Source organism: Lactuca sativa, chromosome 3 (genome assembly GCF_002870075.4).
Source record: "Lactuca sativa cultivar Salinas chromosome 3, Lsat_Salinas_v11, whole genome shotgun sequence".
NCBI lineage: Eukaryota > Viridiplantae > Streptophyta > Magnoliopsida > Asterales > Asteraceae > Lactuca > Lactuca sativa.
The window spans coordinates 102,310,405-102,382,493 of NC_056625.2; the positions used below are offsets into that span (position 1 = coordinate 102,310,405).

Consider the following 72,089-nt stretch of genomic DNA (forward strand, 5'->3'; position numbering starts at 1 on the left):
AAATATGTTATTTAAGGAATGGATCAGATCAGATATTCAGAATACTTCTTCATGAAGTAAATCTGATCAGCTCCAAATTCGGATACTGATCAGAGCATCAGTGTCAGTAAGTCACACTGATCAGGGCATTAGTGTAAGCGTCAAGAGATGATCCGATGATCAGCATCTGCTTCAGCTAGAGCAGCTTTAACTTCAGTAGTGTATAACCATTAACATCTATCATCAGTATTCGTTGTATCAATGTGTCAACATTGTAAGGACTTCAACGTATGGACACACTGATCAGGTCTTCAGTGAATGCTCTTTGTGTGCTGATAATACATTCAGTGCCTTGATGCTGATAGATTCTTTAGGGTGTTTTAATCATCAGTGGATGATCTTTGGTCGTCGACATATGAGCTTCCATCAGCATATCTTTAGATCAACTACTAAAAAAACTTTCACAGATCAGTGTGTGTAAGGGTATTATTTACACTTGCTTAGACAAGACCGACTGTCTACAACGAGCAGATAAACTATATCTATAATGTATATATTTTGCTTCATCAAATCTATACAAATTAGCAACCCAACATTGTTCAATTTTAAATAAATTGATGGTAGGCAAGGGTGGTTTTAACTAGCAATGAAAATTTAATGATATTTGATATATAATGAGTATGAGTTAACAGTAAATTGTTACATTTGAACTTTTCTGAAAATAATAACTTCAACTCTTTTGCCTAATGATCATTGGTGTGATAGACGGACCATATGAGTATAAGTAGAAAACATTGCACAAAATGTAGTAGGACAAATACGTCACATGTGTAAACAAATCAAGAGCCACTAAAACAATAATGTATTTCATGTGTTGTTACCACATAGATCTTCGAATGTGTAGCTAGCTGTTCTTATTGGACCCCTTCTAATGAACACTCGAGAGGTCACACTATAGAGAATGAACAAATTCTAGGTTAGAATGCCTTACCGAGGGGTGAACCCCGATATTGGTCTCTGATGTCTGTTAGATTTTGATTTTTGCATAGTGGAAATATGTCGCTCTTTGCAAATGGTATTTTATTTTATTTGTTGTTGCCACATAGATTTCTGGGTGTGTAGCTAGCTATCCTTATGAGACTCTTTCTAATGTACACTCGGGAGGTCATACTACAAAGAATGAGCAAATGATAGGTTAGAAAGGCATCACGAGGAGTGTACCCCGATATTGCTCTCTCAAGCCTAAGTTAGATATTGCTTTTTGCATAGTGGGAATATGTTGCCTTCTGGCCTCTTCCATTTGAGAAATAAACTAGCCATTATATACGTAGAGCTCTGTCTAGTTTGTAAGTTTCCCATTTGTATCTGTATTGGTCTATAGGTTGCAATGGTAGAACCCTTTGATAAAATAATCCTGCTCTTCCGTGTTTTCCTAGGATGCTACTTGGAATATCTTATACAGAAGATTTATTATTATTCTATTTGTGGCCAGTTCAGTAAAATGGCATCTGGGCTATGTTTCTTTTGTATTGCTCAATGTCTTCCTTTTGCTGGCCTGATTCTGGATGGGTCTGGCTCTTACACCATTAAGCCCCCATCCGAATTGTTAAAAGTGGTGGTTGAACTATTTTTAATAATTGGGCTTAAATCTTTAGTTATTTCTAGTGAGAAATGAAACGATTTGTAGTTATCACACGTGCCTTGGTATCTGTCGCGACATCCATTAGATTGATTTGGCAGCGGTTGCGTTTCCTGCTTTCCGCTTCTTATAAATGCTTGTCACATCCATCGCCTTGTTATCAGATGTTTGTCCCTGTTGGCTGATGCACTTTCTTTGAAAATTATCATTTCTCGTCCAATAATGCCTTTTTTTTTCGTTCTATAGTGACCCATGAATGCCTTGACCAGATTTCACTAAAGTATCATCTAACTGATGAAGATGGTGTCGTTCTTCCTAGTTCCACGATGGTTATCGATCGTCCACCTCCATGAAAGATTAGTTTTTATGTCTATTATTTTGAGGTTGGTATGTGCGTGCCCCCTTATTCCTTTTTAGGTCTTATTTTGCAAGCATACAAGATTCATACTTGTCAGCTGAAATCTAACTCTATCTACAAGATTGTTTGTCTTGAGTTCTTGTGCCATGTTGTTCTCATGGTTCTTACCGTTGCTTTCTTCCAATATTTCTTTCGGAAATGTAGCGAAAGTGCCTGGTACTATTTTCGTTCCCATGGTCGTAGTCTGATTGAAGGTCTTCCTGAATCCATAAAAATATGGAAAATTGAGTTTTTCTGGTTGAATGCATCTCAGTTTAGTTATCACAAGGTTTTCCATCCTCCTTGTACTATTATTGATCAAAAGCTTGATAGGACTCCTGATTTGGGTCAAGATACAACAAAATCTCATGCTTTAATGTTGTTATGTAGAAGTTTCCAGAAGTTGTATTAGGGCATGTTGGTGTGAGTCCTTACTGGATCCACTTGGTTGTGGTTCTATCCTTATTCGTCCGAGGACCAGGTACATTACCTTCTTTTTGTTTTGTTGTTGTACCTTGGTTATGTACACATTTTCTTTTAGATGGACACCGCCTGCCCTTTCTTTCCCCAACTTCGTGGAGGGGAAAATCTTAGCTCGAGATCTTGGTTCCAGTGGCTTTGAGTTACCCATATAAGATTATAGGTTTACTTACAGTGTCAATGAAGGTAGCAATTTTGGTGATGATAAAGAGGAATTTTAGTCTTGTGTTAGGGTACATGACTCGTACGTCGACAATGGTGGTGAGTATATTCCTAATGTTGCCACCGTTTCTATTCTTGTAAATGATGATGAAGATGATGGTGATCGAAATGGTGCTAATGAGGGAGAGTATTTAGTTAAACGAAAGAGAGAAAGGGTTTCGGTTGCTTCGGCTACACTTGCAGCTGTCTGGTGGAGAGGGTAGTTGCGGTGGTAGGGTTATGAAGAGGTCTCTTTCCTTGTATCCGGGTACATTTCAATTGGTTTCTCATAGCTTGGGAATTGGTCATCCATCTTCTTATATTTAACAGTTGAAAAAGCTGAATTCTTCCAGCTTGCCTCGTGATGCGAATACTCCTCATCCATCTGGTCTGATTTATGTTCCTTCTTGGGAATATAGGCTAAATCAATCCCTATTGGATCCCATGGTAGTTATGTATTTCTTTGGGAATTTTGCTTCTCCTGGAACCTGATCAAGCGTTGGTAGGGGGTCAAGGGAGTATACACGGGATATGTTTAAGATTAAACTTGTGGAAAACATGGTATTAGGTTAGGAAGTCAGATCTCACAATACACATGAGTATCCTCTCCAAAATACATTTCACCTTGATGTAAGCACATAGGTTTGGTAATAATCCAGCCGCCCCTTATTCAAATTCTAATTGTGCCTCATATACAATACCTTGGTTCTTCCTATTATTGATGTCAATCTTAACACCTAACATGACAGTGTTAATAGCTTGGTCATCACATATGACCCTTGAGGATCCTTATAATTCATACTTAAGAATTTCTTCTCTTACTTCAAAGTAATCTTGACTTGAGTCAATCATTAATTCAATCCTTCTTAAAGGACCACACATCTCACAGTTCATAGTTTAAGCCTAGGAAGATCAATCCTTGCCCAATTCGCTTAAATTGTGACTCTGATAAAAAAATTCAAACACCATACTTCCAAAACACCATTATATATTGATAAAAATGGGGTATGTCAAGAACTTTCAAATCATTAATCAGAGTTTATTGAAAAGGATCATAAACCTTCTCTACCTCCTTGTTGCTTCTAATGTCGACATACCTCGACTTCACCTTCAATACATGAGTACATAACATAAACATACGAAAGACCGAAGACTCGTGAGCTACATGGGTTTTTGATACTATAACGTACTTCTATAAAGCTTTAGGATTTGATATTTCTTTAGCATTGCATGGTAACATCAAGCGTATAATTATACATATGATACTGTCAACAAGCTAGTTTAACCTTTATATAACATAGCTAGATTCAAAAAAGATCGTAACAAATATGCATCCAATTTATAATCTGAATATAGCTCTATCACCTCCGGCTTGGCTTATACATTGTACTAGGCTAGCCAACACAAAGGCAGCCTCCTAGCATGGCCCTAGAAGAAATGCATAAAATGGTGTCGTCAGGTTCCTGTAATGAAATCTCATATATGACACATTTTCCTATCACAAGCTTCAGCATGTGTGACACATTTTCCTGTCACGGGCTCCAACATATGTGACACGCATGCCTGCTATGGGCTACAACATCTGTGACACATTTTGCTATCATGGGATCAAATAATATTGATCATCTGCTTATGAGTATCTCGCTTATGGAGTATACTATATCCTCAATCACATAGAAGGCTTCATATACCTTTTTCACAATTAGCCTCTCTGTGAGGCTTTCATCGAGCATTCACCTGTAGATTCTAACACAAATACACTGATAAGATTGTTGGCCTTTCACAAGCCTGTAACCAAAAATGACAATGCAACAGTAACCAAAAAAAAGAGCACAGGGGAATACTGAAAGCTTGAAGCTTTATTCACTCTAAATTGAAAGATGAGGGATGTTCAAAACGTACAGAATAATAAACTATTTAAGGACTAAAAATGTGCTAATAACCAGAAACAAACTCCACTAAGCTTAAGACTCGGTACTCTAGCCTACATGGCTTTTACTTATTCAATACTTCAAATAAACGTGCTAAAAAAACATAAACTGAATAAACTTTTCTGAATTACTTCATCATTTTCCCCTTTAATTTAGAGAACTTAGACCTTCTTGATTCCAACTAGTCTGCACATTTCTTCATGTTTGAACTTAGTCAACTCCTTTGTGAGCATATCAGCCTTCTGTATTTTTCCATCAATATGAGTCACCACAATTTCTCCATTTTCCACAGATTCCCTAATAAAGTGGAATCTTATATCAATATGTTTAATACGCCCATGGAACACAAGATTTTTCATTAGTTCCAGGGTAGATTTGTTGTCCACATACATTGTCATAGGTGGGACATCTTGGCCTGTTATTTCTGATAGCAATCTCTTCAGCCATATGCCTTGGCATGCTGTCATGGTGGCTGCCATGAATTCAGCCTCACAGGATGACAAGGCGACACACCTTTGTTTCTGGGATGACCAAGAGACCAAGTTTCCATTTACATAAAACACCATTCCACCTGTGCTTCTTCTGTCATTTACATCTTTTCCATGATCACTGTCTGAGTACCTTGTAACTGAGACCTTGTTTTCACATTTGCTATATGTTAGACCATGATCTAAGGTGCCCTTGACATACCTAAGTACGCCCTTCACTACTTGGAGATGAGCCATGGTAGGTTTTTCCATGAAGCAACTAACCACCCCTACTACAAATGACAAATCTGGGCGAGTATGGGTTAAATATCTAAGTCCACCAACAATACTTCTATATTCTGTAGGGTTAACTAAGTTTCCATCTCCTTCTTTAGTTAACCTCAGTTTGTGTTCCATGGGAGTCTTGGTGGGATTAGTGTCTAGCATACGAGTCTTTGCTAGAAGATTTCTAGCATAAGCCTCTTGTTTCAAAGTAATGCAAGAATTGAGCTGATTTACCTCGATTCCCATATAATAGGTCAGTAATCCCAGATCGCTCATCTCAAATTTTGAGTTCATCTCTGTCTTGAACTCTTTCACTTCTTCAGGTGAGCTCCCAGTTACTATCAAATCGTCAACGTAGACTCCCACAATTAAAGTGTTACCTGCTTTCGACTTGGTGTAGATAGAGTATTCTTGGGGGCATCTCTTGAATTTCAACTTCTTCAAATATGCATCCAAACATGCATTCCAAGCCCTGGGAGCTTGTTTTAAGCCGTATAGGGCTTTGGACAATCTTAAGACCTTTTTTGGTTCCTCTTTCTTCTCGTATCCTAGTGGTTGAGATACGTAGACTTCTTCTTCCAATTTACCGTTCAAGAACGTTGATTTGACATCCAGGTGGTGTACTTGTTGGATAAGGTGTCTAAGTCCATAACTTATTTGGTATATACTTGACCCGACCGGCATGGTCCATTTGGGTTGCATCTCATCCAAACTATTATGGATAATTTTATGAGAGTTATACACATATGTTTATTAATATATTATGAGTTATAATATATTAATATGAAGTTACGTTATTTAATTAGTTTTAGTCTTAAATTAATCATGAATTAATTTAGAGATTAAAAGGAATACTAATTAAATTATGGGCTATTTGTTTTATATAGTGTGGGCTAATACTCATTTGTTAATGGGCTAGGCTTATGTGGAAATCCATGGATGATCCATGAAGCTTTTAACCCATGGATCCTTGGAAAAGGAAAAAAACATGGGTTATTAGGGTTTCACCCTAACCATGCATACTATATAAGCATGCTTATGGAGCATGAAAAGAAGCCTAAGATACACTAAGAGAAAGCTAGTGATCTAGTGTGTGTGTGCATGTGTGTGGCCGATTTATACAAGGTGTATATACTCTCTCAAAGTTTTCCAAGAGTTTGTGGTGTTTGTGATTCCATTTGAGGCATTCACACTATTGGTGCTTGGCCCTCAAACTCCTAAGAACCCAACACACCAAAAGGTATGTAATCTCTTCTAACTCTTTTATGTTGAAATGTTCCCCATGCCATGTTAGATAGGTTATAAACCTTGGAAAATTATTATTTTGCATGTATTTAGACAAACATAGATCCAAGGTTTATTAGGGTTGCATGCACACTTAGGAAGTGTTAGATTGCTCAAAACCCAACAGTGGTATCAGAGCCTAGGCTTGCTTGTTTGATACTTGATGCAAAATAGTGATAAAAGTCGAAATCGTTGTTGTCTGCATGCTAGACTCGCCGAGTCCATTGGGGGGGCTCGCCGAGTCCAAGGCAAACTTCAACCTACTCGACGAGTCCGTTCGTGCACTCGGCGAGTAGGATCGAAAGAATGCAGAATCTCGACTTTTGCTGCTGGAAATGGACTAGAAACATTACCCTAAATTGTTTTGGTGTTGTAAAACTTATTTAGTTGGTGTAATGGTTGTTCTAATCCATTTACAATAGCATATATCAAAATTCCATGATTTTATGTGTTCATATATTTCTTGAATTTTGATGATCATGTTCATGTTCTTATGAATTTAGAAAATGATAGGAATTATTTGCTGAATTGTTTAGAATTAATTCTTTATCATTTATGTGTTTTAATGGAGTCCATAATTTGTCCTCAAGTTATGGATTACCAAAGGTCACCTTCATTTAACACACACTTAAAACACATAAGTTACATGAAAATGAAGAGTCTTCATTTTTATGAACCTTTAATTCATAAGTTATGAAATGAAGAGTTTTGCAAAGTTACAAAACTTGCCCTCAAGTTTTGGAATTTGTAAAGTTTCACACACTTTAATAAACTTTAATTCCAAACCTTAGAGTTTTAATAGTTAAAATTCAACCCTTATACTATTTATAACATTAATGGTTAATTATTATATATATGTATAAGAATAAGTCGTTTTACCGTTAGTAGGCCTCATTCACGAAGCCGGTCTATAAGGTGGGTATAAGGTTGTTGCCTATAAAATGGCGACTTAATGGGTGTATACTCTCACCCACCGCTTGCTTGACTGGTGGAGGGTCGTTAGCCGAACGGGTAGGACAATGACTTTAAATTCTCCCTTCATTAAAAGTATTAATGATAAATACTAAAGTAACTAAAATCTTAATAATTCCCAATCTTAGTTACTTTAGGAAAAATGTGAATTTGGTGCTAACCCATGGAATTCACACTTTGTACCTTACCAAGTCGTTGGTGGAGCGTGTGTGGTTAACCGGCACACTAACTTGGACTAGTAAGGACCACGAAGGGTGACTTAATGTTTTTCATAGATCAATGGAGCGTGTGTGGTTAACCGGCACATTGATTAGGTGATAATATTAAGGGTACCAAGTGAATTGGTATGGTTATTCACACCTTGTTTTGTGATCCTCGGCATCCCAGTCACAAAATTTGAGAGGGCACACTCGAGATTGAAACATGCCATTGAAAAGTTCAATGAATCTCAAAAGATCTAGGAATTTCAAATCCAATCAAAACCTAATAAATTATTTCGTTTTTCATGGTGGAAATTGGTGAATCGTCATTCGCCTACCTTCAAATATTTTATAGCTTGGATTACGGCATCCCTCTTCTAAGTTATAAAATAGTTTGTTGGGTCCTAGCCTTAATATTTCATATTGGGTGTCATATTAAGGACTTTAAATCAACTATCTTGAATATCTCCCAAAACATGTCTGGTTTAGACATTTATGATCTTCCCAAATCTCTTGAAGATGATGTTCCTCAACATCATGCTTCACTTCCTTTATCTCCTCCAAATTATTCTCCCTCACCCACAAGTTCTTGAAAAGTTTAAAGTCACTCAAGCCCTATTGGCAAGTTAAGGTCTTGGTGTGGTCACATCTTGGAGATGTAGTCACATATTGACAAGACGGGAGAGTTGGGTGTCAAAGTCTCGTGAAAGTTGGATGTTCAATCACTTTCTTAGTAACATAGCGGGTCACTTTGGGACTACTATGAGACAGACTATGACACGAGCCTTAATGATCTTATCTATTTGTTTTGTGCTGTGGAATCAGCAATGATTTGGAACACTAGTAAAGCAAATTTTGTTAGAAGATCAACTTCCCAAACCTTAAATGGACATTGGCAATGGTAGCATTGGATATCTAGAAAAGCATTTCTCTTCCCAATGGAAAGGGATCGGCCATAGTCAACTCAGTTGACCAAATGGTAAAGAGAAAGGCTAAGTCTGAAATAGTCTCATGTGCCATTATCAAAGGGTCTCCATATGTTTATATTGCCAAAGAAAGGGGCATTGGTTGCGAAGCTGCCCTATTTACCTGAAAGGTCATAAGGTTGATCAAGTCAAGAGGTTTGACTCTACTTCGGGTAAAATACACTGTATAACTCTGTTAAGTTCCTATTTGGAGATTCTTATTACATAATGTGAATGGGTCACATGCTGATGTCTTTTAAGAATCAAAGAAAAGATAGGAAGCTTAAAGTAAGTATATGCTGATTCTGATTGCGAAGGTGGGTTTCGATCGCATGGTTCGGTAATCAGAATTTTGAGCTGTTGCTTAAGAGTTATAATATATTGCTTGTGAATAGATAACAACAAGGTTTTCATGTGGATTGTAAGGATAAGTTTTTCCGCAAAGTTTTAAAATAAAAGAAAAAAAGGTTTTAATTTTATTTATTTTAAAAATATCCTTACAATGGCATCGGTGGAAAATTGTTGCTTATATGTTTCCAGTAATAGCAATATTGGAAAGTGGATTTGATTCTTTCATTTGTGGTAGTGTCTGAATTTACCAAATGAAGAAAGTTTTTCATCACCCAAGTTTCAATTGGACAGAAACTTGGAATCATACAAGTTGTATTGTATGATGAATGAGAATTTTCATCTTTGAAAAAATTAAGACTAATTCTTTGATCACATGTATATGTGAGTCAATTGAAGGACTAAGGAATTAGGTACACTGGGTGTGCGCTGGTCAAGGTCCACCACAAAGATTGATTTGTCATGATTTACTAAAGATTAGTAAATATGATTATACTTATAAGGTTAAGTATAATTTTGTAACATTGGAAAACGAATAAGAAGAATCAAATTAGGCAGAAAGATAAAAGTTTCTCAAATCTGAAAGGACGGGAGAGTACTTTAGTATCAGCTTTGTGATCATCTTAATGATTAAGAAACCATATCAAAATTTGTTCTCTAAGAAAGTCTTAGTGCATTCTTATGACTAAGAAGAAGGGATCTTGTAATTGTTGAAATGGTTAAATCAAGAAGATGAATCATACTTCGTTCCAATACAAGTCTTGGAGTCATACTCCAAGATTGTAATTTGAGTGACATGTCTTAAAGAAGGTTTAAAACACTTATCAAATGTAAGAGTAAAATGTTTTCTACTCTTGTACATTTGAGATTGGTAAGTTGTGATGTCTTGGATGAGACAAAGACCAACTAAGACCAATTGTGTGAAGTGTTAGTCTTGATAAGAATCCGCACTATCCCTTGAATATTTGTTTTATCAAGGAATGGTTCTTGACTAGAAAAACTTATATGTCAAGAGGACAGTGGGAGCCTTAAAGATCCTGAAAGAGTTTCAAGATTTAATCAAGAGTAAAACCTGTAATTTATCACTAGCACACGAATTAAGGTTCGCAACCTATCGTGTTGACATAATTCTTATTTCTGTACCTACTTCAAATAAGTTGAATTTACATGTGAGTTATCAGAGTTCAACTTGGAAGCATTGGTGGGCCTTGTGTTACCAAGGTGACAAGAAACTAAGATTGAATAAGTTTAATCCATGTAGGGCTGAATTTGTCACTAACCTTATCTTGTGATTATGGTTTTGACAAATTCGCATGGATAGGAACTCATACACTATTAAATCTAAGTGTCATAAGGTTTCTCTCCGATTCATGAAAATGATGGTGAGGAAATGCTTTCACTAAATAGATTTTAAGTAGATATCAATTGTGTCATTTGCATTTTCAAAAGTCATTAGTGGAGCGCGTGTGGTTAACCGGCACACTAACATGGACTTGTGAGAAATGGCAAATGCCTAAGCAATTGAGACTATGATTACGGCATCCCTTTTCATAGTTCTGAAAATTGTTTAGACACACATGTGAGCTATCTAAGAAAGGGTGTATGAATCTAAATTTCAGAAGTCCAACAGATTTCTGGAAATGTGTCAGAGCTAGTGGGAGCATAAGTGTTATGCTGATAATCATCATGTTAGTGGGAGCATGACTATTATGATTAGTATTGCAAGCTAGCAATGTTAATTATAGAAAACAAAGTTTCAATCCGTGAAGTTGCAGGGGTTGAAAAGTTGTTTTGCTATAATTAAGGGAGAGGAAATTATACTTCATGTCAATTCTAAAGCTTAGATTGAGATTTTAATCATCTTTAGTCAAGAATATATGTGAATTTTGTGTTGGAATGGTTCAACTTGAAGAAATTCTATATATATTGCATTTTCAAAATTCGATTATGATTACGGCATCCCTCTTCATAGTTAAATTTTGAAAACATGGCAAATAAAAAATATTGTAGCAAAAGACTGGTCTAGTGTCATGTCTTTATGTCAAACATCATGAATAGTATCCCATATGCTTCGGATATAGGATCGATTTCATGTGCTATAATATTCATCCTTTCTAAATTTTCCAAATGCTTAAGGCATTTAGAAGGGAAAAGTCTAGAACTGGATATGACTAAAGTGATTAAGCAATTGTCGAGGACAATCTGAGGTTCGCCAAAGATTGGTTGCTCAGGGACATTTGGAAGTCTAGTGTTAATTTTGGTAGGACCATATCGACATTTTCTGAAAAGAGGTAACTCTTGTTCGGAAGTGATAGTCAAATAGGACTATGGAAATGTCTCCATAGGTGGAAGTGATTCAATCTATGAAAGATTAGGAAACTTAATGCAAAAAGGATGTTCCCAAGGAGCTGATCTCCTTTGGAATGCTCTGTAATGGTTGTTGTCAAGTCTTTCTGACTTTGTGCATAATCATTACAAGAGGATCAATGCATATAAGTTTAGAATCTAACAGATTTCAGTAAATGACATAAACTTGGAATTCTTGCATTTACAATAAGGATTTGGGATTGTGAAATGAGTATCATTGGAATCATGTTCAATTGATCTATATCACAATGTAAGGATCATAGACAAACATAGTGTGCATACTTGGGGTATGGCATAACTATTGTTTAGAAAAACAAAGTGTACATGCTAGGAGCATGGGACGACTGTTGTTTTTTATTCAAGTCTTAAGTTGATATTTGAAACATTGAATAATGTGTAATCAATATGGTGATAAATAAAAGGTGGTTTTATTTATATTCAAAAGGGTTCTGAGACCATATTAGATTCGATTATTATTGTGTTTCACTTTGCATGTTTTGACTTCCAAAATAGCTAGGTTATTCTTTTCGAATGACTAAGTTATTTAAACACTCCACAGTCGTTCATATGTTGGAAGTAGGTATGAATCAAGACTGTCATGAATCGGGTTTGTAGATGGCTAAATGAGTTTAGACATGGCAATGGTTGCTGCAACATTCATGAGTACTCATAAGTTATGAGTATTGGTATAAACCCACGCTCACTTGTATCACTTCATGGAATTTATCTCGAGTGATCGTGAGACGATAACATCATATAAATCTTTAAACCTAGAGATATGAGTTGTTACCTATGAGTTGGTTGTGCATTGATTGCACGTAAACGCATCAGTAACTTGATGTTATAAAACGTGCCTTTGTGTACAATTCAATAAGTAGTAGAACAAGCATATCAGTCGAAGTTTATCTGTTCCTTCTAGAAATAGAAGCGATATCCGGGCCCCTCGATGATTTTGTTGTGACCCATGTACCGGCCGGTCAGAACTGAATTGATGTGTTCGATTAAGTTCTTTGTCAAACAAATCGAAAATCGGGAAACAAACTGCTGGACAATAAGTACGACGTTGTTCCATGTATTTGTCCGGCTGATATCATGAGAACAGAGGATTATGTGATCACTTATCTAAAATGGCGCTTCATAGTTCGACAGAGTCTTCACTGTTCGAGGGAGTTTTCGAGAGCTACGATTGTTGGTTGGTTCCTGAAGTTATAGGCAAATATAGTTATTAGACTTATCCAAGTGGGAGTCTGTTGGATAAGGTGTCTAAGTCCATAACTTATTTGGTATATACTTGACCCGACCGGCATGGTCCATTTGGGTTGCATCTCATCCAAACTATTATGGATAATTTTATGAGAGTTATACACATATGTTTATTAATATATTATGAGTTATAATATATTAATATGAAGTTACGTTATTTAATTAGTTTTAGTCTTAAATTAATCATGAATTAATTTAGAGATTAAAAGGAATACTAATTAAATTATGGGCTATTTGTTTTATATAGTGTGGGCTAATACTCATTTGTTAATGGGCTAGGCTTATGTGGAAATCCATGGATGATCCATGAAGCTTTTAACCCATGGATCCTTGGAAAAGGAAAAAAACATGGGTTATTAGGGTTTCACCCTAACCATGCATACTATATAAGCATGCTTATGGAGCATGAAAAGAAGCCTAAGATACACTAAGAGAAAGCTAGTGATCTAGTGTGTGTGTGCATGTGTGTGGCCGATTTATACAAGGTGTATATACTCTCTCAAAGTTTTCCAAGAGTTTGTGGTGTTTGTGATTCCATTTGAGGCATTCACACTATTGGTGCTTGGCCCTCAAACTCCTAAGAACCCAACACACCAAAAGGTATGTAATCTCTTCTAACTCTTTTATGTTGAAATGTTCCCCATGCCATGTTAGATAGGTTATAAACCTTGGAAAATTATTATTTTGCATGTATTTAGACAAACATAGATCCAAGGTTTATTAGGGTTGCATGCACACTTAGGAAGTGTTAGATTGCTCAAAACCCAACAGTACTTTCCACCCATTTGTTCCTGCTAGGGCTAGAATTAACGTCACTGTTTCGATTCTTGCTACTGGGGCAAAGACTTCTTCGTAATCAATCCCATGCTTCTGAACATATCCCTTCGCCACGATTCGAGCTTTGTGCTTGACTATGTTCCCACTTGGATCTTTCTTCAGTTTGAATACCTATTTTAAACCAGTGGCCTTGCGATTTCTAGGTAGATTAACTAACTCCCATGTTTTGTTTTTCTCAATCGATGCTAATTCCTCTTCCATTGCTCGTGCCCAATTTTTTTCTTTGATTGCTTCGACATAAGAGGTTGGTTCTTCACCATTACGAGCCAATAGAAGTTCTTCTAGGGGTAAGTGGATTTCATCTGTGGCCTCATACAGATCGGTAAGGAGTCGATATCGCTTTGGAGCTCCTTCGCCGGTGGAGTCGGATGCGATACTGGGAGTTGATGTGTGAACTGGGGAGTCTTGCGGTGTGTTGACATTGGGTGTATTTGGGGCGTTTATCGGTGTACCCGATTGACTTGAACCCGGGTCATCTAAATCATTTGACTGGTCAAAATTGACCCAGTCTTCATTTAAGTCCGACGCCATTGATTCCATATTCACTTGATCAGGGGTATCTGGTACCCAATCACCAATATCATCTTCGAATCCATCATCAAAGTTAAATCCTTCGACAGTGAAGATTATCCCTGGTGTCTCCTTTATCTTTCCGCTATTTTCCCACGTCCATGCCTGATTCTCATCAAATACAACATCCCGACTAACATACATTTTTCCTGTATTTGGATCCATTAATCTATATTCTTTTGTTCCTAACTCAACTCCCAGATGAACAAGGCGAATACTTCTATCCTCGACTTTTTTTAAGTGACTCTTTGCTACCTTCATGTGAGCCACGCATCCAAATACTCTTAGATGCTCGATATGTGGTCTTCTTCCCGTCCACATCTCGTCTGGTGTCGAATTCTTCAAGGCTTTTGTTTGAACTCTGTTTAGTACATACACAGAGTACATTACAGCTTCTCCCTACAGAGCATGAGGCATTGTCATTGTCTTCAGGTTGCAACGAACCATTTCCAGTACCGTTCGATTGCGCCTCTCCACTACTCCGTTTTGCTGTGGAGAGTATGGAGAGGTGTAATGCCTTTCTAACCCGGTCTCGTTACAATACTTTGTAAATTCATTTGATAGAAATTCACCACCGCGATCAGTTCTAAGCACTTTTATCTTCTCTCTAGTCTCCGTTTCTACCTTCCCTCTAAACATCTTGAACATTTGAAGGACTTCATCCTTTGTCTTCATTAAGTAAGCCCACATTACTCTGCTGTAGTCATCCACAATGAGCATAAAATATCTGTTACCAGCGGGTGTGGGAGGTGAGATTGGGCCACATAGATCACATTGGAGCAATTCTAGTTTCTTCTTTGCTCTGTAACTTGTCTGGGATGGAAATGGGTTTCGGGTCTGCTTTCCCATAAAGCAACCTTCACAGGGCTGTGTGGGGACTTTCATTTGAGGCACACCACCAATTAGGCCTTTATCGACCATTTTCTTCATTGTTCTAAAGTTGATATGGCCCATTCGCTTGTGCCACAACCATATAGACTCATCACTTTCAGCAACTAGACAGATGGGTGTGAGCTCTTCTAGCTCTATCTTATAGAGTCTATTACATGACCTTCGAACCTTCATGAGCAGCTTTCCAGTAGAATCATGCACCCATAAAAACGGATCCTTGATTTTTATCTCATCTCCACCTTCTGCTAATTGACCCAAGCTGATTATGTTACTACACAAATCAGGGATGTAGTAAACTTCATTCATTCTTCTTTGACCTCCATCTTTACACTTAAATACAACTGAACCTTTTCCTTCGATTCTCACTTTTGACTCATTCCCGAATTTCACGAAACCTTGAATTGTTTCGTTCAAATTCATGAACTTGGATTTATCACCTGTCATGTGATTACTAGCTCCTGTGTCTAAATACCAAGTTCGAGTTTGACTTAAGGAATTACCATGGGATCGTAACTGGGGGCTAAGATTCTCTTCATTTAAATACACTTTTCCTTTATCTTCATATATTGAAAGCAGAAGTGCAGGTTCATCATCTTGGTGTTCTTTGATTAAGTTGCTTTCATGACTTCGTTCCTTCCTTGGATTTTTACACTCAGCAGCATAATGGCCAAACTCCTGGCAGTTATAGCATTGGACTTCACTTTTGTCACGACTGCCTGAGGCGACCTGTCCTCCATTTTTCTGGTGGTGCGACCCAGTCCTGCCACGACCACCACGACCACCGCCATTTTTACCTCTGCCCCTGCCACGACCCCCACGAGAACCGCCGAAACCACCGAAACCACCCCGGTTTGATTTTTGTTTTGGATCACTTTCTTGCTTTCTTTTGCTTCTCTCGGACCATTCCTTGTGAGTTAACAGGAGCTTTCGATCGTCACTTTCACCTGCACCCTTCATTCGTTCTTCATAGGCCTTGAGTCTTCCGATCACCTCTTCAACGGGCATTGTTTCCAGGTCTCCGAATTGCTCAAGTGTTGAGGCAATTTGAAGAAATGTTGGTGACACAATTCTCAGTAGCTTCTTCACTACGTGAGATTCTCCCGCTTTATCCCCCAGAGTACGCAAAGTACTCACAATGTTGACTACTTTTCCGATGTAATCATCAATAGTCTCCGTCTCTTTCATGTACAATGCTTCGAACTCAGCCTTCATTGTTTGGATTCTGGCCACTTTCACTCTATCTGCACCAACAAACATGGTTTTGAGAGCTTCCCACGCTTCTTTGGCCGTCTTCTTCTCTGCCAATGTCATGAGCAAGTCTTCAGGTATTCCCTGATAGATTGCTGCCAGGGCCATGTTATCTTTCTTTGTCTCGACAATAGTATTTGCAGTTCTGGGTTCCACAGCATCCCAAACACCTTTAGCCATCATAAAAACTCGCATCTTGATCGCCCATGCCCCATAATTTGTTTTTGACAACATAGGATAGTTAAGTGTCACATGCCCGTCTTTGTCACCATTTCCATTGTTGTTGCTGCCTGCCATATCTTCTTTCCGGGGTTGATACTTGGGCATGTACCAGGTATGCTCTGATACCAAATGTTGGCCTTTCACAAGCCTGTAACCAAAAATGACAATGCAACAGTAACAAAAAAAAGAGCACAGGGGAATACTGAAAGCTTGAAGCTTTATTCACTCTAAATTGAAAGATGAGGGATGTTCAAAACGTACAGAATAACAAACTATTTAAGGACTAAAAATGTGCTAATAACCAGCAACAAACTCCACTAAGCTTAAGACTCGGTACTCTAGCCTACATGGCTTTTACTTATTCAATACTTCAAATAAATGTGCTAAAAAAACATAAACTGAATAAACTTTTCTGAATTACTTCATCAAAGATTTCTCCCAGGTAGCTTTCTTTTAAGCTTATAATAATTTCCTAGCTTAATTATATATATATATATCTTGTACTCACCCATGGAGTACTGTAGAGTCTCAATTACATCTAAGGAATTTCATATTTTGTTTACAACTAGCATTACATAAGTTTTAGCATTCAAATAAACATTTATACTTATAGCTTTTCACGCATGCTTGAAGTTTTTGATAAGCTTTAAATACACTTGTAGGCTTTCTGGCCAAACTACTATCCTCAAGTTGATAATATCTATACACATAAGACTATCTGCCACACATATTAATTTATGAACTAAATGGTTGCAGAGCTTAACCAAAGCTCTTGCTACTCAAGCATATACTATTTATCTAATTTATCAAACCATCATTAATCCCCCTTTTAACAACATTTAAACATTTGCCAAGCTTATTCCATTCAAAATATCACTACTAGAAAACATGGTGTTTTCCTACGGAAAATTTCCGTAGCTAATTAGCTACGGAATTGCTACGGATCAGCTACATAATGGGATGCCCTAGTTTGGTAACGGAATAGCTACGGAAGCGGGTCCGCAGCTATTCCGTAGCTAATTAGCTACGCAATAGCTACGGAATAGCTACAGACGCGAATCCGTAGCTATTCCGTAGCTAATTAGCTACGGAATAGCTACATATGCAAATTCATAGCTATTCCGTAGCTAATTAGCTATGAAATGGCTACGGAATACCTACGGATACTAATTACCTACAGATTAGCTAAGTAGCTACGGATTAGCTACGGATTTTCCTTATTTTCATTTTTTCGGGCACAAAACGTCGTTTTTTTCGCTTTGTTTTCTTCACACCTCTACTATACATGATTATCTTTATTTTCACCAACATGTAGCTATTAATATCGTTCACAAAGTTGTGTGCCCTTTGGGATCAAGTACTCGTTTCACAGTTTAACATTGTAATGCATATACTTTTCATCAACTTGTGATGAATTATGTTTTTATATGTATATTTATACACATGAATGAGTTATGGTATATGTGTACGTGTATATGTGTATGTATACGTGTTTGTGAGATGTATGTGAACGTATTCATACGCATTATAGTGTTAAACCATTAAACGAACAATGGATCATGTATGTGCACACGACTTTATCAATGATATTAATAGCTATAAGTTGGTGAAAATATAGATAATCGTATATAATAGAGGTGTGAAAAAAACGGAGCGAAAAAAACGACGTTTGGTGCCCGAAAAATCGAAAATAAGAAAAATCCGTAGCTAATCCGTAGCTAATTAGCTACGAATTTTTCTTATTTTCGATTTTTCGGGCACCAAACGTCGTTTTTTTCGCTCCGTTTTTTTCACACCTCTACTATACATGGCTATCTATATTTTCACCAACTTGTAGCTATTAATATCGTTCATAAAGTCGTGTGCCCCTTCGGGATCAAGTACTCGTTTCATTGTTTAACATTGTAATGTTTATACTTTTCACCAACTTGTGATGGATTATGTTTGTATACGTATATTTATATACATGAATGAGTTGTGGTATATGTGTACATGTATATGTGTATGTATACGTGTTTGTGAGATGTATGTGTACGTATTCATAAACATTACAGTGTTAAACCATTAAACGAACAATGGATCATGTATGTGCACGCGACTTTATCAATGATATTAATAGCTATAAATTGGTGAAAATATAGATAATCGTATATAATAGAGGTGTGAAAAAAACGGAGCGAAAAAAAACGACGATTGGTGCCAGAAAAAATGAAAATAAGAAAAATCCGTAGCTAATCCGTAGCTAATTAGCTACGGACTAGCTACGGAATTCTAACGGAAAGCATATTCCATAGCTATTCCGTAGGTAATTACCTACGGATTAGCTACGGAGTATGCATTCCGTTAGAATTCCGTAGCTAATTAGCAACGGATTAGCTACAGATTTTTCTTATTTTCATTTTTTCGGGCACCAAACGTCATTTTTTTCGCTCCATTTTTTTCACACCTCTATTATATACGATTATCTATATTTTCACCAACTTATAGCTATTAATATCATTGATAAAGTCGCGTGCACATACATGATCCATTGTTCGTTTAATGGTTTAACACTATAATCCATTGCTCATTGTTTAACGTTGTAATGCTTACATATACATATACACACATACATATACATAAGCACACACATACATACTTATACAAATATACATATTTCCCATAATTATCATATTTTTTCATTATTTAATTTATACATTAAACGTATATTATTTTAATTGTTTATTTGTGTGTTAACCACATTTTTAATTTTTTTTGAATATTATTATTAATAAAAAAAATAATAATAATAGTGAAAAAAAAGTTTTAAGACTTGAATATTGAAAAGAAAATAATAATAATAATAATAATAATAATAATAATAATAATAATAAGCACACACATACATACGATCATAAAAAAAAGTTTTAAGACTTGTTAGTTAAATGTTTATATATGGAATTTTAGTTAATTTAAAATGCATATTATGATATTGATCATTTGTTGAAATGTTATGTATCGTTAGTCATACATATTAGATTAAATGGGATGTTACACTATTATATTGAAATGTTATGATTCTAATTAACATTTTTAAATGGAAATGTAGTTTTAGATCAAAATGTTGTCTAATAGAGAATGGATGTACACGAAGAGACTTGATAGTCGTCGTTTGTTTAATCCGCAATGGCCACATTATGTCAATTTGTTTTTGGATTTTGCTTACACGAACGCAACAAACATCCAACGTATTATTAGGGAAGGGGTGGAAGTTTTTGAAATTAGATGTCCGTGTGTGAAATGCAAAAATATTTATTACCACCCGAGAGAATCAGTTTTTAACCATCTTATTGCCCGGGGATTCATGAATGGTTATTCACTATGGTATTTACATGGCAAAAAATATCCAACACTAGAGATTGGTCAATGTTCAAACCCTGAAACGGGTCAACACATTGATAACGATTTTGGTGATTATCATAGATATGAGGAGATGGTCATCGAAAGAATGCATCAACTCGAGGCTTCTTATTATCAACAAACACCACACAACCCAAATCTTGATGCCCAAAATTTTTATAAAATTTTGAAACAAGCGAGTGAGCCTTTATGGGATGGGTGTACAAAAACATCCACACTCGCCACGACCACTAGATTATTGGACTGGAAATCACAATCTAATGTTTTAGACACATCATTTGATAAACTACTTTCAATTGTTAAAGACATTCTATCATCTGGCGAGAAGCTTCCTAACAGCTTCTACGAGACCAAGAAAATGTTGAAGCCACTAAAATTGCCTTCAGAATGGATTCATGTGTGTATAAACCATTGCATGCTATTTAGGGGCCAATTTGCTGATCTAGATCAGTGTGTAGTATGTGGTGAAAATAGATACAAAGACAGAGGGAGGAAAGTTCCTCATTTGGTCTTGACTTACATGCCGATTGGACCGAGACTTCAAAGGCTCTTTTATTCAAGGAAGACGGCCAAACATTTAACTTGGCATGCAGATCATTCAATAGATCCAGAAAAGATGACACATCCCAGTGAATGTAAAGCATGGAATCATTTTGACACAGCATATCCTGATTTTGCAAATGAGACGCGCAACATTCGTCTCGGGTTGTGTACTGATGGGTTTAGTCCTAATAATTCAAATACAACTCCCTAATAATTGCTATAATGAGTGCGACTGGTGGAGTCAAACAAGTGAAAGAATATCAAGGAGGCATTTCGTCTTTAGCAACTTACCAAACAAAAAGGATATATGAGAGAATTTCAACAGACCATGTTGTGTGTAAAGACTTTCCTAGACGGAAATTAGACGACTTCCAAAAACAAAAACATTGTCATTGTCCTTATTCAATCGTAATTCAATAGGGATGAAGATGCAGTTGGTGTAGCTTATAAATATGAATTCTAGAAACCATGGCCTTACAAATGGTAGTTTGACATCCAATGCAAAGGAAGCAAGATTCACTGAAGGTATTTGGTAGAAATCATAGAATGTCACTCCAAGTTTTCTTCTTTGCCTTTTATATTCTTTTTTAAAAGCTGTTTTGTTTATTTCATCAACATATTTGTTTTACTGATTAATTTTTGTTTTTTTTTAGATTAGGAATTGGATTTTTTTTTAATAGTTATGATTTATGAATATGGTGTGATTTAGAAGATGAATATTATGTGATGAAGTTAAAATGAAGGAAGGTGTGAATGTATGATGGATAAAATAAATATTTTAGTGGTGAAAGTTTTTTTTTAATTGTGTTGGTGTGTATCTAAAGTGTTTTCGTCATTGTTGTTTTCTTTTTTCGAGTTGCAGCATTAATTGTTCATATGTATATGGAATTTATTTCATAAAAATGTTTCCCATTCCTAAACATTGGAGCTTTCACATGAGTGGCTGTATATTCAAAATTTTGGAACCACAATTTTTAATAGTCATAATTTACGTCTTAATGCTAATGTTTTTTTATATATAAAATATAATTTAACTCTGTCCTTAAATGGGATTATAACTGAGCTTTATGCATTATATATGAAAAATGTCATGAACATGCAATTTTTATTGGGTAAGAGTTCATTTTAGGGATTCTACTTTAAAATGATATTTTTATGCCTAAGAAATAATAAAATGCAAGAAAGTATTGATGCAAGGTTATATTTTTAAACGCAAGAAAGTATTGATGTAAATTTTTATTTTTTGAATAAATTAAGTATATCACCATGCTTTAAGAGACAAATGAACGGAAGTATTGATGCAAGTATGTATTTTTCATGTGTTATTGAAATTTATTACAGTCATTTAATAATAAAACATGAAAGTAGGATGTTTAAATTTGCAAATTAATAAAAATATATTGTTATTTTGCAAATGTAGTATTAATTATAACGTCTAATAACTAATTAAAGTTGTTTTACATATTCACCCGTGTAGTACACAGGTTATAACCTAACTTTTCTGATATTGTTATCACGGCTTGCTATTTTTATTTCAGTGAATAACCAAGGGTTCTCATCACAAAATGTGCAGAAATATAAAAGAGTCCCGCGTTGATAACTGAAAGGATGCTATGGAAATTACCTAGTGTAGTCTTCCCTTGATTCGCATAGGCTACATTGTATCATTAGTGCTATACATCCCTTGGCTACAAAGAATTATAATGGAAAGTACGTACAAGACTCAATTGATGACGTTCAAAATTGAAAAGAAAATGAAAGATATCAATAACCTAGGTTACAATATCTCAACCATGTACTAATATAGCCAACCAGCACCATCTATGGCTACAAAGAATTATAATGGAAAGTACGGACAGGGCCTGTTTTTTTTCAGGGGCCCTTCAATGCGTTTGCAAATTACGACCTCCGTATGCCAACCAGCACCATCTATGTACACGCCCACCAAATCACCATCGCCACAAAGAAGCTCTATAGCGATCATCGACTACCACCACCATCCATTCACCATTACCACTGCATAATCAGGTTAGGGTTCTTGAAATTTTAAACCCTAGGTGTTTTCTATACATTTTGTTTCGGAATTTTTAAACCGTAGCTCCCTTAAACTAGGTTTAATTAAAAATACAATGAAGAACAATAATTTTACAAGAAAAAGAGATGATTGGTGGGGAGATATATGTTCTGGGAGGTTTTCAACCATCTTCACAGGTTCATAATGAAAATATTAAATAAAAAGTTTATTGTATATTTGGATCAAATCATGATTGATGATACATCAAATTTGTATCAATATTGTTTGAATTGGTTATGGATTTGGAGCTATTAGCCTAAAGAATAATTTGTAGTTTTTTTTTTTTTCGGTGGAAAGAGTTTATGTAGATTTAATGCTAACATATTTGTGTTTAGATAATTAAGATAATATGATGATGAAAATTACAATTGTTTTTAAATTTTGGCACTTGGTAATGTATCAGGCCTTATGTAATATTTGTTTATGTATTGTTGTTTATGTGTGTGTATTACTTCTTTGATTATGACACTTCTATACAATGTAATGATCTCTTCGATTGTAATTGTTTTTGGCAGTTGAATTCTTACCAACATGGCTATCAAGGTATTAAACAATTGTTTTAAATGGAGATAAATCCCACTTGAGACACATGTATTGAACCAAAAGTAAGATATATTCTGTAACAGAATTTTAACTGCAGTATAAGCCAGAATTTTAACACCATTTTAAACCTGATTTTTACAACATTTTAACCCTTTATTTTTACAATATTTAATCTGTTTTTTCAGCATTAAAATCAACCTTTAAACTTTCTATTTTTTCAGCCTAAAAACTCTTTTTTTTAGTCTTTAAACTCTATGTCAACAGCCTTTAACAACTTTTAATTGTTCTATGTCATCATGATTGGATATATAGAAAAACATCTAGTCTAAGAGCTTTGTTTGTTGAAAATATGACAGTGTATTACACTGACTAGCTCAAGGGCAAATTGCAACAAATAGTAAGATACTTTCACTTCATTTCTATTTTGGTCATTAGGCTTAAAAAATCGTTTCTAAAAATTTTATCGTCGTTTAAAAGAAATCTTTACTTTATATAATTTAATTTGTTACACGTTAAGGCCTAAGGGCCTTTTTTTCCAGCTCGGTATTTGAATTCTCGGGACCGGCCCTGGATAAATTAACAAGGTACCCGTTTTTGCAATCTTAATCAGAGAAATCAAGAAACATCAAGAATTGGTTGGTACAAAAAAAAAAGTAAAGAGGAAGAAGAAGAAAAGAACTGTTTGGTATGTGGAGAAGTATATGAAGTTGATGAAATGATTGACTAGAACAACCTATGTAGCGGGTACGTATGTGTTTTGGGGTTTGACGATCTTTATTTGAGTGTGTGTTCACTAAACAGAGGGTTTCACTTGTTCGTATGATTTATCTTTGGGTATTATAATCGGTGCTTGATATATATAATCCAGGGTCTAATCAACTCAAAGCCGCATGATCGAATTGTCATTAAAGAGCCTAGATTTGACAACCGAAAGGACGCTAAGGGAATTGTTACTCGATCAGATGTATTTTTAAAAAATTGTGTGAGGAACCACAAGTATACGTTCATTAGAAAAGAATTCCACAAAATTTCTTCAGTAAGGTAAACATCTGAAACGGTTATTGCAAAAAAAAAAGTTATTAGTATTTTATTTTTTGACGTTGTACAACTGTTTTCGAGTTAATGTTGGTGAAAGGTATACAATTTTTTTTTGGTTTTTTTTAGTTAGACATGTTTAAATTACAATAACATATTGACAACATTCAAAAATTAAAATAAATTAAAATACTCGTGTAAGACTTTCGATTTTAACTCACAAACAATGTAAACTGTTTGGATTTGCCCAAAATAATATAAATAGTTAAATTAGATAAGAATATTTATAATTTATTTCATTATGCTTTCATTGTTTTATGTAATCCTTGACTTTATTATGACTTTTCAAGCCCATTTCATTTTCCAAGAAATAAATAGGTTCAATTTTAACATTCAAAGAAAAAAAATAAGTTAATGCAAAATATGAAATGAATAATTTTTTTAAAAAATTGTTATTATGATGACATGAATTATATTTCAGTGTTGTAAAACTAGAATATTTAAAATTTAGTATTGAAAAAATCTTTTATGTTAAAAAAATCAATTTATTTATAATTCAATTTATTTTAGCAATTTGCGAACATTGAAAAACAAACAACATTCTTTGACGTAGACATTTGGTCAATATTTATTTTATAGATGTCTGCAATATGATTCGCAAACTACATACATTTTACTTCTTAAAAAAAATTACACGGTAGTAAATTCTCTATATTGTGAGATTGTTTTCTTAATTGTTATTTGTTGGACCATCGTCTAATTCTTCTCGAAGAATTTGTCACACACTATGGTCCAATCCATTTCTAGTTCCTTCATTTTTGGTCACATATGGATGGCTTTAAGGAGCTTGTGGAATTGTCGTAAACTCGAATAATGTTCATTTGGGGAAAACTATGGCTTTCTTGAAAAGCATATCCAACATCTAAAAAATAATATTAAAATTTTGAAATCGGGACGGAAAAAGAAAAAAGAAAAAAATGCAGCGAAAATCAAAGCTTCAGCAAACGATTACTTCTTATGATGTTAACATGGATCATCGTGTAGCTTCTTCAAAAGATCTAATTGATCATTTTAATTATATCAAAATTTTGGTCCGAATGGATACAACTCAAAATAAAAAGTTCGGGGTGTAAGTGGGGATGTGAATTCCAAGTATTTTCATGTAATTGTAAACAAAAAATGGACACAAGTTTCTATTCGTGGAGTTATGATGGATAATTCTTTCATTATTGATCTTACTCTTATGAAATGTGTATTCTCAAACTATTATCCTTCTAAGCATGAACATTTCTCCAGGATCGATCTATGTTCATGATGTCTTTCTCGAACTCTTTACATAACGTCCCAAAAATTCATGGCCAAAAATTTGATTTTTTTTTTCAATAATACCATTATCCAAACATGTTTATAAAAATCATAAAGGAAATCAGAGTACGTCAATAATATCCTAAAGTAGATCAGAATCATAATAAGTGGAAAATCATGGTGCGTGCAATGCGATCATCTCGAGCTCTTCCCCTTCGAATCCGAAGTACCTGAAACATAAACTGAAAACCGTAAGCACAAAGTTTAGTGAGTTTTCCAAAATACCACATACCATTCATAAATGTCAGCTCAAAGCTGAACTGAGTCTTTGTCACCTCCATGTCTATTTCAACCCCAAGTCTATTTCAACTCACATGACAGATCAAGGTTGTACCGGGTCTATTTCAAAACTAGGACTATTTCACCCCTAAGTCTATTTCAATATAAATAAAAACACAAGGCCAACAGTGGGTAGTATCTTGAGTGTATCCAGCTCTTATGCCCCATGTACTCACCCTTGGCCAACTTATGGGGTTTGAACCCAGTACGCGCAACGTGCATGGAAGTACGACCGACATACTGGTCTATGAGTCAATCCTTCTTTGGATGGCTTAATCCCTTAAGACCTTTTCGTTCCAACTTCAAATCTACTCTAAAACATGGTCTTATTCCGTAAAGCTAGAAGCTTTAAGCTTATGCATGGCCTATTAAGCCCCAAAACCCAACTTTAACACTTTAACCTCATGAAATGAACATCAACCCTTGCATGGATGTGTGAAACCCATAAAGCTACCGTTTTTATGCAGAAGGGGATCTTAGAAACATTGATCTAACATCCTAAGCTTCTATTATACCTTATACTCACAAGAACAACTCAAGCGACCAAAATATGCCAACAAACTCCAACTATCAAAATCTAAAAAAAATCGACAAGGTTACAACTTTATACATTTTGAGACTTGCCATGATGATGAGGATTCTGGATCTTCAAGCTCCACTCCAACCAATTGTTGATCACCAAGCTCCTACTTCTTCATAATGCATAAAAACCACCAAATGTTTGCTTCTAAGGCTCAAGAACACACAAGGAAAGGCTAGGGTTTCACGGGGAGTCTTTAGAGAGAAGGAGGCTGATTAGGGGGCAGCCTCAAGGTCCATAATGACATTTAAATGGAGGCCAAACTTTAAAAATTAGGTTTTATGGTATGCTTACGTACGCCCGGTGTATGGATGGGCAGACCCATCGTACACCTTCAACTCCCGTGACTCACTTAAGGGAGTACACCCAACGTACCCCATGGTACGTCCAACGTACTCAGGGTCCGAAAAGGAAATTTTTTGTGAATTCAATTGCGTTGATAAAGCTAGAGTACCTGAAACTCGATCGTTACACTTTATCACATGACTAAATGGTTAAAATGGAGGAGCCGTTTTCTAGCATAGAAATAAAGCGAGTAGTTTGGGATTGTCCGAACAGGATGATTTCACCGTTAAGTTCATTAGAGAGTTTTGGCAATGATTAGGGATGATAAAGTGGTGTTAGTTTCACAATTTTATAGTAAACTATGTTCCTGACAGACAACAAATCATATTTTATTACCCTTCTCTTAAAAATTACAGAAACGAAGGAGATAACAAATTATATACCACTGTTAACTAATAGGTTACGGGAAGAAATTTGTTACCTTGTTAGTCCTGAACAATCAACTTTTATAAAAGGTTGTCATATGATTGATCGGTTGTTGATGTTGAATGAGATTATTGATTGGCTCATAAAAACATTACAAGCAACTTTTGGTGTTTAAATTTGACTTTAAAAAAAGCATATGACAATTTATTGTGGTGTTATTTTGATGATGTGTTAAAAACAATAGGTTTTGGTGAAAGTTGGGGTGGATGTTTGATGTCTTTTATGGCCTCGATGTCAGTTAATGGAGCTCCTAATGACGAATTTTAAATCAATAGAGGGCTTAGACAGGGTGACCCTCTATTTCCATTTCTTTTTATTCTTTCTATTGAGATTATCTCAATGTTTCAATGTGTATGATGCAATTTGTATGCAGAGTGGTACGTTTAGAATGAAAAAAATATATATATTTTTCATCTTCTATATTTTTATTTCTTTGCTTCGGGGCTTGAAATCAACTTTCTTTAAGGAAGATGATTGATATCGGTATGGAGTTCGATCATTATGAGAATACAATCAAAGTTATTATGCGTGAGATGTCACATATTCCTTTTACTTATTTCAAGCTTTGTACCGGTTCGAACATGTCCATAATTGAAAATCGGAAATTAGTTCTCGATAAATTTTTAGTTGGACTAACTAATTAGAAAGTCAAGGTTTTCCTGGTTAGTGTCCATCTTAGGATAACAAAGTCTATTTTTGTAAGAATCACGACTTATTTTATGACTTTGTTTCATGCTCTTCGGAAGATTCTTGACTCTCTTGAATCTTCAAGGAATAATGTTTTTATGGAGGCACATGTGGTCCTTAAGATTAGCTTCTCATGTAGAGGTGGTCGACCTATCTCCTTCAACTACCTAAAGGAGGCCCATAGCTTGATCAATAGGTTGAGCTTTCTCATTTTTTTCATGGCATTCCTTTATAGCGTCATCCAATATTAGAAAAAAATCCTTTAATAAAATACATTGTATGTCATAAAAAGGTACAAAGGGCACATAAAATTTTGCCATAAAGGCTTCAATCATAATTAAATATGGCACACATTTGTATGTCAAACATTTACAAAATACATTTGCGCGACATAAACTTTGCCTTTTTTTTAATACATAATAGACAATCTACCATATATGTTTACGATAGATAATTCGTATGTCATAGTTTTAGGTGTTTATTTTTTTTAGATTTGCTAGTTTTCAAATTAAATGACAACTAATTCCTCACAATACAAAATAAAATAAAATATGTACAAAAAATCAATTCCGTACAGTAATGTCATATTTCATATAATAAGTAATAAACATTTTAACTAACTAATCAAAAATAGTGTAGATAATATTTATCAAATAGTAACAAACCTTTCCAAGTTACCAAATGTACTATTTGTCAAAATATCATATGAAATTTTTCCATAAAAGTGGACTATTTTTTGCGAATTCCATCAATATCAATATTTGTGTGGTCATATTTGTTGCCCCAACCTGAGAAAAACATTGTACTTAATTGTAAAGAGAGAATAGTATGAAAAAACATGGAATATATACAAGCCATCAACTTTAAAGATAATTACAAAATGATCTTTCTTTCGATTCCTTTCTTATTAAAGCATTGTACTTTCAAATAAATGAAAGTACATTGATTTTTCCTACATGAAACTCACTTTAATTATAGTAGTGAGAGTAGGATGCTATATTTTACAAATAAAATTAAAATTATCCTCCTTTCATTTCCTTTCTTATTAAAGCATCGTAATTTCAGATAAATGAAAGTACATTGCAATTTCCTACACGTAACCTAGTTTTTTAATTATAGTAATGTGAGTAGGATGTTACATTTAACTAACAAATATAAAAGTCACAATCCTTCAATTCCATTCTTATTAGAGCATTGTACTTTAAATAAAAGAAAGTACATTGTTAATTCTTGCATGTGACGTTTATTTTAATCATAGTAATGAGAGTAGGATGTTATATTCAACAAATAAACATAGAACCTTTCCATAGAGAGCATTGTAATTTCAAATAAGTGAAAGTACATTGCTATTCCCTGCATGTAAGCTTTTGTTTTAGTTTTAGTAGTGAGAGTAGGATACTATACTTAGCTAATAAACATAAAAATGATCCTTCTTTAAATTCCTAATTTATTAGAGCATTGCACTTTGAAATAAATTATAGTATTGAATGTATGATTTTATAGTTACATTTTCATTAATCATCATTTCAATTTCATTATTAACTACCTGTTTCAGGAACTCTAGCATATAATAGTCACATTCAGGGATTACCGATTAGCATGGACACTACAAAAATACATAATAAATGATCAATGTAACATTGATCCCGATAATGAAGTTGAAGTTGCACTTTCAATAACGAATTAAGTGTTCAATGTAACATTGACCCAGTTAAGTTTCACCTTCTTGTTGGATACGTTTTGTGTAGCATGCAAGACCATTTCTCTATAAAAAAAATTAAAAAATATATCAAAAAAATATATTTAATATTTTGATAACTTATATTAAATGCCTATCAATAATTTGCCTCAACTGCAAATTGACACTATTAGTTCTCATGAATGAAGATAATAATATGTAATTATTTTCAAGTCTAGTATGGCCAACACCCAATATTTTCTATAAAAACCAAAATCCAAATTAAGTCGAACAAACTAGTTACTAATACAGATTAGCAAATGTTGTATTCATAATATAATGCAAAATTGAACCTGAGATTTTAGGCCAATGGGATGATGTCATTTCCCTTTCTTATGACCAATGGATTGGCAACACTCATGCTTGAATTAATGATATTTTTGAATTTCTCGTTACGTTTATGTGTGGAGATTGCAATCGGGATAACAAAGACAAACTATGTGATTTCTTTTTGGCCAATCCTTGATTTTCTCAAACAAGCACCTTTTATTTTTGAACATCTAAATTGATTTAATAAATTCTGCTTACAAAGAATTATTTATATTAAGTTAAGAACTTACATTATATAAAAAGTAATGACAACACCGGTCAACTCATCCAAAGAAAAAAACCACTTCAAAATCTCCAGAAGATAAATACATGTAAATCTCGTACCCAAATAGAATGTCCACATACTTCCGTTTTATAGACTAAACCTTTGAAACTTGTCCATCAACCATAAGTGCAGTCATTTTAAAAATAAAACTTTTTCAATTCTTATAAGTGTATTCATTCATACTCTCATCCTCGTTCATCCATTGTTTCTTTTCCTTTCTTTATTTTAAAACAACACTTTTTTCAATTCTTATCGCGTGAAGCGGTGATGCACGTTGGTAAGGATCCTGGTGTACCACACAATCACACCAAGCCTTATATGAGATCTAAGGGAAGAAAATTTAAGAAGGCTAGGGTTAGAAGAAACGAAATAGGATTTAGAAACTAGGTTAGAATCAATGTTTCTAGGAATGTGGTTAATGGTTTGGAATTGGGTTTCTCCAAAATGTTTCTTAAATTATAGGGGTTTTATTATTGATGTTGAGAGTGGTATTGCATTGAGGATGTATATAGTTCTAAAAGTTAAAGGGTAGTTAGGGTGTAAGCATGAACAATGAAAACTCTAAGAAAAACATATTTATGTTCATTCTAACACTTTTCTGATAAAAGACGAAAAATATACCTTAGTGTGAACCTAGGGCTTGTAAGCACACAAGATCTTCGGCGTTTTGAGTATGAGTAATCGTACGACCTAAGCCAACTCAAATTGCTAGATAGAAAGTAGACTCGTGGTTGATTCATTCAAAATAGGGTAGACGGGAGATGGAAAGATGGCACACATATTTGATCGTGTACTCATTGTTTTTTTTAATATGACACTAAGTTTATAACATTCAAAGTGAATGTCGTAGTTCCTTCAAATTTTAGAAACTATGATGTTTTTTTGACAAACTACTTGTGTGTCATAAAATTAGTGTGTATGTCATAGTTGGGATATCATTATAAACTTATTTTCTGGTGACCAAGTGATGTTGGGAGCTAGACCCACTACTAGGAAAAAGAAATTTAATGGCATACGTTGGCTGCCAATAATGGATCACTACAAGAAAGTCGGTCATTAGTGGCGATAGGCGTCGCCACAAAAGATAGGGTATGGCGCCGCAAAAGGTATTAGCAGCTCCCTGTCGCTGCAAAAAGGTCACTGCTAATTCCATGGCGCTAATGGCCAGTTGCTCGCCGCTAATGTGGATCCGTCGCTGCTATTACCTGTCACCGCTAAAAAACTGGCGTTGCTAATAACTTCCCGACGCCACTAAAGACGTCGCCGCAAAAACTGTTTTTTTATTTAATATTAAAATTATAAAAAACATTATATCATTTATAAAATCTGGTAAAATCTTATAGAAATATTAACCCATACACAACCGAAAACAATATAACATTTAAAAAGTATCAATCCACAATCCAAACTGTTAATCCATATAACCTAAATTAAATTATTTTTCCAAACAAAACAATTCATAAAACTCTAAACTTCCTACTCGTCGTCACCACTCTCATCATTTCCTTCATTATTATTTGGTGGTGGCAATGAGCAAAATCACTCTTCCAATGCCGCAGAAGATGTCGGGTCCTTTAGTATCGTTTGCAGCATTTCCAACTATAAAAAACAAAATATATTACCAACATATCATAACAGCATCCTACTTTTGAAAAATTACTAAACTACAAAATATCAACATATCAAACCATAACCAACATATCATTATAGCATCCTACTTTACAAAAATTACCAAACTAGAAAATATCAACATATCAAACCATAACCAACATATTATTATAGCATCCTACTTTGCAAAAATTACCAAACTACAAAATATCAACATATCAAACCATAACCAAAATATCATTATTGCATCCTAATTTTCCAAAAATTACCAAACTACAAAATATCAACATATCATACCATAACCAACATATCATTATAGCATCCTACTTTCTAAAAGTTACCAAACTACAAAATATCAACATATCAAACCATAACCAACATTTCATTATAACATTCTACTTTCAAAAAATTACCAAACTACAAAATATAAACATATCAAACCATGACAAACATATCATTATATCATCCTACTTTGCAAAAATTACCAAACTACAAAATATCAACATATCGAACCATAACCAACATATCATTATATCATTATCATCATACTTTCTAAAAATTACCAAAATACAAAATATTAATTACCTGTGATTGTAATGGTTCTTGTGTCATCGGTTGTTCCTGATCGTACATATACACAATGGTAGGAGGTTTATGTCCATAACAACATAGCTTTCATCGTGAAGAATGTGTTTGTCGCTGCGTATTTAATATGTACGTCTGAGTGCCATAAAAACTTAAGCTCTTCCATTAACGGGAATGAAAACATCTATGTCCTTTCCAGGTGCTTTGGAGTTGGGAATCAATAAGGCCAACATGAATGATAACTCTTACATACAAAGCCATGCTGGCAGATTATATGTGGTGAGTACGACATGCCACGTACTTTGCGGATTACACATGTTACCAAATGAATTAAAACCATCAGATGTCAGCCCTATGCTTACATTGCGAGGTTCACTCGAGAAGTCGGGGTAATCTGCATCAAATTTTTGCCAGGACTCTCCATCAACGGGATGACGTATCACACCATCTTCTGATCTCCCGGTACTATGCCATATCATATTTTTGGAAGTGTACCTTGAACAAGACAAACGTCGTAGTCTAGGGGTCACTGGAAAGTACCGTAATACCTTATGAGCCACTTTGTTGCCCTTGGTGTTTTTATCAATCCACCGACTCTCTTTACAAACATGACAAATTTGCAATGACTTGTGTTCCTTCCAGAAGAGAAAATAATTGTTTTTGCACACATGTATTAACTCGTACACCAAATCCAACTTCTTTAGTTTCTGGTTGGCTAGATAATATGAACGAGAAATCTTGTTGTCTTGTGGAAATGCTGAATGCAACAACTCAAGGAGTTGATCAAATGAACTATTAGTCCATTTGTTGTTGACCTTGATATGCATCAGCTTTGCTAGAAAATCAAGGAAAGAAAACTCACAACCAGGATATAACTTGGTTTTGACTGCCTCTAACAACTGTTTAAAATCTTCATCGACACCGCTACCCCCTGTATTCGAGGTTCCTTTATCGATGTTGGTATCATTTTCTATCGACTCCAACATAACATCGTCAATAACATCTTCCATCTCATTACTTGGCGACACGACATCTACAACCGAAGGAATTAAAGATTCACCGTGATATATCCACATTTCGTATGCGTATGACTGACTTAAACCATATATACGAACATGACGTCTCATTGTTTTCACATCCATTAAGTAACGATTATCACATTGCTCACACGGACATATGGTTTTACCATTACAATCTAGGTCTAACATGGATTTCTGGATAAAATGGTCGAGTCCTAGCTGGAACTCGAGAGATTGACGATGTGGATTAGTAGTCCAACTTTTATCAATAGACATGATGCAACTGAAAGATAGTTTTGTGTTTAAGGATTACTCTATGGGAAGCAAAAATCAAGTAGAGTATTCATAAAGTCGACGATTCAAAAAGTATTCCAACATGGGAACACATGAACAAATAATTAGAAATGGATAGAGTATTCAAAAAGTATTCATAAAGTCGATGATTCAAAAAGTATTCCAACACGGGAACACACCAACATTAAGCCACTAAAAGTATGTTGCTATTAATTTGGTTTTATAATTAATTTAATTTGATTTTATAAAGATAACTTAATTTGATTCTAAATGTAAATTAATTTGAGTTTCTAATTAGTTTAATGTTTTCTTTTTTGTTATTAGTTTAATTTTTTAAACTAATTTTATTTTATTTTAATATTAGTATTAACGTGATTTTAAAACTAATTTAATTTGATTTTACAATTAATTTATTACTTTTTATTGATTTTTTTAAAATTAATTTAATTTTATTCTATAATTAAATTAAAATTACTAAAAGTATGTTGTTATTAATAACCTAATTAAGCTAAAGTTGTAATAACCAACATTAAGTCACTAACAAAATTAAGCACTTTCAAACCATATTAACAAGAAAATAAAAGAACACAATAAGCACTTTACAATACAAACAATAGCATCGAAGTACAAAAACTATAACTTATCAACAATACATTCAATTTCATACAATACATCCAATTCAACTTCCAATTTCAAATAATTAAGCAATACATCCAATTCAACTTCCAATTTCAAATAATTAAGCAATATACGGTTAAACAAGAGGCTTGGTCGAACCCTCAAAATCACTAACCAAAAAAATCATAAAAGCCATAGAAATCAATGATACAATCAAGTTTGAATAGTAAAACTAACATCCAAACACAAGAAGAATCGAAATTAGGAAAAGAATTCGACATTAGAATGCTCAATTTCACTGAAATGTAGTTGTGGTCGGAATCGTAATGTGTTGCCCTCAATTAAGTCGATGGCCACCGGTGATGAGGGTGGGTCGCCAGTAAACACGATGCGTCGCCGGTAAAGTCTCTCTTGGTGGTCGGAATCCTAATGGGGTGCAGATGGTGAAGGCAGTCAGAGTTTTTTTAGAGAAAGAATACAGCGACAGAAGGAACGAAGGTCGATTGGGGGTAATAGCGGCGACGTTAGGCTATTACCGACGACACAGGGGTATTAGCGGCGACACCCCTGGAGGGAAGAGTCAACGTGTTTTTTAGTAAGTAACAACCATCGGATTGAATATAGATCGAACGGACATGGATTGTTTCACACGGATCGCCATTGTGTTAGCAATATCGGCGACACTAAGCAATAGCGGCGACATGTAACACGTCAATTACATGTCGTCGCTATTACTAACATTTGTTGTAGTGGATACAGATGCAACATAAATTTGTGTTATTGAAGCGTCAATTACAAATAAAAAAATGACATACATTTGTCTTTCATACATATACGTAATATATTTACTACCGGCATTTTTTATACTAGCAAGTGAAATATTAATTGGGTTAGTTGGTTTGTTAAACGAGTTCATGCTATAAACTAATTTGTTCCTTGCCTAACGCCTTGCGATAATATTTCTAATAAATCAACGTTCCAAAAAAAATGTATTAAACTACGTGTTTCATGTAGACACAATGAATCTCGGTGTTTCTAATAAATCAACATTCCAAAAAAAAAAAAGAATGAATTAATCTTGGTGTTCCATGTGTACGCCCGTAAAAAGCATTTATTTATATTTTTTGAGAGCAAGAGTATATGATACTATGAGGAAGATTCGCAAGAAGCCATTATCATTATGTATGACTTCTAATTAGTATATAATTTTTAATTTGAAACAAAGATTTAATAAATTCCCTTAAAAACGTTACTTGTATGTTCTCTTTCCAAAAATAATCAAAGTAGTTTCTGTTAAGTTATATTTGGGATTTCATGCCTTCAATTCATTTCAAATTTCCATTTCGAAATTTATACGCATGCATAAAACTAGTTAATTAAAATAAGAAACTTGCGGTGCAAGTAGCAAACTTCAACTATAAATAACCAGTTCGCATGATGTTACTAGATCATATGATGTTGGGTAATCTTGATTCAGGATATGGATATGGGTATGGGTTAATGGTTAGTATTTGTTTGATTTATTTAGTTTAAATAAATGGTGTTTGACTAGTTCATTAGAAGTGCACGTGGGTATACTTGGTCTTTAAAGCATCCTAGTCTTAAGGAGTCGTTAGCTAGGTTGTAGACTGTTTTAGTTTGTTTCCATTGGATATGTACTACAGGCTATATATATAGCCTTTGTTTTCTGAATATGTGAAGTTAGTGTACAGCAGCTTTGAGTCCAAAATACTTCCATCTCTCCATATTTGTTTTCTGTATACATATATTCTTGTGAGTGTGTTTTATTTGAGAGACCACTTGAGGGCCTGTGATCCAACATATGATCGATTAATTCAAGTTAAGGTTTCATACTTCAGAGTTTCTGCTTCAATAAATCAGAATTTTTAAAAGCATTTGTTCATCAAGAAGAAATTGAGAAACTTATTATGGCTACATCTATGCGTTCATACGGGTTGATAGACGCAGATTCCCGGTGCTTGTACATGATCAGCGCACAGCCAGGTGAGCATCTGCATCTCGATCAACTTATCGGCGTCAACCTCTCTCCAATTCAGGCACTAAAGATCGAAGAGGGTGATGAAGATTTGTGGTGCTTGTTGATTGACCAGGAACCTGCTTATTCAACTTCTGGATGGAAGTGACAATGAATCGTGGATCCATTGCCGCTGCTAGATTCGTGGATGGATCACAAGAGTTCGATGATGAAGAGACTATGGAGATTGCAGAGATTGTAGTTGAGTATGACAAGTACTCGAGGTATCTTAAAAAGATTTCTCAACTTCCAATCACGATTATAAGAAAGAATAAAGAGGATGGATCAAAAGAAGGAGAAGGAGAGATTTGTGTGGTTTGTCAAGAAGAATACGAAGTGGGTCAAACGATCGGAACAGTCAAATGCGGACATGTGTATCATGAAAAATGCATCAAGAAATGGTTGGTGCAGAAAAACTTGTGTCCAATCTGCAGGTCCACAGCCTTTTCATGAAGTTAAATGCCGGTCAAGATTATAGAAATGTGTGCGGATCAGTAAGCAATGATTTGTGGATGGAGCACAAGTGATCGATGATCAACAGCCTATATATGGAGATTATTGCAAAGTTTAGAGTCTCGTCAACAACAAGAACAAGATGATGATGATGATGATGAATCAGAAAAAAGTAGTAGCAGCAGAAGAATCCGAGGATTACAAATAAGAAGAAGAAGAAGAAGAACACGAAGGAGGTGAAGGAGATGGACAAATATGTCTGATTTGTCAAGAAGAGTATTATATGGGAGTGAGTTTATCGGAGCACTGGAATGGTGGACATTGGTTACATCCAAAGTGTATGATCAAGAAATGGTGGTGAAGAATAGAGTTTTCATAATAAAGTTTAGGGTTAATTTTCACATTTGTCATTTTGTTTCTGTTTTACGTAGATGTTTTCAAATACTTGGAAAACAAAAAGAAGATTATGTTTAGCAAATTAATGTTAATAATCAAAATCAGCTTTCAAGACATTAATGATAGTAAGCTTTAGGTTTTAATTAAAACTAATTGGTCTACAAAAAAGATAAAAGTATCGATTGATTATTTCACTGCTGCCTACAATCAACATATCATTTTCAAGTGTTTTTTTTTTTGTATGTTCGAACTTAATGACACAATTCAAATATAATTTTGTTGTGAACGAGTAATTTCACCTTCTTTTGTCTTCATTGTATCAATTGTAAGTATTTTAATAACTTAGTCTATATATGTATGCGGAAGTTTTCAAGGTCGGACCTTCATACTCGAATCTGGATAAAAGAAAATAGTAGAAGGAGATAGTGTACCTGTTTCCATTGAAGCTTTTGGATCTGAAGAACAGTTTGATTTTCCAGTTGATCTGAAGACAACTCTAAGAACCCTTTGCACTCAAGAAAAACGAATTTGTGAATTAATTTCGTCCATTTTGATTTGCTCATCATCACATATATTTATAGATGGAGATAAACCCTAATGTGAGAGATGGAAGGGATCTTGAGGATCTTGAGTCAAACCGGGAACTCAAGCCACAAATGGTAAGTGAATATCGGTTCATCAACAATCTTATACACTTGCCATAATATTTTGGATTTAAATGAAAACAATATATATGTTCATTTATAGAATGGTCCCATGATTTTCTAACAATCTCCCACTAAACCATGAATATATAAATGTACATATAACCATATTAGCGCTTTAATGTATGTTATCAAGATATTGGTACCCTTAAACAGTCTTGTCCATTAATCATAACTGTATAGGATCAATGCGGTCTTTGTTACAATTTACGTAACTAAACCATCAATGGTCACATATATAAGTATAACTAACGACATAAATTAAACATGATGCGTGGTCACAAAATCGAAATTGATTTCCGACGAGTTTCTTTTTAACTTGAAGTGAGATCAAACTTCAAATAAGTGCAACTAATAATGAAATTTACCGAATTCGTAAGTTTGTAAATAAAAAACATAATTGTTCTTAAACCAAAATAAAGCACCCAAAAATAAATTGTAAAACTCCCACTAAAACAAAATATCATCAATATTTATCACACCCATGTGTGTAGTATGCTCATGAAAGACCTTGGGAGGTAATCCCTTTGTGAGCGGATCCGCTATCATGGAGTTTGTCCCGATGTGCTCTATTGCGATTTTTCCATTTTGCACTCTTTCTTTAACAATAAGAAACTTAATGTCAATATGCCTTGACTTTGTGGAACTTCTGTTGTTGTTGGAATACAACACCGCTGACTTATTGTCACAATACAACTTTAGTGGTCTTTCAACACCAATAATACGCAGCCCTGTGACTAAGTTCCGCAACCATATTTCATGATCTGATGCCTCGAAACATGCTACAAATTTTGTCGCCATGGTGGAAGAAGTTACTAAAGTTTGTTTAGCACTCTTCCATGAAATAGCTCCTCCTGCTAATAAGTAAATGTAGCCTGATGTGGATCGATAACTGTCTTGGCATCCAGCAAAATCAGAATCAGAATACCTAATGATCTCCAAAACATCTGATTTCCTATATGTGAGCATGTAGTCTTTTGTTCTTTGTATATATCTCAAAACCCGTTTGGCTGCTTTCCAATGGTCCATACCTGGATTGCTTAGATATCTTCCCAACATCCCTACAATGAAAGATATGTCGGGACGTGTACACACTTGAGCATACATAAGACTCCCAACAACCAATGCATAAGGAATCTTCTGCATCTCTTTAACTTCAAGGTCATTTTTAGGGCATTGATCGAGACTGAATTTGTCTCCTTTTGAAATCGAGGTGTCTCCTGGTTTGCAGTTTTGCATGCCAAATCTTTCAAGGATCTTTTCAATATAGCTCTTTTGTGATAATCCTAGAATTCCACGAGAAATGTCTCGTTGAATTTGGATTCCTAATACAAATGAGGCTTCCCCAAGATCTTTCATCTCAAAATGCTTCGAAAGAAATTTCTTGGTCTCATATAAGACCCCTAAATCATTGGTGGTAAGTAATATATCATTAACATACAAGACCAGAAAAATGTATTTACTCCCACTGAACTTGTGATATACACAATCATCTACTATATTTGCCTCAAAACCAAATGAGACAATGATCTGATGAAATTTGTTGTACCACTAGCGGGAGGCTTGCTTGAGTCCATAGATAGATTTATTTAGCTTGCAAACCATTTCCTTTGATTCTTTCGATACGAAGTTTTCTGGTTGCACCATATATATAGTTTCATCAATGTCACCATTGAGAAATGTTGTCTTAACATCCATCTGATGTAACTCAAGATTGTAATGTTCAACTAGTGCCATGATCAACCTAAAAGAGTCTTTTGTTGAAACTGGAGAAAATGTCTCTTTAAAATCAATTCCTTCCTTTTGAGTATAGCTCTTAGCTACAAGACGTGCCTTATGTCTTTCCATATTACCTTTTGAATCCCTTTTGGTCTTAAAAATACATTTGCAACCAATAGGCTTCGTACCTTCAGGTAATGGAACAAGATCCCAAACTTTATTGTCTTGCATGGACTTATACTCCTCGTTCATGGCATCAATCCACTTTTGAGAATTTCAACTTTGCATGGCCTGAGAGAAGTTGATTGGATCATTTTCAATCATTCCATCCGGTTCTTCATTTTCTTGGAGATATACATGGAAATCCGAAGGGATTGCATTTCTCCTTTCTCTAGTGGATCTCCTAAGTTGAGGTTGTTGAGGTTGTTCATTATGAACAGGATAGTGAATGACATTGTCTTGTTGAGGTTCCTGAATTACTTCTTCTCCGATAGGCACATTAACTTGTGTATCGTCAAAAGTAACAGTAGGAATCGAGATTGATTCCTCCTCAAAGACAATGTCTCTAACCTTATTTCTCCCTCCAAACTCAACATCCTCAAAAAACGTTGCAGTTCCTGTTTCAAAAATTGATTTTGTTGTAGGATCATAAAACTTATAACCCCTGGATCGTTCAGAATAGCCAATAAAGTAGCTGCTAACGGTTTTGGAGTCCAATTTCTTTTCATTCGGCCTATAAGGCCTTGCCTTAGCTGGACGTCCCCAAATATGAAGATGAGTTAAACAAGGCTTTTTCCCTGTCCAAAGCTCATAAGGTGTTTTAACAGCTGCTTTAGTTGGTACTCTATTAGGAATGTAAGTTGCAGTCTTAAGTGCTTCACCCCAGAGTGACTCTGGTAAAGTAGAATGACTTATCATACTCCTTACCATATCCTTAAGAGTTATGTTGCGTCTTTCAGATACACCATTCATGCTAGGCGAACCTGGCATTGTGTATTGAGGGACGATTCCACATTCCTCTAGGAATTTAGCAAAAGGTCCTGGACGTTGTTCACCCGATCCGTCATATCTACCATAGTACTCACCACCACGGTCAGATCTAACACATTTAATCTTTTTATTAAGTTGGTTCTCAACTTCAAGTTTAAAAGATTTAAACACTTCCAGTGACTGAGATTTTTCATGAATAAGATATAGATACCTATAACGTGAGTAATCGTCTATGAATATCTTGTCGCATTTCAATTAATTGTTTTTTTTCAACTTTATTTACTTTGAATGATTCCATAAGTCACACCAGAATCATGTATGATGCATCCCCACTGTCGACTTTTAGCGATTTAGCCATGTAAAGACCTAGAACTTTTGGGTTTGAATCTATTGAATCCACATAATTCGCAAATGGTGAAAATAAAACCCTTCCATGTGTGTAAACAATGTGTCTAATAGTTTTTCAAATGTTCAAGAAAATATATCCTTTTAGTAAATAATTGTTGTTGAAGTTTAAAACATCATGAGGTACACAATTTAAGATAATAAAGTTAGGCATTACCTTATTCTTAACTTATGAAGTTTGAGTTGAGGAGAGATATTTAATAGCTACCCCTTTTCCTTCGATGTCATAACTTGGTTTTCCTGGTGCAAAGTAACAATAATTTACAACACTTGAAGTATAACATTTGACAATATACATACACAAACACATATTGAGCAAGTAAACACACTCACCATTAATGTTGTGATCATGGAAACAATGCATTCAATCAAAAGTCAAATCTTGACAATGAAAACCAAAGAAAACTTGTGTAATGGGATCCTCTAGAAATACCAGGTGACTAACATCAAAGTGGCTTAAGCCCTTCATATAGGTTCTCTTTCAACCTATTAGTCATTCTCAAATAATCCGAATAAGGTTTTGGGAAAAGTTCATCAAACTCCCCAAACCTACTATGCACACACCACAATATCATATATACATCAAATAAATCATGTAACTGATGCTATCGAAATGTGTATTAATATATGCATAATATCCATCTTCAAATCATCCTAGCGTAGTCATGCATCGTTCATTCGAGTCAATTATACTAGCATGTCATATACATCAAAGTCATCAAAAGGAATCTACAAAGCAAATAATTCCTATCATGAAAAAATCACAAAGAATACAATAACATTGTAAATTGAACATCATATTCAAGCACAATTAATATCAATTACATTCTAACATGAATCAAATCACTATCTACAAAGTGCATGTTTTGACTATGAACCTTAGTGAGTAAAACTACAAACTCACCTTAGCTTTGACGAGTCCTTTATTAAACTTTAAGTCTCGAGCTCCTTTGAAGTTGTAAAGGTCTCACCTAATAACCACACATACCAAAAAATCATCAAATAGGATCCAAGTTTTATAAACATAACATTAATACTTGTTAACTTCTATATTTATTTAAAACTCTCAGACCGACCCATGTTCAGTGTTTTGATCATAAAAATAAATCTACAACTCCAAATGGTTTGATATTGGAGTCCCTGGAAACAATACTCAATTTCCAACAACTTTGTCACATTAGTATTTTTTTTCAAATACGGAGCAGAATGGCCTATACAACCCTTGAAAGACAAATCAACTTTTCTGTCTAGATTTCTAATATTGATAAACATCACCATAAGCTTGAAGATTAAATACATGGACTTAAGATCATTCCATTTTGCACACAACTAGTATTCAAAAGAAATGATCAAGACGTGGTTGAAAACAAGATGCTATTATTCACACATCAATCCAACACTTATCTTCTTATACCATTTAAGGGTTCAATAAGCTTCACATTAATAAATACAAATGAATTTTAACAAAGACAAAAGTGTCTTAATAGGGCTGGTTAAATCATGAATTAAGTGATTCATTAAGAGGTTCAAGAATGGTTTAATCTAGTTAAAAAAACCAAGTGAATCAAAGTTACATGAATTCTTTGATATACGTATAGACTTGCATCCAAACATCATTAAGCAATTAGAAAAAAACACACATAGTCTTGGAATATGAACAACCACAACCACCAAATACGGTGGTGGTATGGTGAAGGAATCCGACAGCCATGGTTGCCGGTGGTGGTGGTGGATAATTCAAAGCAACAAAAAAAACCACATAAAGGCTAATATACTTACCACAAAAAGGTGAATAGGCGAAAAACAATCCAAACACGCCTTCTTTTCTTCCAATGGACATCGCCGTCGAAACCCTAGCCTCGTCGGAGCTTTGTCGGAGCCTCGCCGGAAAAGCTCTACATCCTCCATCCCTCTTTCGTTCGAATCACAACCCAACGGCCCCACTGCCACCTTTAACGACCCACGGAGACAAGAAAACACGGTAACAATGACTGCAATTGCAGGTCGCCGCTGTGGACTTATCCCGCCGGAATACTTCACAAACGTCACCCACCACACAATCTCACTTGATTTCTTCTCTCGCACCCTCTCTTTCTCTTTCTGGTGAAGTACCAACTTGGGAGGGGCGTGCGGCAGCCCTTTTTGATCGCCTCCCAGCCAAACGACGAAATTAACGAAGGAGGAGGAGGTGGACTTTGGCAACAGGGAACGAAGAATAGACGTTAGGGCTGCATAGGGTTTTCTTTTCCCAAGCTTCTGTTTCAGTCCCTAGCTTTTCCATAATATCCGCTTTAACCCCTAAATTCAATAGCTCTCTATTTTTCAAGTATTTTCAGAATGACAATCTAGCCCTCGGACATTCATTATACCCTTAATAAATTAAAAATAGCCCAAATATTCACAAAAACTAATTGATTAGTTTATATACCTTTTAACTATTAACCAATTATTTTTAATGTTAACTAATACATTTTTATCCAATTTATTTCCTTTAACAATTTAGAATCGAAATAACTTTATAACAATTAATACTCACGTAACGAAAAATTAACATCGTTAATAGAAGAATTTACAGATCATTACATAATTAAGTGGGAAATAAAATTTTACAATTTATTACGAGGGAAATTAAAAAAAATGTAGTTGGAGGGAGTTAAATTAAAAATGTAACTTTTGTAACAAAAGTTAGAGATTTTTAATAAGATTTGCAACTTTTTAAAATAGTTACAATTTTCAATAAAATTTGTAACTTTTTCAAAAAATTTGCATTTTTCAATAACATTTGCAACATTTTAAAAATAAAGTTGCAATTTTTCATAAAATTTTGCAACTTTTTTAAATAAAGTTGCATTAAATTTTTTAGTGTAACCTTTTTGTTCGATTGTGACATTTTTTATAATCAGCTGCAACTGTTGTAAAAAAGTTACATCTACAAGGTTGCATTAGACTCATTTTGTAGTAGTGTAAGTACTTGACCCGGTTATGCATGGTCCTTTTGGGTTGCCATCAAACCGGGCAATGGAATAGGATAATTGTTGGAGAGAGAGGAATGATTTATTAATTTATTACTTGGTCAATAAATTAATTTGAAATCAAGATAAATGATTTGTTAATGTATTATGGATACAATATATTGATTAGAAATCATGTTGTTTAATTAATATTTAATCAGAATTAATTTGGAATTAATTTTAGGATTAAAGGAATTAAATGAAACTGCAGGGACTAAAGGTGATAATGTTCAAACGTTAAGCATTGAAGCATTCTAGAACCTCCCTTATAGGTGGGGAACGAAATCTAGAGTGTCCTAGGGTTTCGTTGGGTTCTAAGGGTGCCTTGGAAGCCTTAGGGAGGAAGTTAAGGGATTAGGGTTATCTAAGATACATTTGCCTTATCCTAAACCTTCCTTATCACCTATATAAACCCCTATAGGGTTGGATTTCTTCTAAGGCACTCCAAGAGAGGCTTAGATCCAAAATTTCCACTTCTCTTCTCTCTCCATAGTAATCGGTGGTTGCTAGGTTTGTTTGTGAGCCATTAGAGGCGCGACACTTGTGGCGCTTGCTTTCAAAGACAAGAAGATTCAAGATTTAAGTTGTTATTCCAATATAACAACAAGAGGTATGTATTTCTTCTCTCTTTGTGAATTTCGAAATCCCTATAAGCTTGTTAGGGTTCTTCACATGTTCATAATGTTGTATAACCAATAGTGATAACATAGATCCAACTCTAGGGTTGCATGCACACATAGGATTGTTAGTATAAAACCCATCAGTGGTATCAGAGCCATTGGTTTTTGTTTTCAATTAGAATTATACAAATGTATGAACTTGACAAATTAGGGTTTATAGCCAATAAACCCTAGGAGACATGAATTTTCTAAATTAGGGTTCTTGAACCCTGATTTACAAAATTTGGTTAGGGTTTCCCAAAACCTTTCCTTAGCCTCCAAGTTTTCGAATTCTAGGGTTGTCCAACCCTTGAATTTCAAAATTTGCCTCCTTCCCCAAGATAAGATCCTATTTTTTAGGGATTTGGATAAATGCCATATCTTGTAATTATCGTTTAAGTGTTTAAATTTTGGTAATTAAAGATTTTGAATTATCCCATCCCATAATTTCGAATTTTAGGGAATTCAAGGGATTAGGTTAAATTAATTGTTTAATTTAAAAGGTATCCTTACCAAAATAGAAGATAATTGTCAAATTAATTAGATAATCATTGCCTTATGTGATAAACTTGATTTATTTGAATTATTTGATAGATTATCTTGCAAGAAATTGAATTAGGTCATATTTAGATAATTACTAATTAATTGGTTAATTATTATTATTTGTAATTTGATTTAGAATGTTCTTGCTTATGTTTTGAAAAATTTCAAAACTTCCCTCAAGTTTTGGAATTTAAATTTTGATTAAAAGTTTAATTTTAAAATGTTAAATTCTAAAACCCTAGTTTTGAAATGTTCAAATTTCACCCTTTGGTTTTATTAAGTTAATTAAAAGTTTAATTAAAAGAAAGTTAATAAATTCATCATCATTTGGTTTATATTTGATTAAATTAAAAGTGTAATTTATAAAATTAAACCACCTACTATTTTAAAAGTGTAAAATACACCCTTATATTATGTATAACATTAAAAGTCTAATATTATATATGTATAACTTAAATGCTAGTCTTACCGTTAGTAGGCCTCATTCACAAAGCTGATCTATAAGGGGGGGGGGGGGTATAAGGTTATGGCCTATAAATGGTCGTTTAATAGGTGTCCACTCTCACCCACCGCTTCCTTGATTGGTGGAGGGTCGTTAGCCGAACGGGTAGGATAGGGCAAACCCTCTCCTCATTAAAAGTATAATGAAAAAGAAAGTAACTAAATGTTTTACAAAATTCCCAATCTTAGTTACTTTAGGCAAAAGTGAATTGATGCAATTCAATGAAATTACACTTTGTACCCTTGCTAAGACGTTAGTGGAGTGTGTGTGGTTAACCGACACACTAATTGGGTTCTATGCAAAGGTGGCAAAGGGTAACTCGATGGTTGTCATAGTTCGATGGAGCGTGTGTGGTTAACCGGCACATCGAATAGGTGACTGTAATATTGGGGGCACCATGTATATTTGCATGGTTATTCACACCCTATTTTGTGATCCTCGGCATCTCAGTTACAAATTGAGGGGCATATCGAGATTTAAACATGCCATTGAAAAGTTGAATGAATCTCAAAAGATCTAGGAGTTTTCATACATTTTAGACTTAAATTCTTTTTCTTTTTTTTTCATGGTGGAAAATTAGTGAATCGTCAATCACTTACCTTCAAATGTTCTGCAAGTTGGATTACGGCATCCCTCTTCCAATTTGTAAGATGTTGTGTTGGATCCTAGCCTTAATGTCTCATTTGGGTGTTTCATTAAGGATTCAATCAACTAACTTGAAATTTCTCCCGTTTATAGATGTCAAAGTCTGACAGCTATGGTCTTTCTAAATCCATTGGAAAAGGTTTTCCACATAAAGATGATGTTCCATGATTGGATTGTGGAAATGGAAATCATGCTTCATTTCCTCCACCTCCTCCAATAATTCTCCCTGACCCACGTGTTCGAAGACTTGAAAAGTTCAAGGTCACTCAAACCCTATTGGAAATAAGACACAAAGATGGAAAGTCTGTGTGTGCATACGTCTTAAAGATGAAGTCACACATTGACAGGTTAAGGATGTTGAGTGTCGATGTCTTAACAAAAGTTGGTTGTTGACTTGGTTCTTCAATCACTTCTCGAATCATATGGTAAGTTTGTTAGAGAGTACTATATGATGGACCACGAAGTGTCACACCCCAAAACCACGAACGGCGGAAACGTTCAGGGGTGTAGGACGTCATGTACAGTATCACAACAGTGTAATATAATAAACAAGTAACAACATCATCCATTGCATTATAAGTAAAGTTTTATACATGAGTGTTCTTTCATTGTGCTAAGACACCAAAAATATACAATCAAAATAAAAGACGAGGCTTGTCTGCAGCGTCTTCTCAAAACCTGTCCTCCGTACCTGTCTACTGGCGACCTGAGAATACAAGTTATTTTGAAAGAGAGTATCAGCTTTAAAGCTGGTGAGTTCATAAGTATATAAGTGTCATTGCTTTGTTTGTGAAAACCTGCTATGAATGCCATGAAAACCTTTAAGTGAAAATGTTGAGGTAAGTATGAAATCCCTAGAAAAACCCTTATTTCCTATAAGTATGAAGTGTAGTCTTCTACCAAGACCCAATGTTTTGTATGTATGAAATGTAGTCTTCTACCAAGACCCGAATGTTTTGTATAAATGAAGTGTAGTCTTCTACCAAGACTCGAATGTTTTGTATGTATGAAGTGCAGTCTTCTACCAAGACCCGAATGTTTTGTATGAAGTATTTTTCCCTTTGTGTAGACTAGTACTAAAAGTGCTTAGTCTAACTCATCGTTTATGTGAAAGATATCACAAAATAAAGTAAACGGGAAAAATATAATCAGATAAGTGTTAGCCTGAGGTACTGGTGCTAACAAAACGAATGTAAATGTTGACCGGAGGTACTGGGGCTAACATATTACATATAACCTAATGGACATCCGAAGATAGTCCAATTCTTCCTCTGTAGCAGCAGCAGGTGGAAGGAATGGTTAGTCCCTGTAAAGGTATTCCTAGTATAAGTATTAACCGTAGGCATCCGTAGATGTTCATTACCCACTGTTGCTAACAGGTGGGTTCCGGAATGGTTAGTCCCGTACGTATATCCCGAGGTACTGTGGGATATAGGCCCATCTAGGTATCCCGAGGTACTGTGGGATAGGGTCCTTTCTTAAATATTCCGAGGTACTGTGGAATATGTAGGAAGATTTACACAGAAGGTACTGATAAATCATCCTCGTAATGCGAGATACAAGTAATCCTATTAATGTATACAGATAAGTGTATCTATGGAAAGGTACTCAGGTAATGCGTTTACGTAATCGTGTTCATGTATCATGCAAGTATATGTAAAGGTACTCATGTATCAGGTAAACATCTATAAGTACTCATGTATCAGGCAATGTGCTAGTATAGACTCATGAATGAACTGACTCATGTTTGATATCTTCTGACTATCCCTATGATAGCTAACTGGAAAGTATGTTGTTGTTCAAGTAGGTTTATGCAAGGTATCTAGGAGCTTTGAACAATAATATAAAGTGACTTGAAGTCATTATACAATTCAAAACTAATACTTCTGTTGTCTAAGTATTTTAAGATAGAAAACCATTTCACGTGACTTCCTTTGAAATATGTGAAATCTACTGAGTGAAAACATAGTTATAAAATACATGAAACTGATTTAATAACATGTTTGTTTCTACTTGTATCCCCCCCATTAAAGCATTTAAAATCCTTTAAAACATTGATTACGGGGTATGAACTCACCTGTGGTGAGTCGTTTGAATTGCAGTGTCGGATACCGTGCTAGGTGGCAAACGGAGACTTGTTTACACGCACGAGCCTAGTTATCATATAATAAGCATATATATAACTAATTAGACAAATAATAACTTAAATAAATAAGTTAAGACACTTGGAAAACATTTAAACACTTTTATGAGTGTTTAAGGTTCAAATGGTTGCATCTAAGTTGCTACGGGACAAAGCAAAAGGGTTTGAAACATCAAATGGCCTTGTATAGAAGTTCACCATCCAACAAACCCCACACCTTGGAGTTTACGGCCGTAAACTCATGGGTTTATGGCCGTGAACTCCTCAAATGGTGGTTTTGGGTGTTTTGTGGTGCTATCTTGATCCTAGAACACTCCTAGCTTTGTTGGAATAACACATGAAGTAGTTTAAGGATCTAGAACACTCCATATGGGAGTTTACGGCCTAAAGTCCATTCACCCTAGAGTTTACGGCCGTAAACTCTTGGATTTTAAATGTTTTGAGGCTTTTAAACATCAAGGATGGCTTCCATGAATTTATCTAAGGCTAATGGGGACAAGAGGCACACTTTTGTGCCTTCACTTGGAGTTTACGGCCCAAGATATGTTCCTTGGCCGTAAACTCCTTTCAAGGAGTGATTTTTATGTGTTCTACTCTTCATTCTAGTCCCAAGTATTCAAGGCAAATTGTCTTAAGGCCTAAGGTGTGATTGTTGTGCATTTTTCCCTTAGAAAAGGGGTTTACGGCCCAAGAGGGGTTCTTGGCCGTAAACTCCTACAAACTTGTGATTTTGATGTAGTTTGGTCCTTCCATTTAGTGGGTACAATTTCTTGTAAAGGGCTAGGACCTTAGGTGTCATGAAAACACCTTTTGTGACCATTTACATGGATTTTACGGCCTAGGAGAGTTCTGGGCCGTAAACTCACTTTCTTTTGTGTCATTTGAAGTGTTTAAGACCTTAAGCTACTTGGGGAATTAATCTAGATGCAAGCCTTAAAGTCCTTTAGTCCAAAAACCACCATTTAGCCCTTTGAAATGGAGTTTACGGCCTAAGAGAGTTCTGGGCCGTAAACTCCTAATCTTGGGTGGTTTTGTGTGTGATTTCATGTCCCTAATGTGTTTACCTAATGTCCTAAGGCCTTATTCTAGCATCAATGTCGGTTTTGGCTTTGTTTCGGGAGTTTACCGCCCAAGAACACCTTGGGGAGTAAACTCCTAGATCTCATGATTTAGCCCACCAAATCATGTTATAAGCATCAAATATGTAATCTAACACTACTAGAAAGAGTTACTCACAATCTGGGATAAAAAAACCCAAAGATCTGTCAGAGAGAAAATGACTTTTCTCTAGTTGGAATTGTGAATAATGAATTAAATAAATTCAGAAAACTATTTATAGTCCTGAAATATTTTGACAGAAAATATTTTTATTCTTGAACTTAGACTGTAGCATTATGAAACTTGAAATGTCCAAATTTCACAAACTCAGGAGCATCCACTCTCCTGATATCTCCTAAAGTGTAAACCCTAAGGTACACTAACTTGCTCGGAAAAGTCTGAAAATCACTGAAATTGGACTGACTTCTATTGAATAGATATTGTTCGTACAAATGGAAATTTCGGGTTGTCACACGACATGACCCTCATTGATTTGACTTATTTTCTTGTTGCTGTTGAATCAAAAAATGATTTGGCGCACTGGTGGAGCAAATTTTTCTGATAAATCAATATCCCAACCTTCTATAGGCAATGGCAACATTGGAAGTCCAGAAAGGTTTTCTCTACGGAAGAGAAAGGCTGAGTCTGAGATAGTCCCGTGTACCATTCCAGAAGAATCCATGTGTTTATACTGCCAAAAGAAGGGGCATTGGTTATGAAGCTGCCCTCACTACCTAAGAGATCTAAGAGATGGGAGAGTCAAAATGTATGACTCTGCTTTAGGTAAAATCCACTATCTAACTCCATTAAGTTCCTATTTGGAGATTCTTAATACATTATGTGATAAGATTACATTTTGATGTTTTGAAGGATCGAAGAAAAGAAAGGAAGCTTAAAAGAAGGAGCGAGCTGGGTCTGATCGCGAAGAAATGGATTACGATCACATGGATTTGACGATCAGATTTTTGAGCTGCTGCTTAGAATTATGGTAGATTGCTTAGAAATATGTAATAGCATAGTTTTCATTTACATTGTAAGGATATATATTTTTCTGTAATAAAATAAATTTTAATTTTGTCTTAATTATATTTCCTTGTAATGGCATTTGTGAAAATTGATGTTTGTGTGTTTCTATTATAAGCAATATTAAGTGGATGTGATTCTTAGTTATGTTATTTGTTTGTCGTAATTTTCTAAGTAAGGAAAGATTCCCATCGCCGAAGTTTCAATTGGACCGAAGCATGGAATCGTATGGTTTGAATCATGTGATGTATGGAAATCTTGGTACTTAGAAATTTTAAGGCTAATTCCTTGACAAAGAGTCAAGTAAAGGACTAGGAGATCGAGTTCACAATGTTGTGCACTAGTCAAGTCCACCATAAATAACAACAAGATTATTCGTCATGATTTACTAAAAGTCTAGTAAACTTGATTATGCTTACAAGATTAAGTGTAATTCTGAATCATTGAAAAGTTTCAATGAATGGCAGAACAAATAAGAAGAATCAATTTGGCAGAAAGATAAAAGTTTCTCCAATCTAAGAAGAAGGGAGAGTACTTTTGTATCATGTTTTATGATCATCTTAAGAACCATATTACAATTCATCCTCTAAGGACACCTTAGTTCACTAGTATGGCTATGAAGAGGAGTCGGGAATTGTCAAAATGGATTTAGTCAATAAGATGAATCGTACTTCGTTCCAAGATCAAGTCTTATAGTCAAACTCCAAGAGTGTGACTTGAGTGATAAAATCTTAAGTAGGAATGTACTTATTTTTTCACATTTTGGTGAGTTGTGATGTCTAGAATAAGAAAAAGACCAACTAGTACCAAATTGTGTGTAGGAGTCTAAATGATCTTGAATAGGTTCAAGAACTAATCAAGAGTAAACCTATTATCAAACACTAGCACACGACTTAAGGTTTCTAACCTATCGTGTTGACAGATTTTTGTTTCTGTGCCATTCCAGTTTGGTCAACTATGCATGTGAGTTCTATGAGTTCTCAATGGGTTGCATAAGGGCAAGACACCTTGATCAATGGAAAGTACATTAAAATATAGGGGTGAGCTGCTCAATAACTTGGAAGCAATGGTGGGGCCCTTGATGGAAAGAAATTAATATTAGATAAGTTCGGTCCATATGAGTTGGATTTGTCACAAACATTATCTTGTAATTGTGGTTATGACAAATTCACATGGATAAGAATACATACACCATAAAATATAAGTGTCATAAGGTTTCTCTCCTTCATGAAAATGATTGTGAGGAAACGCTTTCACTAAGAGAGATTTTGAAGATAACGTTATGTAATTTGAGTTTCTCAAATTCAACTATGATTACGACATCCCTCTTCATAGTTCGAATTGTGGGAAATGGAAAATGGGTCTGAACATTTTTGACTTATTGCTATAAGTTCTAGAATCATTTAGACACACACATGAGTTATCTAAGAAAAGGTGTATGAGGTTGAGAAGCTTAGATAAAGTCTTATCGAAGCTTCTTAGTATTAGAAACATGAACTTAAGAAACTCAATAAACGTTGTTTTCTAGAAGTTCAACTGTTTTTTGAATACATGTCAAAGCTAATGGGAGCATAAGTGTTATGTTGGTATGAATATAATCATAATGTTAGTGGAAGCATGATAATTATGGTAAGTTGCAAGTTAGCAATATTAATTATAGAAAACAAGCGTTTTAATTTGCAATGTTGCAAGGGTTGAAAAGTTGTTTTGTTATAATTAAGGGAGAGAATATTATACTTCGTTTCGAACTCTAAGAGCTTAGATCGAGAAATTTTAATCAAATTTAGTCAAATATATGAATTGTATTCTCAAAATTCGATTATGATTACGGCATCCCTTTTCTTAATTCGAGTTTTGAGAACATGGCAAATAGAAATATTATGGCAAAAGACTGATAAAGTGTCACGTCTGTGGACCTTCTGGCCCTAACTCTATAAACTATGTAACATACATAGCATAAATCACATAGAAATCACATCATGCAAAAGCATACAAAATACTCTGTCACATAACTCTAATTACCACTCTAGGTAAAGTATAGTGAGAAGACTCACCTCGGGTAACTCGGTAATCTCGAACTCTATAAAAATCTAGTCTAGCCTCCGCCTAATCATATGAAATAAACACTCTTAAATCAATACATCTCTCAAGGCTAGACTATTCCCTCTCTTAGTAGTCTCAAAAGGGTAAAAGACCATTTTACCCCTCTTATGGCTTAAAGACCCTAAAGTTGACCGAACCCTAAAAGTCAACAAAAGTCAACTCTCCGGGTTACGCTGCGCGTACCAAACATGTATGTTGGGCGTACCCGACGTCCTCACAGAAATGGGGTGCGCGACCCCTTACGCTGCGCGTGCTGGGATTACGCCCAGCGTAACTCCCAGTTTCAGACTCTAAGCTCCTGAGGTCATAAACAGTTAAGACCCACATCCAACTTCTAGATCTGACCATTTCTAAGCCTCTTAATCCATAAAGTTGGTGACTTTAAGCCTTTGCATGGCTGGACAAGTCACTAACACCCATAAAATTCCATTTCCCAACTCTAGAAAGCTCATAACCCAAGCATGACCTCATAACAACGACCAAGATGGAAACTTTATGGATCTATAACACAAATATCACTGAAATGGGACAGATCTAGGTCCATGGAGTACATTACACTCATAAAGTCTCCACCTTTGGGACTTTTAACCCTAGAAATGGTCCATGCAACATTAAACCAAATAAAGAGGAAAGTTTTGAACTTTATACCTCTAGATGAAGCTCCTTTCTCTAAAGATCTCAGATCCAAACTTGCACTTCAAGCCCTAGCCTCCACAAGCTCTTCTCCTTCTTCTTCATTAACACACCAAGACACTTTTAGCTCCAAAACTCACTCACACACACACACACACTCAAGCTAAGGACGATGGAAAGCTCTCTCTTAGGGTTTCACTCTCTGATATGGAGGCTGAGAAATGAGCCTTAGCATCCTTTAAATAGTGCACAAGCCAAACATTTTGGGTTATCATCTGGACCCGTTATGCCCAGCGTAACCCTGGGTACGCCTAGCGTACCCAGGCGAGTCTGCGTCCAAATTAAGCGCATGAGTACGCGCAGCGTACTCCCCAGTACGCCCAACGTACTCATTTGCTACAAGGACTATCTCCCAAGGGACCACTCCTGACAACTTAAAAAAATGGAAGGCTTAAATAGCTTACCTGAATTTCGGGATGTTACATAATAAATTAACTTAAACATGTTAGTTGTATGTTCTCTTTCCAAAAATACTAAGTAGTTTTTGTTATGTTATATTTGGGATTTCATACTTTCGTTAATTCATGTAAAATTTCCATTTCGAAATTTACATGCATGCATAAAACAAATTAATTAAAATAAGAAACATGATGTCTAAGTAGCAAACTTCATTGATAATCACCAGCTAGCATAATGTTACTATCTCATATGATTATTAATTCAACTTAAGGTTTTAGGCTTTAGAATGACATGCATGCATACTTGTAAAATTCCGATGATGAGGTATTTCAAATTTAAACCCTAAGTATGAAGATTTATTGTATTTTAGCCCTTATGTATGAGAAAAGTTGCAACATGGCCCACAGTGGCATTTTTGTAGTTTTTGGCCCGAGGTTACGTGCATGATCCTCAAAACCTACTTTTTAGGGTTTGTACCCTTTATATTCATCATTATCTCCCCAATGTTCATTCCCTCATCAAGCACCATCTTCATTTCGACTCTCTAGCAAACCCTATTCCCTTTGAAGCCATTTTTTAGCTTGGTATGTGTGTTTTAGTGTTCTTGAAGGAGGAAGGAAGAAGAGGAATTCAGCCTAAGTGTAGAGCACCTTGGATCCAGAATCTCATCACCTTTGGGCAGGTAAAAAGACTCTAAACATGATGAAGCTATACTTAGATCTAATTTAGCCATGAATTTTGTGTCCTTTTGGTCCCATTAGTTTTGTATTTTGCGTATGAGCTACTCGAGTCCATTTAAGCTGTCCTTTCATACGTTTTGAGGTATTTAGAAGTATAAAAAATGTGGTTGTGATCATTATTTCCCTTCCATGCATGAGTCAAAAGGTCTTAATGAGTTAAGTAATTAAGGTTTTTAGTGCTAACCACTTAATGGTCATGCAATACCATAAAGTTGAAAACTTTATGGTCAAAGACAACATTTGGGGCTTGGATCTATAATTTGGACATAAGGGCTTGCTTATTAAGCACTTAATTAGTTGGGAAGGCATCCAACTGCATACGATGGGCCTACTAGGTGGTACGACGCACGTACGTGGTCAAATCCTGTAATTTGGTCAGCGATTGAGTATGCCCCACATACATCTGAGTACGTCCCACGCACATCTGAGTACGTCCCACGCACTCGGCTGGGTTGACTCGGCTGGTTTGTTGAGTTTGAACAATTTTGACCAAAGGGTATTTCAGGTAATTTGATATTAATTTTAAGTTGGACAATATGTTGAATAATAGGTGTTGGGTAGAGCCGGTTTTCGGAGCAGGGATTTTATTCAGGTTTTGTTCAGACTAAGATGTGAGTTTTCCTCAATGTATTCATGGGTCAAAGGCAACTATGTCGGCCAACTAAATTATGTATCCTGTTTATAGCATAGTTTTATGCTAACGGGTCGCCGCAATTGCTTCGTAGCTAATAGTCGGCTGTCGTCTCTAATACTGCCGTCTCTAATACCTGTCGTCCCCAATAGATCATTATCGTCGTGAATAACGTCGTCTCTATTAATATTCAAGCAACCGGCCGGAGTTTCTCCGACAAACGCCCCCGGAGGTATGCGTCGTCACAGTTGATCGTAGTCGTCCCGAAAGGCGTCGCTGCAAATGGTTTTTTTTTTTTTTTTAATTTTTATCTTTTTTTTGAGAAAAAACATTTTATTTATAATATTAATTTATATACATTATAAAATACAGTTTTAATAAAAATTCATAAATAAATACATACCACATTATACAAAAACATCAAACATACCATATTCCAAAAAATATCTAATAAATCTGAAACAAACATCTAATATATATCACACATAAACTATCTTCAAAATCCAAAATAATATCCTCCATATCATAAAATAAGAAATACTAGTTGTCTTCGTCTTCCCTATTGTTGTTTTCCTCATTGACTTGGTTTTTAGACGAGAAAATAATGTCTCCAATGACCGTCACAAATGTCGGGTTTTGAAGAAAAACATTCATATCCACATCCTACAATTAAGTCACAAGCACATTAAGTTATTAAAAATTCAACAAACTATCACACCATCAAAGCACCAAATCAATTAAGTCCTTGACAATTTCACAAACTACTGAGCTACCAAAAATTACTACAAATATATTGTAACGTCCCAAAATTCAAGACTAAAAATTTCATTTAATAAAACATTACGTTAAGCAAATTCATCGTTTTCAAACATAAACAAAGTATTAGTTTCCAATATACATATTCGTTATCAGAGTAAACATTCCCAGGTTGTCTAAGCTATGGTGTGTGCCATGCGATCATCCCGAGCTCCATCATCCGCTACCGGAAGTACCTGAAACCAAAACTAAAAACCATAAGCACGAAGCTTAGTGAGTTCCCCACCCTACCACATACCATGCATAACCACATACTGCACATACTGGGTTGCGCCCGCTAAATGCCGGATCTACAGCCCCCTTCTTGTACTCTCAAGATTCTTCTTCTTCCTCCAAGCTAAATGCACTCTTGAAGGCAATAAATGGTTCAAATAGAGGATATGGTGGCTAGGGTTTGATATCCAGGGCTTAAGAGGCAGTAAGGAGCCCTAGGAAGAAGATTAAGACGTTTATATAGGCTCCAAGTCCCGAATTTAGGGTTTTCCACGCACAGACCAGACTCGCCGAGTCCACTTGGCCGACTCGCCGAGTCGGTCACTTACTCCTCGACTCGGATCCCGCTCGGACTTGCCGAGTCCCTCCTTGGACTCGCCGAGTCGACCCCTAAACTTAGGGTTTTCTTTCCTTTCTTGGCCTTCAAAACTTTGGATGTTACAACTCTCCCCTACTTAAATTAAACTTCGTCCTCGAAGTTTGCCATGGTCCACCGCCTGACAATTCTGTTGTTCCTTTTCTGACTTCCGGATGAACTGAGACCACCCTGGTCCCTACCAACCTATCAATGACTGGATTACCGGCTCCTACCGGTAGCTAGTCCCAACACCACCACTAGTCGCTCCCAACGACTTCCAAAGAACTTCGACCACCTATAACTGCTCAATCTACTCTGCCATTCAGGCACTACAAACCTAGGATTCTCGATCCCCTAACTTGACACTAAGGTCCCCACCAGGTCCCACCTGTGCTGCTAAAACTCACGGGCCTCGCCCACGGGTCCCACCCGCATCTATCCTTCTATTCGCACTAGTCTAATCACTCTCGCTCGGGCCTCGCCCACGGGTCTCACCCAACCATACTACTGAGCAACCCTGCTCCCAGGTCTCATCTACACTGCTAATCTCATACGGGCCTCGCCCACGGGTCTCAGCCAACTATATCCTGGAGTGGCCTCTCCCAAGGTCTCACCCCTCTAGGGCTATACAGGCAAACTCCATATCATTATCGTCCACTACCCTTTCCTGATCCCTATGTGATCACTAGGAGATAAGGGCCTCGCCCCAACTCCGCTAACAAAACTACTAAGGAATGTTATGGCTTACCCGTAGTCTTACATCACCATCCATTGCTGACTGCTAGAACGAAGGCACCCATGTGCCATTAGCTATCAAGATCCTCATTCCGACTCCCTTGAGTCCTACGGGCGATCCACAACCTAAATTCTCAACCATAACTAACCATTACCATCACACGCACTAGCTGATGGGGAGTTTCTCAAACTCCCAACCCTGAAATCCTCAATCCATGAAACGTTGAACTACTTCTCTTCCTTCTCGGAGGTCACGTACTCATTCTGGGTCTGTGTGCTCCTCTTTGGGCACACCCGGAGGATTCTCCCCCACTTCGATCCTGCTTAATACTCAAAAGAGATCCGATCTTTGCTACCATTCCATAACCCATCTACTGAGGAACCCAAGCCCGCCATAGCTAGGGATTTAGCCAATCTATCACAATCGCTGTACCACTCCGAACTTAGCGAGACGTACCAAATCTCTCCCATGCATGCTACAGTTACTGCATCCTTCAAAACCTACTTCATTAGAGCACATCCCCTATCTACCATACAAATATCCAAGGTATGCAGATGGCATATAACTCGATCACAATCAACCACTCAAAATAAAATACTTTTACCGATAATGATGCAGAAACATAACAATAAAATCATGCACAACTAAAAGAACTGAAAATGGGAAAAATGCATACCTGCAACGTCCGGCGTTGCTTGCGTCTCCAAGGTCGTCATCTGAAAAGCCCTGCTCCCTACCGCAGGTGCCTCTACCCAGCCCTGACGGCCATCCGTGATCCTCAAAGTTGCAGGGGTGGGTGCCACCACCCGTCCTGCTGAAAACAAACTGGGACACTGGGCCTTCTTGTGGCCTCGCTGGTTGCAGGGAAAACATATCAAGTCTGATTCCTGCGCAGCGGTAACAGTACAATCCCTGCTGAAATGACCAGTCCGACTGCACTTGAAACAGCCAGACTCACCACCGCTACCACTCATGCACGTGCCCCTGTGCGCCCTGTCACACTTTCCGCACTGACTGCGGTCCTGATGATCCCTCGATCTCGAATCCGATCCCTTGGACCTTTTTCCCGAACCCGCAGCTACCTGAACCTCATCCGGCTTCCTCTTCCGGATTTGCTCCAAATCAATTTCCCTTTCTCTAGCCCGAGAAATCATATCTTCCAGCGTCTTACAGCTGGATCTGCTCACGAACTCCCTGATGTCATCCCTCAACATCTCATGGTACCGAGCCTTCTTCATCTCTTCATCCGCGACATACTGCGATACAAGAAGAGCCCTCTCCCTGAACTTGGCGGTGATCTCCGCCACAGTCTTAGTAGTCTGCGTCAAATCCTGAAACTCTCGTGCCAGCTGCTGCACCTCAATAATCGGCGAAAACTCCGCCCTGAACCTGGCCGAGAAATCGCTCCAAGTCATCGCGTCCAACGCGGCATCATCCCCCAAAGCATGACCAATCTCCTCCCACCAATCCCTCGCTCTGTCCTTCAGAAGACAGGAGGCAAGCCTAACCTTGTCCCCCTCGGGACACTTGCTCGTACGAAAAGCGTTGGCAACATCAGCCAACCATCTACTGCTAGCAATGGGGTCCCTAGCCCCATGATAATCTGGTGCCCCGCAAGCCCTGAACTCTCGAAATGTCAAGGTACGCGCTCCCAACAACGCCATCATCTCGGTACGGAAGGCTCCCAGCCTCCCATCCAAGATCTCCAGTATACCCTCCTTGACCGTGCCAAAGATCACAGGAGTCTGAGCTAGGAAACTGCGCGTAACCTCAGCTGATATCAACTCTCTCATCCGCTCCTCGAGCTGCTCGGCCCCTGAACCCGAGCCTGATCCCTCTCCGGCGGCTGATCCGCCCGCTGGTCTCTCTCGCAACGTCACCATGCTGAAACATATAACACACCACTATCAGAAAACTCATCACTGCTGCGAGACCAAACACACCCCCTACTAGGTCCCCGGTCTTGTCTTGGCCCTTCCTGAGTCAAGTACGGATCCTCTGCTTTCAGTAGTACGGGCCCATACTACCTTCCACATCTATCCGTACTTTCCTCAGGAATTGCTTTGACTCCACCATGTCCCTCATCCACTACTACTACTCCCAGCACTATCTCATCCTAGGCTTACCCTAGGGAAACCTCTGACTTAACTCAACCAGTCCTCAGCTGCTGAAGGTCTCCTTGTGATGCCAATTAGCCATCACCTGGATATCATCACATGTGACGAGGCTCAGATAATCCTTCAAGTAAAGGACTCGTCCCTACAACGGTTGGACTCAAACGAGAGCTGCGCAATAGGGCCAAATCCAGCACTTTGAGATTATTCAACCCTGATCACATGTGACATGGCGTATCCACTTAATGGCTAACTCCCATCACTCAAAATCCCACAATGCACAAAGCAAGCAGCATTCGGACAAGGGAAAATCTAACCATAAAATACTCAAGCAATCATATCCACATAGCAAGAATCTGAACTAGCATGCAACACAAACTCATAAACTCAGGCATAACCTAAACAGGCTATCCTACTACTGTCTAATCAGCACTATCATGCAGCTCAAACACATATAATAGGCACATAAGGCATCATTCCTAGATCCTTAGTCCTAATCTAGCATACTATTCTATCAACTGATAATCATAACATAAACTTGTATGGGTATTTTGGGGTACTTACTTGAGCTCGGTTGATTGCATGCACCACACCCTTTTTCTCTTTTCAAAGTTCTTTTCTTTCTGAATTATTTTTTGCCTTTCTAAAACTGTTTTCTTTCCCAAAACTCTCTTTTTACAAAACTGTCTTTTCATTTTGAAAACTTCTATACCAATCCCTCAGTTTGAGTTCAGACACGCTCGAGAGCATGTCCGAATCCCTCAAACCAAGGCTCTGATACCAACTTGTAACGTCCCAAAATTCAAGACTAAAAATTTCATTTAATAAAACATTACGTTAAGCAAATTCATCGTTTTCAAACATAAACAAAGTATTAGTTTCCAAAATACATATTCGTTATCAGAGTAAACATTCCCAGGTTGTCTAATCTATGGTGTGTGCCATGCGATCATCCCGAGCTCCATCATTCGCTACCGGAAGTACCTGAAACCAAAACTGAAAACCGTAAGCACGAAGCTTAGTGAGTTCCCCACCCTACCACATACCATGCATAACCACATACTGCACATACTGGGTTGCGCCCGTTATCCTGGGCCTCGCCCCCTACCTCGGGCCTCGCCTGCTACAACGGCCCCGCCGCTCCAGGCCCCGCCTGGCTTCGAGCCCCGCTCGGATACAGATCTGTTTCACATAGGCCTCACCTATCACAGGGCCTCGCCCACTAACATATAATAGCACATAAACATCTCACATAAGCTAAACACATACTAACGGATCTTGTCCTAAGGCCTCGCCTATCTCTGGGTCCCGCCCCTGACCTGCTACTGACGAGTCACGGAACCCCATCCATGCTCCTATTGGTAGTGAGATACGGGCCCAACCCACACTCACTCCTTTCCTGACTTGGGCCTCGCCCCTACTCTGCTGCTACTGAGATGTGGAACACGATCCACACTCTGCTATTGGTGAGATACGGGACCTCGCCCACACTCACCTCCCTACCAGGCACATACAAGTATCACACAGACAACAAGTATAAACTATCACATAAACCATTCCTTGGGCACCCGCCCTCTATCATTGGACCTCGTCCCGAGTATCATACTAGCATACTGTGCCTAGGGCTAATCCCCGGGTCTTCTACTCATAACTACATGGGCCGGCATTGTGGCCGTAGACCCATTCATACAATGGGAAACTCACCTGATACTGCTGAACTGCTGCTGCTAATTCCTTTGACTGCTACCTGACCACTGACTCCGGATTGCTGCTCCACTAGCTCCCCGAGCTACCAATATCAACATAACACTTAGTCTAACTGACCTTCAAAGGTCAACTAAGTCAACTCTTGTCAAAGTCAAAGTCCTGGTCAAAGTCAACCTTCCAGGTCAACCCTACTCGCCGAGTCCACTTACTGACTCGCCGAGTTCTTATGCTCAAAGTCCTTCCAATCGCGACTTGACTCGCCGAGTCTACAGATTCCCGAATCCTGTCCTGACCAACTCACTGAGTCCTTGCTCGACTCGCTGACTCGAGTCTTAACTCGAAGGGTTTGGGACTACGCGACCTGACTCGCCGAGTCTAAGAACAGACTCGCCGAGAACACGGCAATCTTCATCCAACTCGCCGAGTTCATGCCTATCTTCATCCGACTCGACGAGCTGTTCATCCCACTCGTCGAGTTCCTCCTCATCTTCAAGCTACTCGCCGAGTCCACTCGAAGGACTCGCCGAGTCCATTTAGATCTACATACATGCAGAGGACTTTCGAGTCATGCATGGACTCCAAACTGTAGATCTACCCTTCCCAAGCCTATCCCCCACGTAAAGTTGCAAACTTTACGTGTAGAGAGGGAGATCTAGGCAAAAAGCAGCATAAACTAGGGTTTAAGGCCAAGGGGCTTCAAAATCGAGTCAAGGGCTGATACTTTATGCTTCCCCAGCTCATAACACACTTGGATCTGAAGTAGCAACTCCAGATCCGGCTCCTAACTCAACATAATATCATTATGGCTAAAGAACCCCAACAACCACACATAAATCTAGATGCAAAAAGGGTCCAGGAACTAGTTTATACCTCCAAAAGCTCAGAAATATCTTCCCAATCCCGGATCTACAGCCCCCTTCTTGTACTCTCAAGATTCTTCTTCTTCCTCCAAGCTAAATGCACTCTTGAAGGCAATAAATGGTTCAAATAGAGGATATGGCGGCTAGGGTTTGATATCCAGGGCTTAAGAGGCAGTAAGGAGCCCTAGGAAGAAGATAAAGACGTTTATATAGGCTCCAAGTCCCGAATTTAGGGTTTTCCACGCACAGACTAGACTCGCCGAGTCCACTTGGCCGACTCGCCGAGTCGGTCACTTACTCCTCGACTCGGATCCCGCTCGGACTTGCCGAGTCCCTCCTTGGACTCGCCGAGTCGACCCCTAAACTTTTGGAACAACTTGTGTTCTTTCCAGAAAAGAAATCAATCATTTTTACATTCGTGTATCGACTCATAAACCAAGCAGATCATTATAAGTGTCTTTTTTGCTTCGTAATGTGACGGGGGACCCTGTTTCCTTGAGGAAATGCAGTTTGCAACAACTCAAGAAGCTGATTGAATGAACTATCAGTCCATTTGTTGATCACCTTGATATGCATCAGTTTTGCTAAAAAGTCAAGGGACGAAAACGAACATCCAGGATATAATTTTAATTGGACTTCCTCTAACAGCTTTTGAAATCCATCATCGACACCGCTACCGTCTATATCTGGGTTCCCTTCGTCGCGGTTGATATCATTTTCAATCACACTCCCCATAACATCATCAGTAAAATTGGCCATCTCGTTACTACGCGGTATGTGATCAACAATTGGGTGAGTTGTATTTTCGTCGTGATACTTCCATATAATATAATGTGGACTAAAACCATGTTGAAGTATATGGAATTTTTATTATGGCTAGTAGTATAAATTTATTGACATTACATTCGTTACACAGACATCTGATTTGACCTTTGTTATCGACGTGTGGTTTGGACCTCTCATGAAAAGATTCGAGTCCTTGTTGGAACAAGGTAGAGTTACGGTTTTTAATAGTAGTCCACGTTTTATCAATAGGCATGTTGCAACTGAAACATAAGTTAAGTTTTACTGTTTACTCTACAAGAACTAGAATAGGATTGAATATTTATAAGGATACAGTAACCGTTGAATCAGATGGAATAAAAAACCGGACAACAGGAGTGTAATTACAAGGGTATGCTTCTAAATCCACTTTTTGAATACCTTACCCCATATACAAATGTGTATTACATGATTGACCGTTTAAGAAAAATTCGATAGCATTTCCCCTTTGCTACCGAGGAGCAAAGTGAAAATAACAACCGATAATTTCTTAAACAATCAATCATGTAATACACATTTACATCATAAATGAGGTAAGATATTCAAAAAGCAGTCCCAAAACGGTGACAACCCGAAATTAATTTCTAAATCAATTTCGGACGGGTATTTCTAGGTTTTTGATGATTTAAAAATAAGAGAGTTAAATTAAAAATAACTTACTTATTTATTATATCATTGTAATTGAGCGTCTTAATTTTGATTTTTATTTTTTATTATGACATTATACTTTTGAGGATATTATATATTTGTTATTTAAATAATTTTTTTTTCCATATTTTGATTTTTAATTCCATCTTATTTTGGTTTTTATTTTTCTATTTTCAGTCATTATAACTTAGTAAATTTAACGTCTTAATTTTTCATTTTTATTTTTTCTTATAAATTTGTACTTTAAACGATATTATATATTTGTTATATATATCATCTTATTTTTCATATCTAGTGTCGTCACTTTAGTAGAATTTTAGGTACTTTAAGAACTCACGTCATCATATCCACCAATTGCATATTTTTAAGAACAAGATGAACGTGAAAGATGATTCTTTCAACGATATTATATATTTGCAATTTGTATCATTTTTTTTTTCCATATTTTGATTTTTAATTCCAACTTATTTTGGTTTTTATTTTTCTATTTTGAGTAATTATAGCTTAGTACATTTAGCGTCTTAATTTTTCATTATTATTTCATCTTATAACATTGTACTTTAAACGATATTATATATTTGTTATATATATCATCTTTTTTTTTCATATTTAGTGTCGTCACTTTAGTAGAACTTTTTTGATAAAAGAAATAGAAACGAGGTACTTTTAAGAACTCACATCATAATATCAACCAATTACATAATTTTAATATATAACGTTTTGTATTTTTAGTGTCTCTTAGTTATTACATACGTCTTTTATTTTATTTTTAATTTGTTTTATTTAAAATAGTAAGCTATTATTATTTCTTTATGAATACTATAACTTCATATGTTATCAAAATTTTAATGTAACGACCGAAAAATTCCAACCAATTTAAACTTTTCAACAACCCGATTTCATTAAATTATTACAAAAAGGTTTTCAATAGAATTTATTTAGAGTATTCCCAAAATCACATCACAACATAAACATGAGGAGCGGTACGATCACGCCTTCGCCTTACCACGGTCTCCTGAAGAACCTGAAAAACATTAAACCACAACTGTAAGCCCTAAAGCTTAGTGAAATATCCCCAAAATACCAACCACATATACCATACACGCATAACATGCCATATTATATCCGAACACAGAACAGCCATGCACTTCGGGTCTACTGTGTGACTGGTCCGCCGCACCGGCCAACAGTCCACCTGGTCCACCCTCCGAGTCTAGCCATATACATCGAGTCTGCAGTGTGATTGGTCCGCCCGCACCGAGCCTTCAATCCACTTGGTCCACTCTCTGAGTCTACAGTATGACTGGTCCGCCCGCACCGGGCCTTCAGTCGGCCTGGTCCACTCTCCGAGCCTCGGCACGTCTGGTCCGCCCTCTTGGGGCCTACAGCCTATCCGGACCGCTCGCTGGGCCTTCGGGACAACCGGTCCGCCCTGGGTATCTTGGCCTACAACACAAAGCAGGACCCGCCTCAACCCAACTCCAGTCCAACAACCATGTGCACATAAACATACAATCATATAACAATTCACAGTTAACAAGTCGATCAAACAGATCACATAGCATATCATCATCCTAACCAGGATACCGACCTAACCGGTCACTAGCATAACATCACCCTATATCTCAGGATACCGACCTCAGCCATGTCACTAGCATATGTCATCCTAACTACCAGGATGCAAACATATCAAAGCAACAACATAACAACAAATACCCGGATCTCAATCCGATAAAGGGTCGGCCTTGGTGCCGTAGACCCGGTTGATATAGTGAGGATAACTCACCTCGAAACTGCCGAATGAACAGGTAACCCAAGCTGCTCCGATCACTAATACGATCTCCACCACTGGCCAACCACCAAAACATTGAACTCAAAACAATATCCAACAATTACCAAAATGCCCCTGGAAGTCAACTGGTCAACCCTTGGTCAAAGTCAAAGTCAACCCCTGACTGACTCTACTCGTCGAGTCAACCCGATGACTCGCCGAGTCCCCATGCTCAGAACTTTCCCCAATCCGCGACTCAACTCGCCGAGTCACCCCGAGACTCGCCGAGTCCAACAACTCTGAGTCCTTTCACACTCGACTCACCGAGTCATCCCTTGGCTCACTGATTCATAGCTCAACCAGAAGAAAGGATAGGACCTCACGACCAGACTCGCCGAGTCCAAGAACAGACTCGCCGAGTCCAAGGCTATCTACAACCTACTCGCCGAGTTGTTCTTCCAACTCGCCGAGTTCTAGAACATCTTCAAGCAACTCGCCGAGTACACCCCTGTGACTCGCTGAGTGCCTCTAGATCTCATTCTAAATAGAACCTTCCAGACCATGCAATTGATCCAAAACGTAGATCTAGCCTCCTACAACCCATCCATCACGTAAAGTGGCAAACTTTACGTGAATCCAAAGAGATCTAGGCATTTTACACTTTAGGGTTTGGGTTTGGGACAAGATAGCTTCACCAATCACTTATCAACAAGGACTTTATGCGATTTTGGATCATCACTACTCCAGATCTGAGGTAGCATCCTCAGATCCATCTTCCAATCCCAAAATGACTCATGAAATCCTCCAAAAACCCCAAAACAACCACCATGGATGACAATAAGGGAGAAAGGGTTCAAGACAGAGGATTCTTACCCCAAAGATGAGTCTAAACTGATGTAGACTTCAGATCCACAAGCCCTCTTGATGCTATCCTCGAATTCCTCCAACTTCTCTTCACAAATCCCTTCTTCCAAGCTTTAATCCTCTCAATAATGGAATTTCTCACGATTAGGGTTTTCTCTGGAACTCTCAGGGTAAATAGAGGCTGAAGAGAAGGCATAACATCCTTTAAATAGGGGGCAAACCTCGAAGATTAGGGTTTTCTTCACCCAACACCAACTCGCCGAGTCCAGCCGCCGACTCGCCGAGTTGGCCACTTAACACGCGACCAGAGTCGTGACTCTACTCGCCGAGTCCACCCATGGACTCGCCGAGTTGCTCTGATACATCTTCACTTTGAACCCTGAACTTGCACTCCTGAACTCGGGATGTTACATTTAAAAATAGAATTTATTTGATGATTTTAAATAAAGTTTTCATGAAAATAAAGGTTTATATTTGTTTACCGAAGATAACATCTTCAAAATTGTTACCCATCATTATCATTAATATTAATATACAAGTTAATATTAATAAATATTTCATAAGTCTAAAGTTAGCCCATAGTAGCCTAATAAATATTTACATTTTCACATATATTTTTCATACATTTCATATAAAAATTCCTATATTTTCACATACAATATTCATACATTTCATATAAATATCTATATTTTCACATCAAAATGCTTACAATTCATATACATATATTTTTCACATACATTATTTCATAGAAATACACATACACATACATTTCACATACGAATACATTTATACATACATTTTCATATATAATTCTTTCATACATACACATACACATAATTAGATTAAGAAGTACATTAAGATGTATATTAAGATGTAAGCTTAATTAGGCTTTTCAATATGACACCACCAAAATGTGGTAGCAATACACTAAAATAAACTTAACATGCGTTTTGTTTTGAGGTATTATCAAGAGAGAAAAAAAAAGAACAAGTAGAACCTGCAGTTGCCGGAAAACAGAAAATCGCCGGAAAAGTCTTGTAGTTGCCGGAAATTTGCAAGAGCACCAACGGAGTTTACATAAATCTCAAAAAAATGAAATTAAGGTGAAATATAGGTTAGAAAACAAGAGAAAGATAAAAGAGAAGAGCAAAAGGCACCTTACCAGAGTTTTAATCTTGCCGGAGAACTCAGAATCCGCCGAAAATGGCCAGATATTGTCGGAATTTACTAGAAATTGACGGAAAATGAAAGCCTAGAAGGAGTGGTGGTTTGGGTTGGTGAAGAACACCGGAAAATGATGGTAAACTGCACCAGAAAACGAAGATCGCTGGAGTTTGCGAGAGGAGGGGTGTTAGGCAGAAAATTAGTCGTCTGGGACGAAGGGGCGGTCAAAACGACGCGACCCCTTTAGCGGCGACGCCGAAGCATTAGCGGCGACACGTTGGAGGGAAAAACACACGTCATTATCTGGTGCCTATTAGCCGTCCGATCTAAAAACAATTGAAGGGTCACGATTAAAGTCACGCGGATCAATAACAATAGCGGCGACAGGTCGTTGCAATTAGCGTCGCCGCTATTACTTGACACCAGACAAAACCCTGACCAATGGATCACTGTAACAACCTACGATTAAAAGGCGTGTGGCACAAATGGATCACCGGTTGACCCCTTTAGCGACGATGGAATTAGAGACGACATAGTCCTTTAGTGACGAAATAATTGTGTGTCGCCGCTAAAGGCTTGCGTAGTCGCAAAAACCGTCGTCACTAAAGGACTTATTTCTTGTTGTGCGTATGTGTGTCATAGTTGATGTGTCTCTAAAAACCTATTTTCCGGTAGTAGTCGACACAAGTGGTGTTGAGAGGTAGTCCCACTACTAGAAAAAAGAAATTTAGTGACATAATTTACGTGCTATTAATGGGTAGAAGCTTCAATAATAAATAAAAAATGAGTTCTTGCTATAAACTTGGTAATTGGTTCCTTGCCTAACGCCGTGATATAATGTTTCTAGTAAATCAACGTTCCATATAAACAATGAATTAAACTCTGGTTGCATGTAGGTTTAATGCATTAATCTCAGTGTTTCTATTTAATTAATCAACTTTCCAAAAAAAAGGATGAATTAATCTCGATGTTAAATGTGGACACCCTTAAAAAACATTTGTGTATATCTTCTGAGAGCAACCAATATATAATATCATGGCTCCTTTGACATAACGAGTTGGTTTATGTTTGATTTTAGCCGGTTCATTCATTATGAATAACTACTAAATATATAATTTTCAATCGTAACAAAGATTTAAAAAATTCCCTTAAACACGTTAGTTGTATGTTATCTTTCCAAAACTACTCAAAGTAGTTTCTGTTAAGTTATATTTTGAGATTTCATGCCTTCAGTTCATATAAGATTTCCATTTCGAAATTTATACGCATGCATAAAACTAATTAATTAAAATAAGAAACTTGCGGTGCAAGTAGCAAACTTCAACTATAAATAACCAGTTCGCTTGATGTTACTAGATCATATGGTCGATTAATTCAAGTTAAAGTTTCATACTTCAGAGTTTCTGCTTCAATAAATCAGAATTTTTAAAAGCATTTGTTCATCAAGAAGAAATTGAGAAACGTATTATGGCTACATCTATGCGTTCATACGGGTTGATAGACGCAGATTCCCGGTGCTTGTTCATGTTCAACGCACAGCCAGGTGAGCATCTGCATCTCGATCAACTAATCGGCGTCAACCTCTCTCCAATTCAGGCACTAAAGATCGAAGAGGGTGATGAAGATTTGTGGTGCTTGTTGATTGACCATGAACCTGCTTATTCAACTTTCTGGATGGAAGTGACAATGAATCGTGGATCCATTGCCACTGCTAGATTCGTGGATGGATCACAAGAGTTCGATGATGAAGAGACTATGGAGATTGCAGAGATTGTAGTTGAGTATGACAAGTACTCGAGGTATCTTAGAAAGATATCTGAACTTCCAGTCACGATTATAGGAAAGAATAAAGCCGATGGATCAAAAGAAGGAGAAGGAGAGATTTGTGTGGTTTGTCAAGAAGAATATGAAGCGGGTCTAACGATAGGAACACTCAAATGCGGACATGTGTATCATGAAAAATGCATCAAGAAATGGTTGGTGCAGAAAAACTTGTGTCCAATCTGCAGGTCCACAGCTCTTTCATGAGGTTAATTAATTCCGGTCAAGATTATAGAAGAGTGTCCAGATCAGTAAGCAATGATTTGTGGATGGAGCACAAGTGATCGATGATCAACAGCCTATATATGGAGATTATTGCCAAGTTTAGAGCCTCGTCAACAACAAGAACAAGATGATGATGATGATGATGATGAAACTGAATAAATAGTAGCAGCAGAAGAAGACGAGGATTAAAAATAAGAAGAAGAAGAACAACACGAAGGAAAGGAGATGGAGAAATATGTCTGATTTGTCAAGAAGAATATTACATGGGAGTGAATTTATCGGAGCACTGGAATGGTGGAAATTGGTTTCATCCAAAGTGTGGTGAAGAATAGAGTTTTCATAATAATGTTTAGGGTTAATTTTGACATTTGTCGTTTTACGTAGATGTTTTCAAATACTTGGAAAACAAAAATAAGATTATGTTTAGCAAATTAATGTTAATAATCAAAATCAGCTTTCAAGACATTAATGATAGTAAGCTTTAGGTTTTAATTAAAACTAATTGGTCTACAAAAAAAATAAAAGTATCCATTGATTATTTCACTGCTGCCTACAATCAACATATTATTTTAAAGTGTTTTTTTTTGTATGTTCGAACTTAATGACACAATTCAAATATAATTTTGTTGTGAACGAGTAATTTCACCTTCGTTTGTCATGCAACAAACACTTAATCACTCATACCTGCAATCTTGACTTCATTGTATCAATTTGTTATAAAGTTTTTTCAACAATTCTAGTTGTACCTCCTGCTATAAAACTTTTTCAACAATTGTAGCTGTACCTCCAGCTATGAAACCCTCTGCACTATGGTATAAATAATTATCACAAAAAAAAATAAATAAATAAATAAACAACAAACAAAAAAATAAACAAAGTTTTTGATATCATTGAACTCATTTGCTAGTGCTATTTCCATCTTAGCTTCCAGAAGTCTTCTTTCTAAATCCTTAGGAGCAAATATCCATAATAGAAAGAGAAATAACATATCAAGAGCTGACTCTAGAGATTATAAATATAAGTGCACATACAAAAAAATAAGCTGAACCTCGTATGGTTGAACCTTTACTTCATGTGGTTTATGCCTAGGACTCGATGATCAATTAGACTAAATATAATAGATGCAACAAAGACTATAAAGAGAAAATAAAGAAAAGATTAAATGCAAAGCTAATTTGTAGTTGCTTATGATTATAAATTTTGTTTTTATTGAGAGAATGGTCTTTATATTTTAAAAAAAAAAACTAGTAACCAAATTAAGAGAGTAAGAATAATAATGGACAATTTTCTTTCAAGGAATGGCATTCCTTCTGTATCCTTTGTTGTATCATAAACCAAAGAAAAACAACATTTGTTTGGTAGTAATGGAATGACATTTTACATTCCTTTGTTCATAGCATAAACCTAGGAATGACATTTTACATTCCCTGAAAGTTTGCCCAATGTGACTGGTATTAGCCATGAAAAGCTATTGAGGTAAGATCTAAGCACAATAAATTTGTAAAATTTTCAAGATTATACAATACTATACAGGGGCGGAACAAATACACAATAAGTAGGGGGGCTGGAATCAAATTTTCAAAACATAACAATATAGACAAGAAAATTTATTTAAAATTTTGCACTCAAAAAATATAACTTATCGATGTATTGCCAATCAAAATGGATTTTAAGTCATGTTTCAAATAACAAAACCAAAAATCATTTAAAAACTCTACCAGTCTACCTTATATTTTATTCTTAATTTCTTTTTTTACAAAAACTAAGGCTCATATTATAAATAAAGAATATATACAAATTTGATTTTAATACTTACTCTTAGTTTATACCAATAAATAGATACATATTTTGATGTTTCTAATTACTTTTACATTTTTACGATACCAAATAGTATAGTATAATTTGTCAGTGAACATTAAATAAATAATAAAACTTCTACAAGTTTACCCTATTGCCTATATCACACTTTACAAAGTTGCAAGATAATATCTAAAGATATTCCATATCTATTAATTCAATGATAATATCATACTTTTGGTGGGAGAAGAGAAAGAGAAAAAAAGAGAGTACTGTTTTCAGCTTCTTATGGAGAGAAACCGAAGAAGGACACGGAAGGCAGGCAGATGGAAATCAGATGTTTTTAACCTCAGGTTTTGTTAAACTCCAGCAGAGAGCAATAATTGAAGGAAATCATGCGAAGAAGGTAATCGACTGGGAGCTATAAATTTTTTGGTTTTCTTAAACTCAAGGTTTGAGTCAAGAATTGTGTAAATATGATTAGAATTTGGATTAGTTTTTATAGGGTTTTGGTTTCTTAATTTTCCTTTTCCTAATAAAACAAGATCTCTCTTATTTTTAGCAACGATTTTCAGATTTTTTTTGGATAGTTCATGGTTATTTTGTTTAGACTTTTTGTCAAGAATTGTTGGGTGACTTTATAAATATATTATGCATAGCTGGGTATTAGGAAGCGCAAAACCAGGGGGGGCATGGCCTCCCCCAGCCCCTCTTACGGTCCGCCACTGATACTATATTTTAATCAGAAAATGTTGATTTACTCCATTAAGACGTTATATTTTACACTATAACCATTTAATCAAACTCATTTTTTTTTCTATTATTTATAATTGTATTACTTTTAACATTAAACCATGATTGTCAAAATCGCGATCACAATTGTAGGATCATACGATCCTACGATCCCAAGTATGAAAAACAAGTCGGATCGTAAATGGATTGTATTTGGGACAGGATCGTACGATCGTAAGTAGGATCAGAATCCGATCCGATCCTACCTTA

General features: G+C 36.3%; 2 protein-coding genes across 2 annotated transcripts; both read left to right on the forward strand.

The window, feature by feature from the left end:
* The first annotated feature begins 36,425 nt into the window (after positions 1–36,425).
* On the forward strand, positions 36,426–36,767 carry LOC111915423 (probable E3 ubiquitin-protein ligase ZFP1). The gene has a single exon (XM_023911081.1). It carries the CDS (start codon positions 36,426–36,428, stop codon positions 36,765–36,767), a length of 342 nt encoding a protein of 113 aa, XP_023766849.1.
* A 31,944-nt stretch (positions 36,768–68,711) lies between these two features.
* On the forward strand, positions 68,712–69,272 carry LOC111915419 (probable E3 ubiquitin-protein ligase HIP1). Its single transcript, XM_023911077.2, has one exon. It carries the CDS (start codon positions 68,712–68,714, stop codon positions 69,270–69,272), a length of 561 nt encoding a protein of 186 aa, XP_023766845.2.
* Positions 69,273–72,089: the final 2,817 nt, after the last annotated feature.

Excerpts from the sequence above, each read along its gene's own strand:
- LOC111915423 (XM_023911081.1), top strand. The coding sequence starts at position 36,426 with ATGAATCGTGGATCCATTGCCGCTGCTAGATTCGTGGATGGATCACAA.
- LOC111915419 (XM_023911077.2), top strand. The coding sequence starts at position 68,712 with ATGGCTACATCTATGCGTTCATACGGGTTGATAGACGCAGATTCCCGG.